We start from the raw sequence: 72089 nt of genomic DNA on the forward strand, positions 1-72089 counted from the left end.
CACCGCAGTTAGGCTATCAGTAGAAGTGAGCATCACACGCCTTAGCATTAGCAACAACAAATAGCCTTCAACAGTGTTAAACCTATTGTCAATGGCAGGCTAGCTGTTAGCCGGCTAGCCTAGCAACAGTTGCTACGCTGACGTCACTTCCTTTAATGAGGCGGGACTTCCTGTCCGCCCTCCAGTGGGGTACAATTACTACAGAGACGTGCGCTTCTTTCACTGGGAAGAAGAAGCTGCGACCACGCATGCGTGAAAGTCTTATGAGATCAAAATCTCTGCTCTACACACAGCAATAAATAAGTGAATGAGGCGGGACTTTCTGTCCGCCCTCCAGTGATGTGGAATGACTCCAGAGGAGCGCGCTTCTTCCACTGGGAAAAAGAAGCTGCGACCACGCATGCGCGAAAGTCTTATGAGATCAAAATCTCTGCTCTATGCACAGCAATACAAGAATAGGTCAATTACGCTCACCACACCCAACACAAGCTAACGTCAATTGATCACTATTGTTCCCGTAGGCAGAAACTCGTGCGCCGGGCAAATGTAAGACTCCCGTCGTGTTGGAACAACGTTTTAATAACTGGTTAGCTACGCCAATTATTAAAGTTGGAGTTGGACGTGAAGGTTCACTGTTGGTTAGACGCTCGTAACTCGGTCGTGAATTCCGTCCGCAGGCCTGATGAATTAATGCTCAGCGTTTGTCACTAGAGCAAACACATGTATATTCTCTCGATAAGACTTGTAGTCTTTTTTTTTTTTTTTTTTTTCGAGGCAGTAGGTACCATCAAAGTAATTTCAGTGCTTTTGAAGCACAGACAAAGTGGTTTAAACGCGTTATTAATTTTGTTCTTATTTTTATTTATTTATTTTTCTTAATAATGTCTCAGCGCAGGCTGGGCACACGCTTTGAAGAGAGTGAGAGGGAAGAAACGGGGTGAAGCAAGGGGGGGGAACACTCTACCTTTATGGAATGGTTTACAATCAAAATTTAGCAATTAATCAGCCTCACACGGGGCACCAATAAGGCTGTAGTGAAAGTGAAGGATTGTCTGGTCACGGACGCCTGCGTCTGTGACGTGGATATTATGAAAAATAATATCTCCTCGAAAGTTTGGGGCACCACCTGAAATATAGTTTCCAGGAGACTATTTAGCTCTCTTGATTAACACTTAATTAATTAATTAACCGTGGTAACTTAATTAACTATTAGCGTAATCAATCTATTTATCTGAAGTCACTACTCGTGATGTAATGTCCTTTACTGATCAGAGGCTCTTAGATTGATTATAACACACTCCAAAGTAATGTGATCAAGACCAACGTAATTTTATAGATTTATTTAGGAATAAAAGAACAGAAAGAAACAGGAAAGATGCAAAGGAGAATGAGATGATCCCGACAATATCGCGATGGAAGCGTAAACCAGTTATGAATCAATGTCAATACCGTATCAGACACGTGTGTAACTGATGGGAAAGTTCAGACGTTCTAGTCTAACTGTCAACCTCAGGCAAGTAATAACATTACTAAACCCCAACACACCACTCTGTGCAGAGATGACAAGCAGCGGCTTACTTTGGCGATGAGTGGAGGGATGAATGGGATGGAGGGATGGATGAGAGGGTGATGAGTAGATGCAGAAGGTCGGTCAGGAGGTGAGGGAGGAGGCAGGCGGCTTTGGAAGGAGGCGTCCTGGTTCTCAGCGTGGTGGCTTGGAGGTGATGAGGACACGCAGCTTCAGGCGTCGATGGCACTCTCGGATCGTCTTCCGGACCGCCGTGGATCTTTCGTCGCAGACGGGGTGATCGTAGCTGGCAGAGAGCGGCGTAGGACCGAAGGCGTATCTTTCTCTCGTGCCAGGAGATTCACCGGTCTGAACAACCTTCTAGAGTGGTCGCCTTAATGACACACTCCAGGCAGCGGAAGGTTGTTGGAAGTTGGACTCGCGTGCTCGTCACGGCCGCCGGCTGTGATCACATGGTGTGACTGGGCCGTTCCTGAAGGAAGCTCTGGCTTGGCAGACCGCTGGAGGACGAGGGTGATGTGCAACTTTGAAAAAGCTCCTCAATCACTCTCACACTTGGATGGGCAGCGAGTGGAACGCTGGCACGGCTTCAAGGGTGGAGGAGAAGCAAGAGTCTTTGCAGGAAACTTGAGCAGGAACCGTCGAGGAAGTTGGTTGTAGTTGGTTGTAAGAGGTGAAGTATCCAGAGGAAGCGGCAGAAGGAGGGGAAAGAGGGCAACCGAGGGCAACAGAGGGACAGAGGGGAACAGAGCAGAGAGGGGAACAGAGGGCTGAACAGAGGGTCACAGAGGGCTGAACAGAGGGGAACAGAGCGCACAGAGGGCAGAACCTCTGTAGACTGGGTCTTTTGAACTCTCATGAAGAGTCTCCTTGTCCAGTTTTGATTGGTTGAAGGAGTTCCATCACCTATTGCTGATTGGACGAGGGTTTCCAAGCCTGGCCTTCCTCCTCCTCCTCCAACGGGGTCGTAAATTCCAGTCTTGAGATGGGAGATTTTGACCCCCCCCGGTACCAGAGTTTTATTTGACAATAAAACATTACCTGAGTTGTAAAGTTGCTCGCAATCTGTCAAAACTTTCCCATCTCAATTTAAGCATTCAGACGACACCAAACATGACCATTCTAGCACATTCTCCTCTATAATGATCAATATAACAATCGACCATTCATGTCAAGTTTACCATCACATGTTCAGGGCATCTGGTTTGCTTGAACATCCTGTGGAAATCATGGGTTATTATGGGAAACAAAGTCCTTTTTAAGAAATACACATTAAGACACATTCACATACAAGTCTGTCTTTGTTCATCTGGAACCTGGAGAAGGAGGAGCTGTGTGTGTCCCCCACCAAACAGGGTTCATGAGTTGGTCAGGTTTTTTTTTCTCTTACGGCACAGCATCCTGGACTGTTGCTCTAGTCTCTCCCCCCTTTGACCATTCCAATGATTTATGGTCCTTATCGGAGGGTTCAGAAACCTCTGAGCTGCAACAGGCATGGTGGGCACCCAAGGAGATGTCTCCGAGTTGAAGTTACACATTCCAGAAAAGTCCACCAGGTCCATGCTTGAATCTCTGGAGAAGGAATCACTACAGTGATATAATAGCGATAAAAACGTCCTATAACTTGTCATGTAACACAATGTAGGAGGGACTGAACATTCATTGAATGAACATTCATTTATACTTGATGCTATCCCTAGTCAGACAAGTAGTGTAGAAATATCCAAAGTATGTCAACCCTTAATTTTATTTTATTTTATTTTATTTTACTTATTTTTTGCCTTACCAGTGGCTTAAATGTGTATATTACAAGCCGTGCTTTTCACTGATTTAAATGTGTCTTTATTCTGTATTTTCAGGTGAAAACAGCCAAATGCGGGAGCAGTACGGTGCAACATGTTCGTTTTGTAGTGTGCATTTTGTGTTTAGCATTTTTTAAAAAGTAACTTGTGACTATTCAAAACCAGGCAACTAGTGTAGAAATAATTGAATGTTTTAACTCTTTAAAAGTTGCACCAAAGGATAAAAATAAATATCACAGTTGTTAGGTATTATCAGGATTAATCAACCAGTTATGCATGCATTACGCAATTACTCCAGCATCATATGTGGTATTTAGATCAGATCCAGAGACTAACCTGCTTCTAGCTGAGGTGAAACTATGAATGTACGAATTGAGAATTATAAAAAAAAAAGTAACCCGAGTCGAAATCGAAATGTGTTGAAATTAAATCTTTCCATTTAAAAAAAACTGTGTTTCTATTGTTCATTTTCACAAAATTTTAATGCTGAAGTAAAGCTTGTGAACAAATTCAGATATTGTATTTTCATATTTCTTCACAAGTTACAGGTGTATTCTAAGTTTTTATTTATCAACTGTGTCTCAAATTTTAAAACTTTTTCAGTGTTTTTAAAAACAAACAACTGGCAATCATTAAACTGGTTGACATTGTAGGTTCGTGAACCTGTTTTTGTCTTGTCTGTTTTGTCTGTGTTCGCAAGTTACCATAAAAGAATAGTTTTGGTAGGCAAGCTGTTCATGCTATAAAATCTAAAAGTACATTTTTCCTTCTAATTCAAACTTTTCTCCATCCATTAGATTCTCAAATATCTGTTTCACTGTTAAAAACTCCTAATTGTCAGTACAAGAAATTGAATTGTTTGTAAAAATAACAAATTTCTTTCAGCAGTTTTCTTTCAGCACTCACTCACACACACACACACACACACACACACTCGTGCATCAAATTTAAGACTTTCCATTCTCACTATAAGACAACAAGCCATTTTAGCATGTGCGAGCAGCATGTTCCCAATCTTCTTAATCTTTTCATTCACCTGACACTGTCTGCTTACACAAATTGTACTAGTAATCCTGAACTAAAGCCTGCCATTTTTGTACAACCATCTACGATATGGTAAATAAATGAATATTATTAGAAATGTTATTAGAAACTAGATATAGTTTTATATAATTTTGACAAACTTTTTTCATTTGTTCAGCCATTTTTCAAATTTGAAAAAAAATAAAAGATGTATAACTTTTGAGATGTCAAGAACTTTTTATTTTTCGCTACCGGTCACAACCCCACTTTTGCATGAAATAGTATGAAATATAATATTTTTTTTTTTACAAGTAAAGCTTTTTACTACTCACTGTCAATTCTAACTGACAAACAACAAATCACAGGGTTGACATTGTAGTTTCTGACATACTTTCAGTTTTTTCATTTTTAATCGTCCTAGACCTACATTTTCTTTACATATCTTCAAGCTAAAGAGTATATTATCTTTTATTTGTTTACATTCACAAGGTGTACGAATTGCGTGGAAGCATTTTTTTTTTTTTTTTTACGTTAGTAGTCTCTCAATGAGGCGCTGAATCCTGCAGAAGGCTTTTATTCCTTTTTATGAACTTGCATCTACCTATCCATCCATCAGTCAGTTAAGTTTTAAAGTGTAACTGCATAAGACGGAATATGCACACAGAAAATATTAGAACAAATAAATACGAGAATATACTTCAAAGAACAACTCTGTTCATTGAGAAGGGAGAGAATAGAAACTCCATAGAAAGAACATCTGAGAAAAACAACAACAACAACAACAACAAGAAAAACAATATAACAAAACTAACAAAGATTTTTGAAAGCAACAGTGTGATTATATCTCATTTTTCACTCAAATTAAATTTTTAACTGAGTGAATGTCTGCAAACACATGAAAGCATGTTTGTGAACATGACAACGCTTGGTGATCCAATATCCAATCCTATGGGAAGATGTCCCGGATCATACTCAGGTCTTCGTTCAACATATACAGCCAATGACTAGTTTCTCGCCCCTAAAATCAGCCTCGATGCACTTTTTAAAAACGGTGGCAAAATTCGCTGTTCTGCCCATAAGAGGGGGAAAGTGATAGAATGAGATTAAGATTTGTCTTTTTTTTCTTGAACAATTACAGTAATTGTGTGTGTCATTCTCCCTTAAATCGGTTGCTATCATTTAGCGTAAATGTCGCGAGCCGCCCAAAATGTCGAGGGTGACCACGGTGATGAATACAATCTTGAATCTTGAGCACAGAGTGCCCCTTGTTTGTCCCGCAGTGGGGAAATGTTGGACTTGTTGGATCTACGCATACGTAGGTAAATGCGGAATTGATGAACATCTCATAAACATCTCATACGAGAACTTTAAACGGAAGGAAGGAACACATATTGGATATGAAGTTCTATGAAGCTTTTCCACTGGACCTTTGGAGTCAAAGCGTAGACTGACATTCATGTTTGCATGTTACTACAGTACTTTTTGGGTTTTATTTTGTAATTATGTATGTATTGTTTCTGTTGGTTGGGGAGAAACTCTTGAAAGTGCTGCAATTTCTGGGACCACGTTGAAATTTTCAAACGTTACTGTCAACGTTTGCGTCAAAAGGATACTTCTGCAAGGAATCTCAATTAATTCCAAAAGCAAACGGATACCTACAATATCCTTGAACAAAATCTGAAATTTTGAAAGAGTTAAATGTAATGCTGTTGTAATATATTCTCACTATGATGTGGTTTAAACATAAATGATGCAATAGTTATCTCCTGCAAAAGATAATGATGATGATGATAAAAGTTGAAAATTAAAAGTTGAATGCAGGCAAATATTTATGTTGAATGTTTGTGAGTAGCTTGTAAAATCTTCGATGTATGACTTCATTTTACCCTTTCCTCTCTAATAGCCATCACAAATTGGCGACCTCCATCTTGATCTGAGATGCACCCTCCTCCTATGAAAACCTGGCCATCAATTCAGACATATGTGACTCTGCTTGTCTGCCTGTGTAGCAGTCTCTAAACCATACATCATGGCAGGTCCTTTGTATTGTATTGTTTGTAAAGAACAAGTACAACAATACGTGGTATCCTCAGTTTAGACAGAACGTGGGTGATTCAACAAGTTACACATGTTCAATGGTGCTCATTCAGAGAACCAATGATTGAGACCTAACAGATATTTCTTGTTGATGCCAGTGAGGAGAGAGTGACTGTACGTCTCGCAGAAGAATATAAACGCATTAATTGATAATCTGAGGATCAAAAAACTTGAACAATGACCCATCTTTCAGGATGGCCTCAAATTTTCATCCACGATCTAACAGTCATGTGTAAAGGGTTCCCGGGTTGTTTGTGGTGACATTGGATGACTTGTTTTGACATAATTCACCTGATGGGCTGCCTGAGACCCGTCAACACAGCATTGTCAGGGATAAAAAGAACATCACTTTAAAAAACAGATCAGTTACTAAAAAAACTCTGGGTCGTGTACACTAAGAGGCGATTGTTTTCAGACGCACAACCAAACCTTTTGGGTTCTGAGTTTTGAGTGGATGAGGGGTCATTATGGAAGAAATTCATTTCGATCCTCGTTTGAAAACACCATTTTCATGTCTAGTGGTGGGACCATCAGGGTCAGGAAAGACCCATTTTGTAAAATGTATACTTGAAAATTGTGAACATGTTATGGATGATGCCAATGTAAATATTGTATGGATTTATACTTCTTTTCAACCGATGTACAGTGAATTGCAAAAGATGAATAAAAATATCAAATTCATTGAAGGTTTACCTGAATCTTTTGAAAATGAAGATGTATTTCCTTCTGATAGAAAACATTTGATTATTCTTGACGATGTTTTTTGTTGATTTTTGAAGCTTCTGAAAACCCTGAGGTTGTTCGCATTTTTACACAGTACAGACATCATAAAAATATGAGTGTTATAATGCTGACGCAAAACTCATTTCATCGTGGTAAATATAGTCGCAGTATTAGTCTGAATAGCAATTACTTTGTACTGTTGAAGAATCCTCGCGATAAAATGCAGGTAAAAGTTCTTGCTCAACACGTTTACCCGTCTCAGAGAGCTTTCTTTCTAGAAAGCTTTGAAGATGCTACAGCTGACGCACACAGGTACTTAATTGTTGATCTAACACCCTCATGTCCAGAACGCTACAGACTAAGGACCGGGATACTTCCTCATCAACGTCACACGGTGTACATACCAAAAACGTCTGCTTAAGTTATGTCAGCGCGTACAAAAAGAAACACGGGTTTACTTAAGGAACTATACCATGCTCCGTCAAAGAAACGTAAAGACATTTTTATGCGTAGTTCTCGGGACTTCATTCAAGCTCTCGGTGAGATCGCCCTGAATGTTTTGAAGGGGAATGTACCATTGTCACAGGCTCAGTTCAAAAAACTGAAAAAACAGAAGAAAAACATCAGACTCTTGGCTAATAAAAAGGCATGCGTGAAGCGTAAACGAAGGATTCTTAAAAAGCAATCGGGAGGATTCATTTTGCCATTGCTAGCGGCTGCCGTTCCAATCATTGGAAATCTAATAGGAGGACTTGTAAAGAAGTAAAACACCATGAAGACTGTCCAGAAAATGTATCTCGTCTCTCCTCAGCAAATTAACCAGTTATCACGTCCAACCTCCGACATCCGTGAAACTGCCGAAGATGAATTAAATGACAAGATGAGGTCCATTCTAAATGATTCTCAGTTAAACCCGTATGAGAAGATTAAAAAGTACGATGCTCTATTGCAAAGATATTTAACCTTTGCAAAACAGGATCAGAGAGACCAAAGGAGAGTAACTCCGACTTTACAACGAGACGGAGTCAGCGATCATCCACACGACTCTGACAGTCGTGTCGAAAGTGTTCTAAAAACACCCTCTGTAACAGATGACTTGGGTAAGGATATTCTAAATAGCCTTCCGGCAAAAGCTCGAAGAAATGCTGAATACATTATCCAGAGGATATCCAAAAACGGTGATGGTTGGAATATGAATGGCGAATTTATGTATGAAGGAAATGCTGTAAAAGGCTCTCATGTGATTGATTTATTCAAGTACCTTTCCCTACCGTATAAGAAAACAAGTTCTTCATTACCTGAGGGCTGGTCCGAGTTTCTCGTCACATTATTAAAGCTAAACATCCCTCTCACACTGCTGTCCAACCCTGAAGCGAGGGCTCAATATCAGAGACTTAAATCGAATTCTATCTCGCGAAAGAAAAGTATAGCTGAGAGCTGGTCTCCCGACCCAAAGGATCCTAAAGCGACACCTCGACGACGCTTGACACGTGTAGTGACCAAAGGGAAGAAATTGTCTCTAACACCTTGATGGGTTTCCTGAATAATTGTCTTGTACACGGTTATTGTCATTTCATCAATAAAATGTTTTATTGAATTATTATGTGATTACAGATTTTTCTTTTAAACACACGTACAAACAAAATAAGATTAGTCACACGTTACAATAGTCTTTAAAATACAGAAGAGAACCGTTTTGTTGTTTCCACGGACAGTGTGCACATCTTTTTAGACATTTTTGATGTCCATTCACAAAGTTGTATACCATGAAGTCGTTTTTTAAGGTATCGTCGCTGTATAGACTTAATACTTCTTCCATAGACAGCCCTCTAGCACGATGACAGAGGTAGAAGACGCAATGATGACCACATACAAACGATAGAGCGTGCTGTAGTTGGCCATTGTTGTACTTGATGTCGCTTGAATGTTTCTTGAGAAACTTTAAAATATTTTCAGGGTAATGTGAAAAGTACGGCCCCATTCCAAATGAGTCAAAGAAAGTTGTTCTACCGTCTTCTTTGAGAGTTAAAGCCAACCAGTGCTCTCCTGGTTTATGTGCCGGATGTGTGTTGACGACGAAATATGCAGGCGGTCTGAGGGGTTGAGTGAATTGAGGCAACTCATCCGGCGGCCATACACCGTAAAATGTGTCGCCCAAGAGACCTCTCAGCAGCCTCTGTAACTGGAGACTATCCATAACTTTTTTTAATAATAGTCCACCAGCACTTGTCTTTTTGCATCAATCTCCAGAATGGAATCGTAACAAGCGTACACAATCAGTGTTACGGTGTTCGGTAAGGGTACTCTGAATCTCATCTCCAGTCTTAAATTCCCTTTTGAGACAGGGGAGAGAGCGTCGTTGTCGTCGGCTGGATTGAGATTAAACGCAAACAATGAATAACCGCCTTAAAACCTTCGCGGTCAATGCTTAGCGGTAGATCCTTCAAATGTCTTCCTGTAGCTAGAATCATGTTATAAAACTCTCTGACCGCCATACTGTTATTAAACTGAGGTTGAAAAGCTTTAGCGGGGATCTGTCGGCCGTCCTGACAGAGGGCGAGATATTCGGTGTTGTAATGATGAAAATTGAACGGGGAGAGATCTCTCCTACCGGTAAATGCCTCATGATGCACCATCCCTAAAACCACGTATTTAGGTATTGAACCCAGAAATAAATTCTCCTGGGTACATATTCTTGAGTTTTCAGGAATGGAGTATGTTTTTACGTTGACTCGTGAGAGGGGGTAGAGAGCATTTCCTTTTAACAAACCCGCTGCATGACCTATAAACAGTGACTTTCTTCACAAACAGAGAGGCGCCGAGGATTTTCAGACGAAAGGTGGAGTCGCGGGGTCCGGTCAGGCAGAAGGCATCGTTCGCCCTGGTGAGTTTAATTCTTAAATCGACCGAGTTTAATAACAGTCTCTCGCAGAAAAATATGTCGCTGTGGAGAGGACCGAGAAGGTGTACTTCTCTGGATCTGCTCGTGAACTCGGCCCTCTTATTAAGACCTGCGTTGGGACCGTTTACAGTGATGATCGAGTCAACTGACCCAGTTGTGTCTTGGTAAAAAAGACCGGCGCTAAACTGTGTTTTAAGAGTGTCGCCTGAAAAGTTGAGAAGTGTTTCAATCATAGCTCTGTACGGATTTGTGGAACTGGATTGTGAAATCATCCGATCGCCCAGAACCACATTGCACTGGTCAAAGATTGTGTTTAGAGGGTAATTGATGAGACCGACCGCTGCGTCGTTAGCCAGCGGTGTGCCATCGGCGTTAGTAATTCTTGCACGCACGTGTAGAAGGGTGTCGTTTAGGTCTAGATACTTTTCACCGTCTCCCGGTATAAAAAACTCAATAGGTCCTCCTTCGCTGATAGCGGCTACTGGTGCAATTTCAGTGTAAATTTTGTCTTTGATGGAAAGTTGCGTCATCGGGGGCGTGAATAAATCCAGTTCTGCCAATGTGCATTCAGCAGATTTCTGGTGTAGGAGTGCCATGTTACTGTATATAAGGTTTTTTAAAATATATCAGAGCTCCCTCTGGACTTCCTCTTGGACCGTTTGCTTCTGTCAACAGACTTCTTTCTTTTTTTGTTTGTACGTTTATTAGAGCTCTGTGTTACACATCGTCCTGGAGGGCGTCTCTTTGTCCTCCGCGATAAGACGGCTGTACCTCCTGACCCTTTCTGTCTCTGTTGATCGCTCATTCCTCTCAAGGTACGGGTGAACATATCCGTAGCTATGTTACCCACCGCTGATTTGAGATGTTGTTTCGCGATGGCAATACCTCTTTTCAAGAGCGGTGAATCAAACCGAAACATTTTCGAGAAGAGGGAACCGATGCCACGTTCGTACATAACAGGGGCACCGTAGAAACCGGGTAGATCTCCGCCCACCTGTTTTTCATAATATTGTACAAATCTGTGAGGGTCGTCTCTTAAGCCTGCATGAACCATTGTGTTTGTTTACGACTTGGCCTGCAAAGACTGGTTATCTCTCTCCGGCGTTGTGATGGTGAATGAATTTCCACATGACGATACAAGGGTTATATAATATCCTCTCAAGTAACAGGTCTAAAGTATAGAGTCACCACGACCTTTCCAAAGGTAAAATTGACGGGTTTGTTAAGATTCGATTTAATTTGTATCTGAATATTTTCAATATGGTTCTTGGCCACCGGTAAATAGAAAGCAGGGTTAAAATGTTGTGTGATTATATCTGAGTAGCTACCCTTGATTTCCACAGTTCTTAAAAGCGGTGCATATGCATCCCCTACAAGCTGCGGTCTTACAACGTCGCTGTAACAGTAGAGATGGTAAAACCCCACTTTTAAATCAACTGGATGGGGCGCTCTGTAGTCGCAAAAATTTATCCAATTACCAGGCTCTACACCTAGCATGTAAGCCAAAGGCGAGTTAAAAAGCACTAGGTTCTGCCCGTCTCCTTGAAGATCAATTTTTTGCCGTGCACTGTTAAACAGGAAGCGTATGTCGTTATTGGTTTTTTTAAAGGTTTGCTCCAACTCGGTTGTAATCTGATTAATAGAGCTGTAATATCCTCCCTTAAACTTCAGTTTGGAAATATCTGTTCCCGCCGTTTTGAAATGTCGATCAACCCCTCGTGATTCGTCTTTTTTCCTCTGAGCAGAGGCGCTGGCATCGGGATCTGGAGCCCTAAGACGAGCCATGGCTCTATGAAATTCATCTTTATACCGTCGTGTTGTGTTAGCCTCCGAATCTGATCCTCTAGGGGGAGCCGTGTTTGTGTTGGAATCAAGTACTCTATGGTTCGGTTTCCAGGAAAATGATGCTGTATCCTCTGGAATATTATGCCACGTGTGAGGGTATGTAATCTCCATCAAAGCGACCTCCCATTTTCCGTTTAAATCGATATGTTGTGCTAAATCAACGCGGAAAGTACCAATGGAGTTGTCTTTAAAAACATTTGCGCTGGCGTTTGATGGTAAAGTCACATAGAAGCCTGCGTTCTTTGAGTCGTACATGGTGATATGATGCCTGGTGTAAAGAAGGACCTTCTTATATATTTTTTATATCCGAAGCTTTTACCCAGCTGTTGAATTTTTCAGGCCAGTTCTTCCACTGGACAAAGACCTGCCTCTCTCCTTTAACGCAGCGTTCCATGAGAATCTTTTCAACGTGAAATACGTTATCGTAAATATCTCATCTGTAAAACTCTGCTCATACTTTTTGTCAAATACACCTCGTAGTTTTGATATCCTAACATGATCGCCCTCCTTAAATTTTGCCTTCTGCAGATCTTTCGATGGTCTAATGTAAAAATTGCAGAGTATTTTCTTTAGTTACTTCCATCGGTGTCATTTTTATACTACTGTGATAGCTGTGATTATAACTCTTTACTAGATCCTGTAAAACCTCGATGTAACGTAATGTGTTTTTAGCCGTGAAATATCTCCACATCCGACTTTTAAGAGTGAGGTTAAATCTCTCAACCACAGAGGCCTTAACGTCACTCGCTGTTGAAAAATGATTAATACCCTTCCTTTCCATCAAAGCCCTGAAACTCTTGTTAAAAAAATCTTTCCCATCATCCGTCTGTAGCTTTGCAGGCGTCCCGCACTCCTCCAGCACTGTTTTGAACGCCTTCATTCTCTCGATCGGAGTCTTTCTTTTTAAAACGCGTACATAGGCCCTCTTTGAAAATACATCTATAACGGTCAACAAGTAATTTTGATCGTCGTTATATCTAGCCAACGGCTGCATGTCGCATAGGTCGGCCTGGAATTGTTGAAGAGGCCTGTGAACAAATACTCTGTATCTCGGAAAGTTTACTCTGGCTGGTTTATGCAGGGTGTAGGCATCCTGTTTTGATAAAAAAATCTTTAATAGATTTAGAACTGACTGGTTTTCCAGTCTCAACCTGCACCCCTGGACGAAGGCGACTCACACCTCCAGAGGTCCCGGGGTGAAGAGGATTGTAATAAACTCTTTTAATGATGTGTTTCACCGTCATGTTAAACGAGAAATGAATGAGCTGAGATCCAAATATACTTCTTAATGTTTTTTATTCCACAGGTTATGTAAGGATTCAAACGTAATGTTATACAAAGACAGTAAAAGAGTAAAAAAAAATAAACATCACATACGAGGGAATCTCGTGTTTGTGACATCGCCCAGGACCGGCGTTCTATTCCAGATTCTACTTGCTGATTCCAGACGTTCAATTAGAAGATCCTCAGGCTCATGTTTGATGTATTCATTCCAGACAGTTGATTTTCGACACCTCATTTCGAGCAAGACTGTCTCGGCCGTAGCCTTCGTTCTCATTTTCCCCGGTTGTACGTCATTCAGGGTCAAGTAGTGTTGTACAGCAGGCAGAAAGTTCTTGTTACAGAGTCTCTTCATCAACGGGTGGAAATTAAGGCGGTAGAAATCATCCTCCATCTCTTCAAGACAGCTGTGTTGTAGTTGGCTGGGATGGTCTACTTGGCAACCGTAGCAGATCTCCCTCCAATACCTGCGTATGGTTTTACCTAGTAGATGAAATACAACTGTCTTTAAAGCTTTCAAGAAGAAACCGCTTATCCATCCATCCGTGTCATCATTAGCTGCTGGTTCTTGGTCTTGAGAAGCAGTGGATAAAGCAGGCGGATGCACGTCGACAGTTTCGTTCCCGGGGCAGGCGGTTGCTGCCTTCCCTACAGGTTCCTCCTCGTCATCCACATCTTGCATTTCAGTTGCAACAGAGTCGTCTGTGTCGTCTTTGACGTCCAATGAAGGACGGGCTCCGTCTGTCGTGTAGTTGTTAGAACCCTCGTACTTATGACCGTCAGCCGCAACGTGTTCTACCGCAGGATGTAGAGGTGACAGCGAGGAGTTGTTCATCCCGTACCCGGGGCCGCCTGTAGCAGCTCCGAGGAAGGTAGTGACGATACGTCTCGGAACACCTTCTGGCCTCATCGTTGTCTTGGACGGTCTTGTTCCAACAGGTACGTCTGCATGGTGTTGCTCTGGAAAAAATCCTCTTTATAACAGCCATCAACAAGTAGGCGGTCCAGGGTGGGGCGGTCCTAAAAGGCCAGTGCTTTTTTCAACACAAGGGCATCATTCCATAAGCGGCTATGGTAGAAGAGACCGTCGATTTTTGGAGAAATGGATTGTCTCACTCCAAGCATCCATCGGTATGGTTAACAGAGTACGAAAAACACCACAATCGGAATTAATATACTCCAGGACGAAATCTTCTTCTTCTTCACCTGTGACTCCTGTTGATACTTTATGGATGGCCCTGAAGGACCAACGTCCTGATCCTAACATTTGAATCGTCTTTTGCACCTGCACGTCACTAACATGCTGGTGCTTGACCTCGGCTTGCTTGCACCGTCACTTGAAATTACTGCATTTAATAAAAACAAGAGAAAAGAAACGCCCTTTAAACTTGACTGTAGCTTGCTGAATAAACGCATCCAACATACGCACTGGTGGATGCATTTAGACAATCATCAGCAGGTCATTTGGTCGATGCTGAGCCAGGATAATTAATAATTTAGCGATAACTTCCTTGGAGAAACATCTCACCCGTCCAGCTGGAGTTGCTGTCCTGGCAGCTGCCTCACTGTCCAGCTCATATTTGATGTCACAGCAGTGTTTCTGTGAATGGAGATGCACTGCCAGTGTCCAGCTGAATCAGGTGTAACTGGATCACACGTCACCATCTTTGTATCTGCGGCCAATTTAAGCGCAGAAAAACAAGGCGTTTGACAAATTTTATTGATGGTAAAGGCATAAAGGGAAATTTTAGGCGTGTTTTCCTTCTCCCATAGCTATTAATAGTAATATTGAAATGTTTATTTTTATCTTTGCTGAAGGGGACCCCACATATGACCTTGAAATGAATAAGGATCGGGCATGCGCATGATGTAACTTACTGAAATTCAGTGACCGTTTTCTCCCACCAACTTTCATCTATTTGAAAACCTGATTCCCTGTTGTATGCTCCTCTCGTTTTTGACCTCAATCTCATTAATATATTTCAGAAACAATTCTCTTCTAGGGCTGAGTAGATTGTTGCTGAGTCAGGAGGTAGAGAAGGAAACCTGTGAAAGTTTTTATTTTTTTATTTATTTTAGACAAAATATATGATTTGATATTGTTTTGAGAGACTATTGTACGAGCGTGACAAGCATTTCTCCAAGTAAGAGGGAGGAAACACACGATTCTCTTTTTGGGCCAGAATTCTGAGTGGCTGAATTATATTTACAGCGCTTCTGAAATTGGGAGCAAACTTTAATAGCATGGAACGTAACCTTGGGATTCTTGACATTGGTAGGTCTTTTCATAGGCAGTGAGGAATATACTGGAGCATTAATAGAGGATGAGCATGAAAACATTTCCAGTTTGGACTAAGGTAAACATCAGTAAGACAGCAGATTTTATGAATATAAGAGGCTCAATAATAAAACTGTTTTGAATTTACACTTATGGAGTAACGATCTGCTGACCCGAGGAGACTTCCCACTCCAAACAAAATCACTTGCTGTAGTTTATCAATGATTTTTTTTTTTCTTTTTAAATTTCTCCACCTCTGAAGGTCAGATTTGACTAGAGTCGTGCGTGAAGGTAAAGGTAGAGGATTTATTGTCAATTCTGCCATATGCATTACATATCAAGGATTGAAATGTGCAGCCACATGAACGCAGAGAGATTTAAAACAAGATTCTTTAAATCAAAGTGCAGGTTCTTGAAGCCTACCCCTTTTAATTGGATGACATATGCTTTTCTCATTTTTGACCCTATATCCTGAAAACATGAATAATAATTCACTGTTGTTATGCATGATGCCTTTAAACCCTAGAGATGAGCTCTGTGTGACTCTGCTAAAGACTTAATGCCCAAGTGGTTTCCATAATACCCCTTATGAAGACCCTCCAATATTTATAACGTACAGAACATTAAGAATCACCCGTTATAATGTACTTAAATATGTAATAATAATGTATATGTAATAATGTATAATCAAAAAACATGTTTTATTAGTGCATAATTTACATTTTCCCTTTGGTTTCCTTGTTTATACATTCTGTTTATAATATGCTAATGATCATGCTAATAACAGACATATGTAGATCATAGTTATGAGAACACAGAAGTGTAAGAGCTGTTGCCACGAAAGAGCATTACAAGGGTACTGTGCTATAAAACGGTTATTATTCATGATGCTAATGTCGAATCAGCGTAGCATTTTTGTGTGGTCATCTTTGCTAAGTATGGAAGTCAAAAGTCGTGGGACAACCTGGGAGTAAGTTCAGGTGGTCATGGAAAAGTGGACAGGAAGTTAATATACTGTAGGATTTCACAGCTTCTATTGACTGAATTGACTGATCTGCATCTTGTGACATTTATGAGACATTTATCTGAGAAACTTAAGGGAAATCAAACATATGCAGTGGCAGGAAGTAGCAATGAAAGCAATCGTGAAGCTATTTAGTGAAATCTCGCAGAAAAGCATTTCCTCCTCCCAGAGGCTCTTTGACTGTGTGTGTGATTGCAATGGCAATGATCTTGAATCCACTTCGTGGGGACTGTCTTTCCTTATTTTATACTGAACAACAAGCACGGCTCTATTTACTGTTTCGTTCAAATGAAACACAACATACCAGGGCCCATCACTGTGTTCTGAAACCTCCTTTGAGTTGGGTCTGTTTCAAGCACTGAGTCAATAAGCGTCATGCAATCTTGAGCTGCGTTTTTAATGTGTGCAGTTTTGGCGCGTGTTGCTCGCTCGGTGCCCAGAGAGTACAGAGAGCTGCAGATGGTAACAGGCAGGGAGGTGGGAAACCTTGTCTCTCTTGCACCTCAGACTGTGCTGAAACCTGATTTGTAAACATGCTCACAGGAACCATCTGCCGCTGAGTTCATGTTTTCCTCTGCATTTTTTGATTTGGGATTCTATAAATAGACAGAGAGATGAAGGAGACCACTATATGTCAAATCTGTATGATTGATGGTCCCCCGGGAGTAATAAAACCCTCCCCTTCCGGAAGTAATAAACCCCACCCCTTTTTATATCAAAAAGAAATTAAAATAATTACCCTCCCCATTTTTATATCAACAGGAAATTAAAATAATGAAGGTCCAAGGGGTAGCTTCACCCTTGTGTGATGCAGGGGGTGGGGGTCAGCTACATCCTCACAGACGCAAGGGTCAGGCAGGGTCAGCGGGAGGGTGGGTGTGTGATGAGACACCGGGAGGATTACCTTAGGGGTGTGGGTAAAAAAAAAGGGGTAAAACAAAAAGAAAGAAATACTTTTAGTTTTCAGCATTAGTCAATTTTTGAACTGTTTCTGCATTGCAGGCTAAATAATCAAAACACATTAGTAGCTACAATATTATTTCGGGTTTAAACATTTTAGAAGTTATTTAACATCTTATGAAGAAGTTTTTCATTCTTGAAATATTTCTTAAAGATAAAACAGTAGAAAGAAAACACTTCTCAGTCTTCACTAATAGTTCAAACGACGCAGCTACCCAACTCATGCACCATTTTTCAAAATGCGTTTAAACAGATAATTTGTACTTGTTTGAGAAATACTTTTAGTTTTCAGAATAGAACAAAAGAAAGAAATACTTTTAGTTTTCAGAAAATAAGGTTGAGTGAACAAGGATAAAACAAAAGAAAGAAATACTTTTAGTTTTCAGAAAATAAGGTTGAGTGAACAAGGATAAAACAAAAGAAAGAAATACTTTAGTTTTCAGCATTAGTTCAAATAACACAGCTATTCAACTCATATGAGTTTCTGTTGAATCAGTCTATTTAATTTTACACCCTGTGTGAGTTTTAAACGATGCAATTTTACTTACTCAGGAAATACTTAAAAAAGGGGTAAACAGCGGTGTGACAACAGGCATTATGCCTGACTCTTTCTCAGACACCGAAACATACCACATTTTACATCAGTTCCGGGGTAACCTTCGCTGTTGACCAGACCTTCCAGAACTTCATCCTCCTTTCCAAAAGGACTCCAGACTACCCATGGATGCCTCTTCCTCTGCACGTCGTAGGTGAATATTTATCTATCTATCCATCTATCTATATCTATACAGTATACATATAAGTATATACATATATGTGTATCTATGTATTTACATTTACATATATAAGTATAATAAAAACGTTACGCCATGTTTATCACGTACCATGTCTCTTTTCATTGACAGACGTCGTCACTCATCTGTGTGACGTTCATTTAACGCAGAGTGATACTGGTAAAAATATTGAATTATTTTATAATTCGTTGTTAATATCTCTATTATGTGTTACAACAGCCGCACTTCTATTTTTCAGATATTATCGCCTCCGCGAATAACTTCCCGGAGACGCTGATCGGCGCTGAGGAGCTTGAGCGGTTAATGCGTGTAACTTTTGAAGACGGAGATGCCCGTGCGGATCTGTCGGCTGTGAATCTGAGAGCGAGTCTTCAAGTCAGCGGCACCGAGGCTCAGAACACGCCGTGTATTATAATAATCGACAGTGAGGACGAGTTCGTCCGGGGCCGAGTACAGGAAATCGATCGAAGGGGAGTAACCAACGCTCTCTGAGCCGTAAGCGACGGTTAATTCGGCACGGAAGACAGGACCGGCGCGAGTCATTGGTGAGAAGGAGACAGCGATTCTAATCATAATTACGATAACTAGGTAAAGAATAGCGGTATTTATTAAGTGTATATACATGCGTATGTGTGTGTGTGTGTGTGTGTGTGTGTGTGTGTGTGTGTGTGTGTGTGTGTGTGTGTGTGTGTGTGTGTGTGTGTGTGTGTGTGTGTGTGTGTGTGTGTGTGCATGAAAAGGTCACCCGGAACCCGGAAATCAGACACGACCGGGAAGTCATCCGGACCCTGTGGATGCTGATCATTCATTGAACGGGTCGCTCCAACTGTTCAACGGTGAGAGCAAAACATTCAGTTCAATAAAAAAAAAGTATTTTAACCACAGTCTGTCGATGTATTTTATATTTAACTACCTATGTTTTTTGTTTTATTCAACGCCTGTGCGTATGAAAACAGACGATCAGTCAGAGGTCGAAGGAGTAGGGCACCCGCTCGTTGATTCTTTAACTCACCAGACGCCTCAGCTGATAGGAGGTGGGAAAAAACATTTTGGAGTGATAGTTTACGTTTCACTGCTGTATTTATTTATTTATTTTTTCACATGAAAACAGATACAAAGACAACGAGCACGCCACACCTTCTACCTGTCGCTTCAACACCAACACCAACACCAACGTTTGGTAAGATACGAATCTCAATTTTTTTCAACACATCTCTACCGTTCAGTATCAGTTGAATGGTTGTATGTTCGCTATTGTGTGTGTGTGTGTGTGTGTGTGTGTGTGTGTGTGTGTGCGTACGTGCGTGCGTGTGTGCGTGTGCGTGTGTGTGTGTTTTATCTGTAATGCGGTTTGTCTATGTTCCGGCTGTGTGCTTTTAGACGGTGTCATTTTACTATTGAAGGTGTTTGAGTAACTGTTGCTGCTAAGCGTCATTGTGATTTTACTACTATGCTTTAACGACGACGGACACTAGAGGTCGCGATTACTATTTCACACTATGCTTTAACGACGGGGGCCACGTGAGGTCGTGATTACAATTTCACACTATGCTTTAACGATGGCGACCACTAGAGGTCGTGATTACTATTTTACACTATGCTTTAACGACGGCGGCCACTAGAGGTCGTGATTTTACTAATTGTAATGTGCTTTAACGACGGCGGCCGCTAGAGGTCGTGATTTTACTAACTGTAATGTGCTTTAACGACGGCGGCCGCTAGAGGTGGTGATTTTACTAACTGTTATGTGGTTTAACGACGGAGGCCACTAGAGGTCGTGATTTTGCTAATTGTAATGTGCTTTAACGACGGCGGCCACTAGAGGTCGTGATTTTACTAACTGTAATGTGCTTTAACGACGGCGTCCACTAGAGGTCGTGATTTTACTAACTGTAATGTGGTTAAACGACGGCGTCCACTAGAGGTCGTGATTTTACGAATTATAATGTGGTTTAATGACAGTATACACTAGTGATTTACTATTTGTTTTTACGCTTTAAATGTTGATCCTTAGTAGATCCCTACATTTACACTCTGTTTATATTAATATCATATTAACTGCTATCCGAGGTCTTGCTTCTAGATTGTATTTACATTTGTATTGTTGTCGGTATTCTGTTTCAGCTCTCCCCTCTGGGTCTTGGCCTTTGTGGGAGACATCGACGCCGGTTTCCTCAGTACCTCTGGATCTACTATCCGGACCGTTCCCTGCTGAAGACTCGACGTCGGCATCTGGGCTATCCGCACCTCCACAGCCACCGTCGCCGACACCATCAGCACAGCCAGCAACCACAGACAAGCCGCGGACATCGCCCCGGATACCAAAACAAAAAGAAAGAAATACCTGTGTGTGTGTGTGTGCATGAAAAGATCACCCGGAACCCGGAAATCAGACACGACCGGGAAGTCATCCGGACCCTGTGGATGCTGATCATTCATTGAACGGGTCGCTCCAACTGTTCAACGGTGAGAGCAAAACATTCAGTTCAATAAAAAAAAAGTATTTTAACCACAGTCTGTCGATGTATTTTATATTTAACTACCTATGTTTTTTGTTTTATTCAACGCCTGTGCGTATGAAAACAGACGATCAGTCAGAGGTCGAAGGAGTAGGGCACCCGCTCGTTGATTCTTTAACTCACCAGATGCCTCAGCTGATAGGAGGTGGGAAAAAACATTTTGGAGTGATAGTTTACGTTTCACTGCTGTATTTATTTATTTATTTTTTCACATGAAAACAGATACAAAGACAACGAGCACGCCACACCTTCTACCTGTCGCTTCAACACCAACACCAACACCAACGTTTGGTAAGATACGAATCTCAATTTTTTTCAACACATCTCTACCGTTCAGTATCAGTTGAATGGTTGTATGTTCGCTATTGTGTGTGTGTGTGTGTGTGTGTGTGTGTGTGTGCGCGTACGTGCGTGCGTGCGTGTGTGTGTGCGTGTGTGTGTGTTTTATCTGTAATGCGGTTTGTCTATGTTCCGGCTATGTGCTTTTAGACGGTGTCATTTTACTATTGAAGGTGTTTGAGTAACTGTTGCTGCTAAGCGTCATTGTGATTTTACTACTATGCTTTAACGACGACGGACACTAGAGGTCGCGATTACTATTTCACACTATGCTTTAACGACGGCGGCCACGTGAGGTCGAGATTACTATTTCACACTATGCTTTAACGACGGCGGCCACTAGAGGTCGTGATTTTACTAATTGTAATGTGCTTTAACGACGGCGGCCGCTAGAGGTCGTGATTTTACTAACTGTAATGTGCTTTAACGACGCCGGCCGCTAGAGGTCGTGATTTTACTAACTGCAATGTGCTTTAACGACGGCGGCCGCTAGAGGTCGTGATTTTACTAATTGTAATGTGCTTTAACGACGGCGGCCACTAGAGGTCGTGATTTTACTAACTGTAATGTGCTTTAACGACGGCGGCCACTAGAGGTCGTGATTTTACTAATTGTAATGTGCTTTAACGACGGCGGCCACTAGAGGTCGTGATTTTACTAATTGTAATGTGCTTTAACGACGGCGGCCGCTAGAGGTCGTGATTTTACTAATTGTAATGTGCTTTAACGACGGCGGCCACTAGAGGTCGTGATTTTACTAATTGTAATGTGCTTTAATGACAGCGGCCACTAGAGGTCGCGATTTTACTAACTGTAATGTGGTTTAACGACGGCGTCCACTAGAGGTCGTGATTTTACTTATTGTAAAGTGGTTTAATGAGAGTATACACTAGTGATTTACTATTTGTTTTTACGCTTTAAATGTTGATCCTTAGTAGATCCCTACATTTACACTCTGTTTATATTAATATCATATTAACTGCTATCCGAGGTCTTGCTTCTAGATTGTATTTACATTTGTGTTGTTGTCGGTATTCTGTTTCAGCTCTCCCCTCTGGGTCTTGGCCTTTGTGGGAGACATCGACGCCGGTTTCCTCAGTACCTCTGGATCTACTATCCGGACCGTTCCCTGCTGAAGACTCGACGTCGGCATCTGGGCTATCCGCACCTCCACAGCCACCGTCGCCGACACCATCAGCACAGCCAGCAACCACAGACAAGCCGCGGACATCGCCCCGGATACCAAAACAAAAAGAAAGAAATACTTGTGTGTGTGTGTGTGTGTGTGTGCATGAAAAGATCACCCGGAACCCGGAAATCAGACACGACCGGGAAGTCATCCGGACCCTGTGGATGCTGATCATTCATTGAACGGGTCGCTCCAACTGTTCAACGGTGAGAGCAAAACATTCAGTTCAATAAAAAAAAAGTATTTTAACCACAGTCTGTCGATGTATTTTATATTTAACTACCTATGTTTTTTGTTTTATTCAACGCCTGTGCGTATGAAAACAGACGATCAGTCAGAGGTCGAAGCAGTAGGGCACCCGCTCGTTGATTCTTTAACTCACCAGACGCCTCAGCTGATAGGAGGTGGGAAAAAACATTTTGGAGTGATAGTTTACGTTTCACTGCTGTATTTATTTATTTATTTTTCGACATGAAAACAGATACAAAGACAACGAGCACGCCACACCTTCTACCTGTCGCTTCAACACCAACACCAACACCAACGTTTGGTAAGATACGAATCTCAATTTTTTTCAACACATCTCTACCGTTCAGTATCAGTTGAATGGTTGTATGTTCGCTATTGTGTGTGTGTGTGTGTGTGTGTGTGTGTGTGTGTGCGCGTACGTGCGTGCGTGCGTGTGTGCGTGTGTGTGTGTTTTATCTGTAATGCGGTTTGTCTATGTTCCGGCTATGTGCTTTTAGACGGTGTCATTTTACTATTGAAGGTGTTTGAGTAACTGTTGCTGCTAAGCGTCATTGTGATTTTACTACTATGCTTTAACGACGACGGACACTAGAGGTCGCGATTACTATTTCACACTATGCTTTAATGACGGCGGCCACGTGAGGTCGAGATTACTATTTCACACTATGCTTTAACGATGGCGACCACTAGAGGTCGGGATTACTAATTTACACTATGCTTTAACGACGGCGGCCACTAGAGGTCGAGAATTTACTAACTGTAATGTGCTTTAACGACGGCGGCCACTAGATGTCGGGATTTTACTAATTGTAATGTGCTTTAACGACGGCGGCCGCTAGAGGTCGGGATTTTACAAACTGTAATGTGCTTTAACGACGCCGGCCGCTAGAGGTCGTGATTTTACTAACTGCAATGTGCTTTAACGACGGCGGCCGCTAGAGGTCGTGATTTTACTAATTGTAATGTGCTTTAACGACGGCGGCCACTAGAGGTCGTGATTTTACTAACTGTAATGTGCTTTAACGACGGCGGCCACTAGAGGTCGTGATTTTACTAACTGTAATGTGCTTTAATGAGGGCGGCCACTAGAGGCAGTGATTTTACTAACTGTAATGTGCTTTAACGACGGCGGCCACTAGAGGTCGTGATTTTACTAATTGTAATGTGCTTTAATGACGGCGGCCACTAGAGGTCGTGATTTTACTAACTGTAATGTGCTTTAACGACGGCGGCCACTAGAGGTCGTGATTTTACTAACTGTAATGTGCTTTAATGACGGCGGCCACTCGAGATCGTGATTTTACTAACTGTAATGTGCTTTAACGACGGCGGCCACTAGAGGTCGTGATTTTACTAACTGTAATGTGCTTTAACGACGGCGGCCAGTAGAGGTCGTGATTTTACTAACTGTAATGTGCTTTAATGACGGCGGCCACTAGAGGACGTGATTTTACTAATTGTAATGTGCTTTAACGACGGCGGCCACTAGAGGTCGCGATTTTACTAACTGTAATGTGGTTTAACGACGGCGTCCACTAGAGGTCGTGATTTTACTTATTGTAAAGTGGTTTAATGAGAGTATACACTAGTGATTTACTATTTGTTTTTACGCTTTAAATGTTGATCCTTAGTAGATCCCTACATTTACACTCTGTTTATATTAATATCATATTAACTGCTATCCGAGGTCTTGCTTCTAGATTGTATTTATATTTGTGTTGTTGTCGGTATTCTGTTTCAGCTCTCCCCTCTGGGTCTTGGCCTTTGTGGGAGACATCGACGCCGGTTTCCTCAGTACCTCTGGATCTACTATCCGGACCGTTCCCTGCTGAAGACTCGACGTCGGCATCTGGGCTATCCGCACCTCCACAGCCACCGTCGCCGACACCATCAGCACAGCCAGCAACCACAGACAAGCCGCGGACATCGCCCCGGATACCAAAACAAAAAGAAAGAAATTCATGTGTATGTGTGTGTGTGTGTGTGTGCATGAAAAGATCACCCGGAACCCGGAAATCAGACACGACCGGGAAGTCATCCGGACCCTGTGGATGCTGATCATTCATTGAACGGGTCGCTCCAACTGTTCAACGGTGAGAGCAAAACATTCAGTTCAATAAAAAAAAAGTATTTTAACCACAGTCTGTCGATGTATTTTATATTTAACTACCTATGTTTTTTGTTTTATTCAACGCCTGTGCGTATGAAAACAGACGATCAGTCAGAGGTCGAAGGAGTAGGGCACCCGCTCGTTGATTCTTTAACTCACCAGACGCCTCAGCTGATAGGAGGTGGGAAAAAACATTTTGGAGTGATAGTTTACGTTTCACTGCTGTATTTATTTATTTATTTTTTCACATGAAAACAGATACAAAGACAACGAGCACGCCACACCTTCTACCTGTCGCTTCAACACCAACACCAACACCAACGTTTGGTAAGATACGAATCTCAATTTTTTTCAACACATCTCTACCGTTCAGTATCAGTTGAATGGTTGTATGTTCGCTATTGTGTGTGTGTGTGCGCGTACGTGCGTACGTGCGTGCGTGCGTGCGTGTGTGTGTGTGTGCGTGTGTGTGTGTTTTATCTGTAATGCGGTTTGTCTATGTTCCGGCTATGTGCTTTTACACGGTGTCATTTTACTATTGAAGGTGTTTGAGTAACTGTTGCTGCTAAGCGTCATTGTGATTTTACTACTATGCTTTAACGACGGCGGCCGCTAGAGGTCGTGATTTTACTAATTGTAATGTGCTTTAACGACGGCGGCCACTAGAGGTCGTGATTTTACTAATTGTAATGTGCTTTATCGACGGCGGCCACTAGAGGTCGTGATTTTACTAACTGTAATGTGCTTTAACGACGGCGGCCACTAGAGGTCGTGATTTTACTAACTGTAATGTGCTTTAATGACGGCGGCCACGAGAGGTCGTGATTTTACTAACTGTAATGTGCTTTAACGACGGCGGCCACTAGAGGTCGGGATTTTACTAATTGTAATGTGCTTTAACGACGGCGGCCGCTAGAGGTCGTGATTTTACTAATTGTAATGTGCTTTAACGACGGCGGCCACTAGAGGTCGTGATTTTACGAACTGTAATGTGCTTTAACGAGGGCGGCCACTAGAGGTCGTGATTTTACTAACTGTAATGTGCTTTAACGACAGCGGCCGCTAGAGGTCGTGATTTTACTAACTGTAATGAGCTTTAACGACGGCGGCCGCTAGAGGTCGTGATTTTACTAATTGTAATGTGCTTTAACGACGGCGGCCAATAGAGGTCGTGATTTTACTAATTGTAATGTGCTTTAACGACGGCGGCCACTAGAGGTCGTGATTTTACTAACTGTTATGTGGTTTAACGACGGCGGCCGCTAGAGGTCGTGATTTTACTAATTGTAATGTGCTTTAACGACGGCGGCCACTAGAGGTCGTGATTTTACTAACTGTAATGTGGTTAAACGACGGCGTCCACTAGAGGTCGTGATTTTACTAATTGTAATGTGGTTTAATGACAGTATACACTAGTGATTTACTATTTGTTTTTACGCTTTAAATGTTGATCCTTAGTAGATCCCTACATTTACACTCTGTTTATATTAATATCATATTAACTGCTATCCGAGGTCTTAGGTCTTTCTCTTCTAGAAAGATTGTATTTACATTTGTATTGTTGTCGGTATTCTGTTTCAGCTCTCCCCTCTGGGTCTTGGCCTTTGTGGGAGACATCGACGCCGGTTTCCTCAGTACCTCTGGATCTACTATCCGGACCGTTCCCTGCTGAAGACTCGACGTCGGCATCTGGGCTATCCGCACCTCCACAGCCACCGTCGCCGACACCATCAGCACAGCCAGCAACCACAGACAAGCCGCGGACATCGCCCCGGATACCAAAACAAAAAGAAAGAAATACTTGTGTGTGTGTGTGCATGAAAAGATCACCCGGAACCCGGAAATCAGACACGACCGGGAAGTCATCCGGACCCTGTGGATGCTGATCATTCATTGAACGGGTCGCTCCAACTGTTCAACGGTGAGAGCAAAACATTCAGTTCAATAAAAAAAAAGTATTTTAACCACAGTCTGTCGATGTATTTTATATTTAACTACCTATGTTTTTTGTTTTATTCAACCCCTGTGCGTATGAAAACAGACGATCAGTCAGAGGTCGAAGGAGTAGGGCACCCGCTCGTTGATTCTTTAACTCACCAGATGCCTCAGCTGATAGGAGGTGGGAAAAAACATTTTGGAGTGATAGTTTACGTTTCACTGCTGTATTTATTTATTTATTTTTTCACATGAAAACAGATACAAAGACAACGAGCACGCCACACCTTCTACCTGTCGCTTCAACACCAACACCAACACCAACGTTTGGTAAAATACGAATCTCAATTTTTTTCAACACATCTCTACCGTTCAGTATCAGTTGAATGGTTGTATGTTCGCTATTGTGTGTGTGTGTGTGTGTGTGTGTGTGTGTGTGTGTGCGCGTACGTGCGTGCGTGCGTGTGTGTGTACGTGTGTGTGTGTTTTATCTGTAATGCGGTTTGTCTATGTTCCGGCTATGTGCTTTTAGACGGTGTCATTTTACTATTGAAGGTGTTTGAGTAACTGTTGCTGCTAAGCGTCATTGTGATTTTACTACTATGCTTTAACGACGACGGACACTAGAGGTCGCGATTACTATTTCACACTATGCTTTAACGACGGCGGCCACGTGAGGTCGAGATTACTATTTCACACTATGCTTTAACGATGGCGACCACTAGAGGTCGGGATTACTAATTTACACTATGCTTTAACGACGGCGGCCACTAGAGGTCGTGATTTTACTAATTGTAATGTGCTTTAACGACGCCGGCCGCGAGAGGTCGTGATTTTACTAACTGCAATGTGCTTTAACGACGGCGGCCGCTAGAGGTCGTGATTTTACTAATTGTAATGTGCTTTAACGACGGCGGCCACTAGACGTCGCGATTTTACTAACTGTAATGTGCTTTAACGACGGCGGCCACTAGAGGTCGTGATTTTACTAATTGTAATGTGCTTTAACGACGGCGTCCACTAGAGGTCGTGATTTTACTTATTGTAAAGTGGTTTAATGAGAGTATACACTAGTGATTTACTATTTGTTTTTACGCTTTAAATGTTGATCCTTAGTAGATCCCTACATTTACACTCTGTTTATATTAATATCATATTAACTGCTATCCGAGGTCTTGCTTCTAGATTGTATTTACATTTGTGTTGTTGTCGGTATTCTGTTTCAGCTCTCCCCTCTGGGTCTTGGCCTTTGTGGGAGACATCGACGCCGGTTTCCTCAGTACCTCTGGATCTACTATCCGGACCGTTCCCTGCTGAAGACTCGACGTCGGCATCTGGGCTATCCGCACATCCACAGCCACCGTCGCCGACACCATCAGCACAGCCAGCAACCACAGACAAGCCGCGGACATCGCCCCGGATACCAAAACAAAAAGAAAGAAATACTTGTGTGTGTGTGTGTGTGTGTGTGCATGAAAAGATCACCCGGAACCCGGAAATCAGACACGACCGGGAAGTCATCCGGACCCTGTGGATGCTGATCATTCATTGAACGGGTCGCTCCAACTGTTCAACGGTGAGAGCAAAACATTCAGTTCAATAAAAAAAAAGTATTTTAACCACAGTCTGTCGATGTATTTTATATTTAACTACCTATGTTTTTTGTTTTATTCAACACCTGTGCGTATGAAAACAGACGATCAGTCAGAGGTCGAAGGAGTAGGGCACCCGCTCGTTGATTCTTTAACTCACCAGATGCCTCAGCTGATAGGAGGTGGGAAAAAACATTTTGGAGTGATAGTTTACGTTTCACTGCTGTATTTATTTATTTATTTTTTCACATGAAAACAGATACAAAGACAACGAGCACGCCACACCTTCTACCTGTCGCTTCAACACCAACACCAACACCAACGTTTGGCAAGATACGAATCTCAATTTTTTTCAACACATCTCTACCATTCAGTAACAGTTGAATGGTTGTATGTTCGCTATTGTGTGTGTGTGTGTGTGTGTGTGTGTGTGTGCGCGTACGTGCGTGCGTGTGTGTTTGCGTGTGTGTGTGTGTTTTATCTGTAATGCGGTTTGTCTATGTTCCGGCTATGTGCTTTTAGACGGTGTCATTTTACTACTGAAGGTGTTTGAGTAACTGTTGCTGCTAAGCTTCATTGTGATTTTACTACTATGCTTTAACGACGACGGACACTAGAGGTCGCGATTACTATTTCACACTATGCTTTAACGACGGCGGCCACGTGAGGTCGAGATTACTATTTCACACTATGCTTTAACGATGGCGACCACTAGAGGTCGGGATTACTAATTTACACTATGCTTTAACGACGGCGGCCACGAGAGGTCGTGATTTTACTAACTGTAATGTGCTTTAACGACGGCGGCCACTAGAGGTCGTGATTTTACTAATTGTAATGTGCTTTAACGACGGCGGCCGCTAGAGGACGTGATTTTACTAACTGTAATGTGCTTTAACGACGCCGGCCGCTAGAGGTCGGGATTTTACTAACTGCAATGTGCTTTAACGACGGCGGCCGCTAGAGGTCGTGATTTTACTAATTGTAATGTACTTTAACGACGGCGGCCACTAGAAGTCGTGATTTTACTAACTGTAATGTGCTTTAACGACGGCGGCCACTAGAGGTCGTGATTTTACTAATTGTAATGTGCTTTAACGACGGCGGCCACTAGAGGTCGGGATTTTACTAACTGTAATGTGCTTTAACGACGGCGGCCACTAGAGGTCGAGATTTTACTAACTGTAATGTGCTTTAACGACGGCGGCCACTAGAGGTCGTGATTTTACTAACTGTAATGTGCTTTAACGACGGCGGCCACTATAGGTCGTGATTTTACTAATTGTAATGTGCTTTAACGATGGCGGCCACTAGAGGTCGTGATTTTACTAATTGTAATGTGCTTTAACGACGGCGGCCACAAGAGGTCGTGATTTTACTAATTGTAATGTGCTTTAACGACGGCGGCCACTGGAGGTCGTGATTTTACTAATTGTAATGTGCTTTAACGACGGCGGCCACTAGAGATCGCGATTTTACTAACTGTAATGTGGTTTAACGACGGCGTCCACTAGAGGTCGTGATTTTACTTATTGTAAAGTGGTTTAATGAGAGTATACACTAGTGATTTACTATTTGTTTTTACGCTTTAAATGTTGATCCTTAGTAGATCCCTACATTTACACTCTGTTTATATTAATATCATATTAACTGCTATCCGAGGTCTTGCTTCTAGATTGTATTTATATTTGTGTTGTTGTCGGTATTCTGTTTCAGCTCTCCCCTCTGGGTCTTGGCCTTTGTGGGAGACATCGACGCCGGTTTCCTCAGTACCTCTGGATCTACTATCCGGACCGTTCCCTGCTGAAGACTCGACGTCGCCATCTGGGCTATCCGCACCTCCACAGCCACCGTCGCCGACACCATCAGCACAGCCAGCAACCACAGACAAGCCGCGGACATCGCCCCGGATACCAAAACAAAAAGAAAGAAATTCATGTGTGTGTGTGTGTGTGTGTGTGTGCATGAAAAGATCACCCGGAACCCGGAAATCAGACACGACCGGGAAGTCATCCGGACCCTGTGGATGCTGATCATTCATTGAACGGGTCGCTCCAACTGTTCAACGGTGAGAGCAAAACATTCAGTTCAATAAAAAAAAAGTATTTTAACCACAGTCTGTCGATGTATTTTATATTTAACTACCTATGTTTTTTGTTTTATTCAACACCTGTGCGTATGAAAACAGACGATCAGTCAGAGGTCGAAGGAGTTGGGCACCCGCTCGTTGATTCTTTAACTCACCAGATGCCTCAGCTGATAGGAGGTGGGAAAAAACATTTTGGAGTGATAGTTTACGTTTCACTGCTGTATTTATTTATTTATTTTTTCACATGAAAACAGATACAAAGACAACGAGCACGCCACACCTTCTACCTGTCGCTTCAACACCAACACCAACACCAACGTTTGGTAAGATACGAATCTCAATTTTTTTCAACACATCTCTACCGTTCAGTATCAGTTGAATGGTTGTATGTTTGCTATTGTGTGTGTGTGTGTGTGTGTGTGTGCGCGTACGTGCGTACGTGCGTGCGTGCGTGCGTGTGTGTGTGTGTGCGTGTGTGTGTGTTTTATCTGTAATGCGGTTTGTCTATGTTCCGGCTATGTGCTTTTAGACGGTGTCATTTTACTATTGAAGGTGTTTGAGTAACTGTTGCTGCTAAGCGTCATTGTGATTTTACTACTATGCTTTAACGACGACGGACACTAGAGGTCGCGATTACTATTTCACACTGTGCCTTAACGACGGCGACCACTAGAGGTCGGGATTACTATTTCACACTATGCTTTAACGACGGCGGCCACTAGAGGTCGTGATTTTACTAACTGTAATGTGCTTTAACGACGGCGGCCACTAGAGGACGTGATTTTACTAATTGTAATGTGCTTTAACGACGGCGGCCGCTAGAGGTCGTGATTTTACTAACTGTAATGTGCTTTAACGACGTCGGCCGCTAGAGGTCGTGATTTTACTAACTGCAATGTGCTTTAACGACGGCGGCCGCTAGAGGTCGTGATTTTACTAATTGTAATGTGCTTTAACGACGGCGGCCACTAGAGGTCGTGATTTTACTAACTGTAATGTGCTTTAACGACGGCGGCCACTAGAGGTCGTGATTTTACTAACTGTAATGTGCTTTAACGACGGCGGCCACTAGAGGTCGTGATTTTACTAATTGTAATGTGCTTTAACGACGGCGGCCACTAGAGGTCGTGATTTTACTAATTGTAATGTGCTTTAACCACGGCGGCCACTAGAGGTCGTGATTTTACTAATTGTAATGTGCTTTAACGACGGCGGCCACTAGAGGTCGTGATTTTACTAATTGTAATGTGCTTTAACGACGGCGGCCACTAGAGGTCGCGATTTTACTAACTGTTATGTGCTTTAACGACGACGGCCACTAGAGGTCGTGATTTTACTAACTGTAATGTGCTTTAACGACGGCGGCCACTAGAGGTCGTGATTTTACTAATTGTAATGTGGTTTAACGATGGCGTCCACTAGAGGTCGTGATTTTACTAACTGTAATGTGGTTTAACGACGGCGGCCGCTAGAGGTCGTGATTTTACTAATTGTAATGTGCTTTAACGACGGCGTCCACTAGAGGTCGTGATTTTACTAACTGTAATGTGGTTTAACGACGGCGTCCACTAGAGGTCGTGATTTTACGAATTATAATGTGGTTTAATGACAGTATACACTAGTGATTTACTATTTGTTTTTACGCTTTAAATGTTGATCCTTAGTAGATCCCTACATTTACACTCTGTTTATATTAATATCATATTAACTGCTATCCGAGGTCTTGCTTCTAGATTGTATTTAACGACGGCGTCCACTAGAGGTCGTGATTTTACTAACTGTAATGTGGTTTAACGACGGCGTCCACTAGAGGTCGTGATTTTACGAATTATAATGTGGTTTAATGACAGTATACACTAGTGATTTACTATTTGTTTTCACGCTTTAAATGTTGATCCTTAGTAGATCCCTACATTTACACTCTGTTTATATTAATATCATATTAACTGCTATCCGAGGTCTTGCTTCTAGATTGTATTTACATTTGTATTGTTGTCGGTATTCTGTTTCAGCTCTCCCCTCTGGGTCTTGGCCTTTGTGGGAGACATCGACGCCGGTTTCCTCAGTACCTCTGGATCTACTATCCGGACCGTTCCCTGCTGAAGACTCGACGTCGGCATCTGGGCTATCCGCACCTCCACAGCCACCGTCGCCGACACCATCAGCACCGCCAGCAACCACAGACAAGCCGCGGACATCGCCCCGGATACCAAAACAAAAAGAAAGAAATACTTGTGTGTGTGTGTGTGTGTGTGTGTGTGCGCGTACGTGCGTCCGTGCGTGTGTGTGTGCGTGTGTGTGTGTTTTATCTGTAATGCGTTTGTCTATGTTCCGGCTATGTGCTTTTAGACGGTGTCATTTTACTATTGAAGGTGTTTGAGTAACTGTTGCTGCTAAGCGTCATTGTGATTTTACTACTATGCTTTAACGACGACGGACAGTAGAGGTCGCGATTACTATTTCACACTATGCTTTAACGATGGCGACCACTAGAGGTCGGGATTACTAATTTACACTATGCTTTAACGACGGCGGCCACTAGAGGTCGTGATTTTACTAACTGTAATGTGCTTTAACGACGGCGGCCACTAGAGGTCGTGATTTTACTAATTGTAATGTGCTTTAACGACGGCGGCCGCTAGAGGTCGTGATTTTACTAACTGTAATTAGCTTTAACGACGGCGGCCACTAGAGGTCGTGATTTTACTAACTGCAATGTGCTTTAACGACGGCGGCCGCTAGAGGTCGTGATTTTACTAACTGTAATGTGCTTTAACGACGGCGGCCACTAGAGGTCGTGATTTTACTAATTGTAATGTGCTTTAACGACGGCGGCCACTAGAGGTCGTGATTTTACTTACTGTAATGTGCTTTAACGACGGCGGCCACTAGAGGTCGTGATTTTACTAACTGTAATGTGCTTTAACGACGGCGGCCACTAGAGGTCGTGATTTTACTAATTGTAATGTGGTTTAACGACGGCGTCCACTAGAGGTCGTGATTTTACTAACTGTAATGTGGTTTAACGACGGCGGCCGCTAGAGGTCGTGGTTTTACTAATTGTAATGTGCTTTAACGACGGCGGCCACTAGAGGTCGTGATTTTACTAATTGTAATGTGGTTTAATGACAGTATACACTAGTGATTTACTATTTGTTTTTACGCTTTAAATGTTGATCCTTAGTAGATCCCTACATTTACACTCTGTTTATATTAATATCATATTAACTGCTATCCGAGGTCTTGCTTCTAGATTGTATTTACATTTGTATTGTTGTCGGTATTCTGTTTCAGCTCTCCCCTCTGGGTCTTGGCCTTTGTGGGAGACATCGACGCCGGTTTCCTCAGTACCTCTGGATCTACTATCCGGACCGTTCCCTGCTGAAGACTCGACGTCGGCATCTGGGCTATCCGCACCTCCACAGCCACCGTCGCCGACACCATCAGCACCGCCAGCAACCACAGACAAGCCGCGGACATCGCCCCGGATACCAAAACAAAAAGAAAGAAATACTTTTAGTTTTCAGCATTAGTCAATGTTTGAACTGTTTCTGCATTGTAGGCTAAATAATCAAAACACGTTAGTAGCTACAATATTATTTCGGGTTTAAACATTTTTGAAGTTATTTAACATCTTATGAAGAAGTTTTTCATTCTTGAAATATTTCTTAAAGATAAAACAGTAGAAAGAAAACACTTTTTAGTCTTCACTAATAGTTCAAACGACACAGCTACCCAACTCATGCACCATTTTTTCAAAATGCTTTTAAACAGATAATTTGAACTTGTTTGAGAAATACTTTTAGTTTTCAGAATAGAACAAAAGAAAGAAATACTTTTAGTTTTCAGAAAACAAGGTTGAGTGAACAATGATGAAACAAAAAAGAAAGAAATACTTTAGTTTTCAGCATTAGTTCAAATGACACAGCTATTCAACTCACATGAGTTTCTGTTGAATCAGTCTATTTAATTTTACACCCTGTGTGAGTTTGAAACGATGCATTTTTAGAGTCTGTGATAACCAGTTAATTTGCTGCGGAGACGCGAGTTCTTTCCTGGACGGTTGAATCTTCAAAAGAGACAGTCTGAAGGCGGACCTCATTGTCTTCAGACAACATTGTTTAGGCTGTAGGAAATACACTTCTGTACCTTCCACGTGTTCGTTTTCTCGTGAGAATGACAACCAAAAACACCCCAACTTAAAATCCAAAAGAATTTACACCCTGACAGAGGCGTCTAATTACCCTAACAGAGCTCTGGGCCCGCAACTACACCTGGCTTTGCCTCAGCTCCGATGGTGTAGAGTGACAAAGACTATCTCAGGCCCTGACCCCTTTTATTACACATTTCAGTTCATTTTGGGGGTGCAGTCTCCACTGATTGATCCTGGTCTTCTTACGGTCCAGGTCGTCATGGGTCAAATTCCAGATCTTGTGCCGTCTCCACCACATCTGGAAACACCTTTAGAATATTCATACATCTGTCTTCAATTGGCGACAATGGCAGAGCGGATGACCCAAGCCATTCTTTTTTTGGCATCCTGCTTCTGTCACCATGTCCGTTCTCCATCTGATTATTTGTTTTACGTCGCCGCGGTTCATACCGCTGAGCTACCTAGCAGACATTGATCCTGGTCTTCTTATGGTCCAGGTCGTCATGGGTCAAATTCCAGATCTTGTGCTGTCTCCACCACATCTGGAAACACCTTTAGAATATTTATACATCTGTCTTTAATTGGCGACAATGGCAGAGTGGGTGACCCGATCCAAATCAACAAAGACGTCACCGAGGACCTACCCACACGGACGGAGTATTTAGGTGACCCGATTCAGACCACATTTTACATCAGTTCCGGGGTAACCTTCGCTGTTGACCAGACCTTCCAGAACTTCATCCTCCTTTCCAAAAGGACTCCAGACTACCCATGGATGCCTCTTCCTCTGCACGTCGTAGGAGAATATTTATCTGTTTATCTATCCATCTATCTATATCTATACAGTATACATATAAGTATATACATATATGTGTATCTATGTATTTACATTTACATATATAAGTATAATAAAAACGTTACACCATGTTTATCACGTACCATGTCTCTTTTCATTGACAGACGTCGTCACTCATCTGTGTGACGTTCATTTAACGCAGAGTGATACTGGTAAAAATATTGAATTATTTTATAATTCGTTGTTCATATCTCTATTATGTGTTACAACAGCCGCACTTCTATTTTTCAGATATTATCGCCTCTGCGAATAACTTCCCGGAGACGCTGATCGGCGCTGAGGAGCTTGAGCGGTTAATGCGTGTAACTTTTGAAGACGGAGATGCCCGTGCGGATCTGTCGGCTGTGAATTCGAGAGCGAGTCTTCAAGACAGCGGCACAGAGGCTCAGAACACGCTGTGTATTATAATAATCGACAGCGAGGACGAGTTCGTCCGGGGCCGAGTACAGGAAATCGACTGAAGGGGAGTAACCAACGCTCTCTGAGCCGTAAGCGACGGTATAATTCGGCACGGAAGACAGGAGTCATTGGTGAGAAGGAGACAGCGATTCTAATCATAATTACGATAACTAGGTAAAGAACAGCGGCATTTATTAAGTGTATATACATGCGTATGTGTGTGTGTGTGTGTGTGTGTGTGTGTGTGTGTGTGTGTGCATGAAAAGATCACCCGGAACCCGGAAATCAGACACGACCGGGAAGTCATCCGGACCCTGTGGATGCTGATCATTCATTGGACGGGTCGCTCCAACTGTTCGACGGTGAGAGCAAAACAAAAAAAGTATTTTAACCACATTCTGTTGATGTGTTTTATATTTAACTACCTATGTTTTTGTTTTATTCAACACCTGTGCGTATGAAAACAGACAGCCAGTCAGAGGTCGAAGGAGTAGGGCACCCGCTCGTGGATTCTTTCACTCACCAGACGCCTCAGCTGATAGGAGGCGGGAAAAAACATTTGGAGTGATAGTTTACGTTTCACTGCTGTATTTATTTATTTATTTTTTCACATGAAAACAGATACAAAGGCAACGAGCACGCCACACCTTCTGCCTGTCGCTTCAACGCCACCACCACCGTTTGGTAAGATGTAAATCTCCAATTTTTTTTCAACACATCTCTACCGTTCAGTATCAGCTGAATGGCTGTATGTTCGCTATTATGTGTGTGTGTGTGTGTGTGTGTGAGTGTGTGTGTGTGTGTGTGTGTGTGTGTGTGTGTGTGTGTGTGTGTGTGTGGTTTAATGATGTGTCTGCAATTCGTTGTGTTAGAGCATCATGGTGCCTGTTATCTGTAATGTGGTTTATCTATGTTCCGGCTTTATGCTTTTAGATAGCGTAATTTTATTATTGAAGGTGTTTGGGTAACTGTTACTGCTAAACAACATTGTGATTTTACTACTATGCTTTAACGGCGCCGGCCACTAGAGGTCGCGATTACTATTTACGCTATGCTTTAACGACGATGACCACTAGAGGTCGTGATTACTATTTACACTATGCTTTAACGACGTTGACCACTAGAGGTCATGATTACTATTTGCACTATGCTTTAACGTCACCGGTCGCTAGAGGTCGCAATTACTATTTGCACTATGCTTTAACGACGGCGGTCACTAGAGGTCGCGATTGCTATTTACACTGTGCTTTAACGATGATGACCACTAGAGGTAATTGTAATGTGCTTTAATACATATACACTATGTATTATACTATATACTGTATATATATATATATATATATATATATATATATATATATATATATATATATATATATATATATATATAGTATTCTTATACACTAATGATTCGTGATTTGCTATTTGTTTTTATGCTTTAAATGACGGTCCTGAGTAGGTCCATACATTGAGTTTTTTATTTATTTATTTTTAACGCTCTTTAGGATATGCTTCTGTTGTGATGATGGTTTTGTCCATGAGTATTGATATGTATGCTACACGTGTTGTTGTTTAATTATAGCCATCGCTAGAAAACAACACGGCTCAACACCGGTTATATGATTACGTAATTTTGTTTTTCCGCAGGTCGTATTTTTTCATATTGTACTAGGGTTATTTTCATACTACTCTGTTTATATTAATATCATATTAACTGCTATCCGAGGTCTTGCTTCTAGATTGTATTTACATTTGTATTGTTGTCAAAATTCTGTTTCAGCTCTCCCTCCTGGGTCTTGGCCTTTGTGGGAGACATCGACGCTGGTTTCCGCAGTACCTCTGGATCTACTATCCGGATCGTTCCCTACTGAAGACTCGACGTCGGCATCTGGGCAATCCGCACCTCCACAGCCACCGTCGCCGCCACCATCAGCACCGCCAGCAACCACAGACAACCCGCGGATAGCACCCCGGACACCAACGTCGACTTGCGCCGCATCACCCCCTGACCAAACCCTGCCTCTACCCCCTGCCCCCGAGCGCTCTGTCACAGCTACCCAAGACAGACCCCACGCTCCAGTGTCACCGACCCTATTAGCGTTCCATGATGCAACGGCTGTAAAACAACAGCTTGAATTCAGAGTACGTACGCTTGAACGTCGTCTTCATCAGAGTGAAATACAGAGTCGTCGTCTAGCACGTCAAGCGCGTCAAGCACGTAAATACCGCCGTTTGGCGAGAAATATACGTGAAGGTAAGATTAACAACCATTTCAACGAGTAATCAGCAGGGATGCATATGTCTTAAATATTATGATAATCGTTACAGAACTCATCTTTAAGGACGTCACGAATAAAGCGCTGGTGTCTGAAGTTCTGAGACTCCTAAAACAACAAGGACCTGGTGGTAACAGACGTCGTGGACTGATCTGACTGAAGTTCGACCCCAGTAAGGTCCATTTGGATCCTCATTATTTAAAAGCAGTGCTGGGTGATTACGGTTTGAGGTTGCTGTTGCACTGCGGGTGATTGTGTTTTGAGGTCGCTGTTGCATCGCGGGTGATTGTGTTTTGAGACTGTTGTTTTGTTTATTAAATGTTTTTTAATTATTATTTTATTGTTATTGTTATTATTGTTATTACGCTATGGCCAACCATGATGGTTTTCCTTCCGGTTCTGACCCTGAATCCACACACAACCAGGACACTACACCACACCTCATTGACCAGAATGCTTCACCAACACGTATGTTTCTGTCTCACTTGTTTGACAACGTGTCTGAGGAGGATGTAGTGCAGGTCTATGATCCGAGTATAAATGAAAACATGGAGTCAATTTTTTTCGGCGAGAGAGAGGATAACCGAATTTTAAATATGGTCCCTGCATCATCTCGTGAGGGTAGGGCTGATACCTCTTTAGACAATGGCGATTGGTTAGAAAGGTTTGTTGATAATCTGCAGACGACTGATTCAGGGACAACTGCTCTTGACCCTCTGGTAGATGTGTCTGACTCTAACTGTAGCGATGACAATGTTGATGATGACGGTGATTCGCTTCAGGAAGGATGTTGTATTAGAGGTACCGGCATTGAATCAGAAGTCATAGAGCCTTTTAACACCGATAGGATAAGAAGGGTGCTAACACGTCCTGCTGTACCGGACACTCCTGATTTAGCTACTTTCTACAGAGGTTGGATGCAACAGGTCAGGGAGTTGGCTGATGAAGCGCAGAGACTGGCAGATCGAGAGGATGTGGTTCAGCTTGAAGTGGTAGGTGAAGATGTTCAAGAACACGTTAATGTTGTGGTTGAAGGCGACGGTGGAAATATCTACCCTGCTTTTGAGGACCTCCTTAGCAACACAGTGCAATCTGACAGAGTCATCGCTATGGGTAAGAGAATTGAATTAACGGTCCAAATTGTACATATCCCTCGAGGAGGCGCGAAACGCAAGCTCGAGAAGACGCTGGATGCCAAAATTTTTGTTAAAAAAAGACGACATCTCTATGTAGTTGGTGGTGATGGAACCAAGCAGCTTTGCGTCGCAATCAGCCTTTCTTGTCTCCTTAATCCTAACCGTGCGTATCAAGATTGTGTTGAGTTAGGGAGGGAATTATTAAACAAAGCTGGTTTAGATTCTCAAACACCTATCATATTCACAGATATACCCCTGTTTGAACGGATAGTGAGGCGTAAAATTGTTGTGTTTAATAAAACGACAGCAAACCAGCCATTAGCGCACTATGCCACCGGTTTTGCTGATGGTTCGGAGCCCTTATTCTTGTTTCTACTTCAGGGACACTATTACGGGGTGAAGAACCCTAAAGGTTTGTTAGGAACACGTTACTTTTGCGTCAGCTGTCATAAGGGGAATGAAGATAAATCAAAACACATATGCAAAGCTCACTGTAGCGTTTGTCACGATCCTGTTTGCCCTACAGAGGTCCCAGACCCGGTAACTTGTGACGACTGTCGCAGGGTTTGTCACAACCCAGCAAAGAGACAGGTGGCTAAGACTTGTCTTAATAGCCTTTGGGGAAAGTTTTGTCAGAGAGTGAACATGTCTCAGGTTTCTGTAGTGTCAGACCCCGAGTTTTTCAGTTTCATGTTTTCAGGGAAATACGAAGTCAGCTACTTTAACGTGCTGGATGAGAAAAAAGTTGTGATCCAGTGGCGTTACAATGGTCTCTACCCTCCTGGTAAAAGCAGCAATGTTTTTATCGGAGCTTTTACCACTGCTTATGCTCGTCTGAAGTTGTACAGTTACATGGAGAAATTGCAGGAGAATGTTCTCTACGTTGACCCAGACAGCTTGATATATGTTGTGAAAGACGGCGAGACACCTTTAAAATTAGGTAACTATCTCGGTGATCTGACTGATGAACTCGATGGGGATAGCATCGAGGACATTGTTTCGGCGGGTCCTAAGACGTATGCTTATAGGACCAAAGGACAGAAGATGGTTGTGATGAAAGTTAAAGGTATCACGCAAACAAAAGAATCTTGTCAGCGGATAAACTTTGACTCCGTCAGAGATCTTGTAGAGGGCTATTTGCAGAATTCACCTGATGGGGTGCTTGAGACCTGCCAACACAACATTGAGAGGGATAAAAAGAACATCGCAGTAAAAAACAGATCAGTTATTAAAAAACTCCGGGTCGTGTACGATAAGAGGCGATTATTTTCGGATGGGACAACCAAACCTTTCGGGTTCTGAGTTTTGGGTGGATGAGGGGTCATTATCGAAGAAATTAATTTCGATCCACATTTGAAAACACCATTTTAAGGTCTAGTGGTGGGACCATCAGGGTCAGGAAAGACCCATTTTGTAAAATGTATACTTGAAAATTGTGTGGACTTGAAAAAAATGTAATGGATGATGTCAATGTAAATATTGTTCGGATTTATACTTCTTTTCAACCTTTGTACAGTGAATTGCAAAAGATGAATAAAAATATCAAATTCATTGAAGGTTTACCTGAATCTTTTGAAAATGAAGATCTATTTCCTTCTGATAGAAAACATTTGATTATTCTTGACAATGTTATTTTTGAAACTTCTGAAAACCCTGAGGCATTTTTACACAGTAGAGACATCATAAAAATATGAGTGTTATAATGCTTACGCAAAACTTATTTCATCGTGGTAAATATAGTCGTACTATTAGTCTGAATATCAATTACTTTGTATTGTTTAAGAATCCTCGCGATAAAATGTAGATAAAAGTTGTTGCTCAACAGGTTTACCCGTCTCAAAGAGCTTTCTTTCTAGAAATCTTTGAAGATGTTACAGCTGGCGCTCACGGGTACTTAATTGTTGATCTAACACCCTCATGTCCAGAACGCTACAGACTAAGGACTGGGATACTTCCTCATCAACGTCACACTGTGTCCATACCAAAAACGTCTGCTTAAGTTATGTCAGTGCGTATAAAAAGAAACGCGGGTTTACTTAAGGAACTATAGCATGCTCCTTCAAAGAAACGTAAAGACATTTTGATGCATAGTTCTCGGGACTTTCTTCAAGCTCTCGGTGAGATCGCCCTGAATGTTTTGAAGGGGACTGTACCATTGTCGCAGGCTCAGTTCAAAAAACTGAAAAAAACAGAAGAAAAACATCAGACTCTTGGCTAATAAAAAAGTGTGCGTGAAGCGTGAAGGATTCTTAAAAAGCTGTTGCCGTTGCTATCGGCAGCTGTTCCAATCATTGGAAATCAAATAGGACGACTTGTAAAGAAGTAAAACACGATGAAGACTGTCCAGAAAATGTATCTCGTCTTTCCTCAGCAAATTATCCAGTTATGACGTCCAACCACCGACATCCGTGAAACTGCCAAAGATGAATTGAATGAGAAGATGAGGACCATTCTAAATGATTCTCAGTCTAACTCGTATGAGAAGATAAAAAAGTATAATGCTCGATTGCAGAGATATTTAACCTTTACTAAAGAGGATCAGAGAGACCAAAGGAGAGTAACTCTGACTTTACAATGAGATGGAGTCAGCGATCATCCCCACGACTCTGACAGTCGTGTCGAAAGTGTTCTAAAAACACCCACTGTAACAGATGACTTGGGTAAGGATATTCTAAATAGCCTTCCGTCAAAAGCTCGAAGAAATGCTGAATACATTATCCAGAGGATATCCAAAGACGGTGGTGGTTGGAATATGAATGGTGAATTTATGTATGAAGGAAGTGCTGTAAAAGGCTCTCATGTGATCGATATATTCAAGTACCTTTCCCTACCGTATAAGAAAACAAGTTCTTCGTTACCTGAGGGATGGTCCGAGTTTCTCGTCACATTATTAAAGCTAAAATGCCTCTCACACTGCTGTCCAATCCTGAATCGAGGGCTCAATATCAGAGACTTAAATCGAATTCTATCTTACGAAAGAAAAGTATAGCTGAGAGCTGGTCTCCCGACCCAAAGGACCCTAAAGTGACACCTCAACGACGCTTGACACGTGTAGTGACCAAAGGGAAGAAATTGTCTCTAACACCTCGATGGGTTTCCTGAATAATTGTCTTGTACACAGTTATTGTCTTTTCATCAAAGAAATGTTTTATTGAATTACTATGAGATTACAGATTTTTTTTAAATACACACACGCACAATAAGATTAGTCACACGTTACAATAGTCTTTAAAATACAGAAGAGAACAGTTTTGTTGTTTCCATGGACAGTGTGCACATCTTTTTAGACATTGTTGATGTCCTTTCACAAAGTTGTATAGCATGAGGTCGTTTTTTAAGTTATCGTCACTGTATAGACTTAATACTTCTCCGATAGACAGCCCTCTAGCACGATGACAGAGGTAGAAGACGCAATGATGACCACATACAAACGATAGAGGGTGCTGTAGTTGACCATTGTTGTACTTGATGACCTCTGAATGTTTCTTGAGGAACTTTAAAATATTTTCAGGGTAATGTGCAAAGTAGGGCCCCATTCCAAACGAGTCAAAGAAAGTTGTTCTCCCGTCTTCTTTGAGAGTTAAAGCCAGCCAGTGCACTTCTGGTTTATGTGCCGGATGTGTGTTGACGATGAAATATGCAGGCAGTCTGAGGGGTTGTGTCAATTGAGGCAACTTATCCGACGGCCACACACCGTAAAATGTGTCGCCCATGAGACCTCTCAGCAGCCTCTGTAACTGGAGACTATCCATAACTTTTATAATAATAGTCCACCAGCACTTGTCTTTTTGCATCAATCTCCAGAATGGAATCATAACAAGCGTACACAATCAGTGTTAGGGTGTTTGGTGAAGCAACTCTGAATCTCATCTCCAGTCTTAAATTCCCTTTTGAGACAGCTGAGAGAGCGTCGTTGTCATCGGCTGGATTGAGATTAAATGCAAACAGCAAATATCCGCTGTTAAAACCTTCGCGGTCAATGCTTAGATACTTCAAATGTCTTCCTGTAGCTAGAATCATGTTATAAAACTCTTTGACCGCCATACCGTTGTTAAACTGAGGTTGAAAAGCTTTAGCGGGGATCTGTCGACCGTCCTGACAGAGGGCTAGATATTCATGTTGAACGGGCAGAGATCTTTCCTACCGGAAAATGCCTCATGACGCACCATCCCTAAAACCACGGATTTAGGTCTTGAACCCAGAAATAAACTCTCCTGGGTACATATTCTCGAGTTCTCTGGAATGGAGTATGTTTTTACGTTGACTCGTGAGAGGGGGTAGAGAGCATTTCCTTTTAACAAACCCGCTGCATGACGTATTCTCACAGCTGGCGAAACAGTGACTTTCTTCACAAACAGAGAGGTGCCAAGGATTTTCAGACGAAAGGTGGAGTTGCGAGGTCCGGTCAGGCAGAAGGCATCATTCGCCCTGATGAGTTTAATTCTTAAATCGACCGAGTTTAATAACAGTCTCTCACAGAAAAATATGTCGCTGTGCAGAGGACTGAGAAGATGTACTTCTCTGGACCTGCTCGTGAACTCAGCCCGTTTATTAAGGCCTGCGTTGGGACCGTTTACAGTGATGATCGAGTCAACCGACCCAGGTGTGTCTTGGTAAAAAAGGCCGGCGCTAAACTGTGTTTTAAGAGTGTCGCCTGAAAAGTTGAGAAGTGTTTCGATCATAGCTCTGTACGGGTGAGTGGAACTGGACTGTGAAATCATCCGATCCCCCAGAACCACATCGCACTGGTCAAAGATTGTGTTTAGAGGATAATTGATGAGACCGACTGCTGCGTCGTTAGCCAGCGGTGTGCCATCGGCGTTAGTAATTCTTGCACGCACGAGTAGAAGGGTGTCGTTTAGGTCTAGATACTTTTCGCCGTCTCCTGGTATAAAAAACTCAATCGCTGATCGCGGCTACTGGAGCAATTTCAGTGTAAATTTTGTCCTCGATGGAAAGCCGTGTCATCGGCGGCGTGAATAAATCCAGTTCTGCCAATGTGCATTCAGCAGATTTCTGGTGTAGGAGTGCCATGTTACTGTATATAAGGTTTTTTAAAGTATATCAGAGCTCCCTCTGGACTTCCTCTTGGCCCGTTTGCTTCTGTCAACTGACTTCTTTCTTTTTTTGTTTGTACGTTTATTAGAGCTCTGTGTTACATGTCGTCCTGGAGGGCGTCTCTTTGTTCTTCGTGATAAGACAGCTATACCTCCTGACCCTTCCTGTCTCTGTTGATCGCTCATTCCTCTCATGGTACAGGTGAACATATCTGTGGCTATGTTACCCACTGCTGATTTGAGATGGGGTTTCGCTATGGCGATACCTCTTTTCAACAAAGGTGATATAAACCGAAACATTTTTGAGAAGAGGGAACCGATGCCTCGTCCGTACATAACCGGGGCACCGTCAAAACCGGGTAGCTCTCCGCCCACCTGTTTTTCATAATATTGTACAACTCTGTGCGGGTCGTCTCTTAAGCCTGCATGAACCATTGTGTTTGTTTTTGACTTGGTCTGCAAAGGCTGGTTATCCCTTTTCCAGACGTCGATGCAAGGGCTATATAATATCCTCTCAAGTAACAGGTCTAAAGTGTAGAGTCAACACCACCTTTCCAAATGTAAAATTGACTGGTTTGTTAAGATCTGGTTTAATTTGTGTCTGAATATTTTCAATATGGTTCTTGGCAACCGGTAAATAGTAAGCAGGGTTAAAATGCTGTGTGATTATATCTGAGTAACTACCCTTGATTTCCACCGTTCTTAAAAGCGGTGCATATGCATCCTCTACAAGCTGCGGTCTTACAACGTCAGTAGAGATGGTAAAACCCCACTTTTAAATCAACAGGATGGGGCGCTCTGAACTCGCAATAAATGATGCAATTAGCAGGATCTACACCTAACATGTAAGCCAAAGGCGAGTTAAAAAGCACTAGGTTCTGACTGTCTCCTTGAAGATCAATGTTTTGCCGTGCACGGTCAAACAGGAAGCGTATATTCTCATTGTTTTTTTTTTTAAAGTTTGCTCCATCTCGGTTGTAATCTGATTATGTGAGCTGTAATATCCAACCGTCTTTTTTCCTCTGAGCTGAGGCGCTGGCGTCAGGATCCGGAGCCCAAAGTCTCGCCATGGCTCTATGAAATTCATCTTTATGAAGCCGCGACGTGTTACCATCTGAATCTGATCCTCTCGGAGCAGCCGTGTTGGTGTTGGAGTCAGCTCCTCTATGGTTTGGTTTCCAGTAAAATGACGACGTATCCTCTGGAATATTATGCCACGTGTGAGGGTATGTAATCTCCGTCAAAGCAACCTCCCATTTTCCGTTTAAATCGATATGTTGTGCTAAATGCGGAAAGTACCAATTGAGTTGTCTTTAAAAACTTTTGCACTGGCGTTTGATGGTAAAGTCACATAGAAGCCCCATTCTTTGAGCCCTACATGATGATATGATGTCTGGTGTCAAGGAGGATCGTCTTATATATATTTTACATCTGAAGCTTTTACCCAGCTGTTGAATTTTTCAGGCCAGTTCTTCCACTGGACAAAGACTTGTCTCTCTCCTTTAACGGTGCGTTCCTTGAGAATCTTTTCAACGTGAAATACGTTATCCTTTACGAGTTGTACTTTTTGTAATTCTTGATCATAAAATGACCCCTGGATGGGTTTGCCATCGAAATCTTTCAATTTATACACAGGCGGGTTGCGATGAATACATTCAGTTATTGTAAATATCTCATCTGTAAAACTCTGCTCGTACTTTTTGTCAAATACACCTCGTAGTTTTGATATCCTAACATGATCGCCCTCCATAAATTTGGCTTCTGCCGACCTTTTGACGGTCTAATGTAAAGATTGTCAAACACCAATCTAAAGAAATTTCGACAGGAGGCAAAATTTATTTACTTACTTCCATCGGTGTCATTTTTATACGACTGTGATAGCTGTGATTATAACTCTTTACTAGATCCTGTAAAACCTCGATGTAACGTTTGTGTAATGTAATGTTTTTAGCTGTAAAATATCTCCACATCAGATTTTTAAGAGTGCGGTTAAATCTCTTTACCACAGGGGCCTTAACGTCACTCGCTGTTGAAAAATTTCCATCAAAGCCCGGAAACTCTTCTTAAAAAAATTATTTACCGTCATCCGTCTGTAGCTTTGCAGGCGTCTCGCTCTCCTCCAGCACTGATTCGAACGCCTTCACTGTCTCAATCGCAGTCTTTCTTTTTAAAACGCGTACATAGGCCTTTTTTGAAAATACATCGATAACGGTCAACAAGTAATTTTGATAGAATTTCTAGGCGTAGCCAGGGGTTGGAGGGGATCCGGTTCGGGAACCACAGAATTTCATCTCTGCTATTTGCGGACGATGTTGTTCTGCTGGCCTCATCGGACCGGGACCTTCAGCATGCACTGGGGGGGTTTGCAGCCGAGTGTGAAGCGGCCGGGATGAGGATCAGCACCTCCAAGTCTGAGGCCATGGTTCTCGACCGGAATAAGGTGGTTTGCTTTCTCCGGGTCGGTGGAGAGTTCTTGCCCCAAGTGGTGGAATTTAAGTATCTCGGGGTCTTGTTCTCGAGTGAGGCAAAAGGGGAGCGTGAGATTGATAAACGGGTCGGTGCAGCGGCAGCAGTGATGCGGTCGCTGTATCGGACCGTCGTGGTGAAGAGGGAGCTGAGTCGCAAGAGGAAGCTCTCGATTTACCGATCGATCTACGTTCCCACCCTCACCTATGGTCACGAGCTTTGGGTAATGACCGAAAGGATGAGATCGCGGATACAACCGGCTGAAATGAGTTTCCTCCGCCCGGTGGCTGGGCGCACCCTTAGAGATAGGGTGAGGAGTTCGGTCATCCGGGAGGAGCTCGGGGTGGAGCCGCTGCTCCTCCACATCGAGAGGAACCAGTTGAGGTGGCTCGGGCATCTGATCCTGGACGCCTCCCTGGGGAGGTGTTCGGGGCATGTCCTACCGGGAGGCGAAGGCGATCCACCCCTCCATAGCTCCCGGGGTGAAGAGGATTGTAATAAACTCTTTTAATGATGTGTTTCACCGACATGTTAAACGTGAAATGAATGAGCTGAGATCCGAATATGCTTCTTAATGTTTTTTATTCAACAGGTTATGTCAGCATTCGAACGTAATGCTATACAAAGATATAAGATATAAAAAGATATTAAATATATATACATATATACACATAAAAAAAAAAAAAATATATATATATATATATATATATATATTCTTGCATTTCACAAAACAGGTACTTGTTTTACTGTCAGATCTGGCATCTTTTCCGTTTCTTCACAACTGTATCCAATGCATCCATTGCAGATTGGTTGGGTGATGTGAGCTTGACCTTTTCAATGACGGCAGTTGCTGGGCATCGAGGTGGCCTGGCTCGACTCTGCAGATTGGTAGTGACAAGTGCTTTGCCAAGTTCTTCCAGGAAAAGCCGACGTATATATATATATATATATATATATATATATATACACACACAGGGTGATATTTATACAGCTGTCCAAACCCCTCCCTTCGTTATTTTCCTTCCAGTTATAAAACAAGGTAGGATAGGGTTAATTATTCCCCTTCCTGTCATAAAACAAGCGGGGTGGTTACTATTTTAATTTCCTTTTGATATAAAAAAGGGAGAGGGGTATTATTTTAATTACTTTTTGATATAAAAAGGGGGAGGGGTTGTTATTTTAATTTCTTTTTTATATAAAAAAGGGGCGGGAGGGGTTTTATTACCTCCGGGGGACCATAAAGCAATACAGGTTTGACATTTTGGTGTATGCTTCTACTCTCTCACACCCTTATTTTACAAACCCAGGTTGGTTTCATTTGCCATTAAAAGAAAAGTGGAAATGGAACTTCAAAGTCTCCACGACCGAACAGCATCCGATTCCAAGAATGGAGGATATGATGTCAAGCCTGGCAGGGGGACAGAAGTTCACAAAACTCAATATGAGCCATGCATATCAGCAAATAGTCCTTGAAGAGGAATCAAGGAAGTTTGTGAGTGTCAGCACTCACAAAGGTCTTTTTACATATACACGTCTGCCTTTTGGAGTAAACTCCAGTCCTGCTATTTTCCAACGCACCATGGAGAATGTACTTCAAGGTATGGCAAATGTGGCAGTGTATTTAGAGGACATTATATTGAGAGGAAGAGATGACAGCATCTGCAAACACTCAACGAAGTGCTGCAGAGGTTGGAGGATAAAGGGCTGTGGTTGAAACGGAGCAAGCGTCAGTTCATGGAAAACAAAGTAACATTCTTGAGTAATCAAGTGGACAGGACAGGCCTGCATCCAATGTCAGCGAAGGTCAAAGCAGTCCAGGATGCTCTGGTACCATATCTGCCCCATTTTTCAATGTTCATCTTGTTCAATGCTCTCCACATAATGGACAGAATGTAACAGATGTTATTCTTGCATTTCACAAAACAGGTACTTGTTTTACTGTCAGATCTGGCATCTTTTCCGTTTCTTCACAATTGTATCCAATGCATCCATTGCAGATTGGTTGGGTGATGTGAGCTTGACCTTTTCAATGACGGCAGTTGCTGGGCATCGAGGTGGCCTGGCTCGACTCTGCAGCTTGGGAGTGACAAGTGCTTTGCCAAGTTCTTCCAGGAAAAGCCGACGTCGGTTCCGTTTGAGCAAATATTGAGCAATGCAGAGGTCTGCCCTGCACCTTCAGAATTTCCTTGGGAAGTTGTGGCTTATTTTTTCTGACTGTTCCCGCTGTTCAGCTTTCTATTCTGCAGTTCATCTCCAAGGCGATAGGATGTAAATGTAAATGTGACGTCACGTGATTTTATGACATTGCAGCCCTTTATTCATCTCCAGCACCACACGCATCCCCTGATTCTTCTCGGCTGCTCCTCCAGGTAGCTTTCCACTGTATACGTGCATATTCCCGGCATAGCTAGATTTTGCTTCACAGGCCACCCATATTTTGATGCCATACTTGGCGGGCTTGTTAGGCATGTACTGTAAACCTTCTGGAGCTCATTTTTGGTGTGTTTGTCAAAGAGACTACATGAGAACACTGACAAGAACAAGGGAGAGAAAGTTTCCCCTCTACACACAGCTGGGTCTGAATGGCTATTCAGACAATCAAATCAATCAAAATACACATAGCTGGGCAGTCTAAATAGGTATATCAGAGAGACATGTTTATTTTGGGTCTGAACAGCCACTTACCCACATTAAAGAATCCGGGTCAAAATGACCTGCAACATCATCTTTGTGTACCAACTCTGTACAGACACTTCACTTGACATCAAATTGTCCAGATTTTACACATCTGTTCATGACCCTTAATGAGGAAAAGTCACAAAATTTCATGAAGAAAAAGTCAGGATAACCACTACTTTTATGAACACAAAAACGGATATGGGTCAAATTGACCCTAAGCATAATACGAGGGTTAAAGCTTTTCTAGGTTTGCTAAACTTTTATAACAAATTCTTGCCGAACTTGTCTACTGTGCCGGCTCCATTACACAAGTTACTGAGGAAAGATGAGAAATGGAGGTGGGCGGTTGAGCAAGAAGAGGCTTTTAAGCAGGCAAAGAAGTTACTACAAAGCAGTCAAGTGTTGGTTCATTACGATGAACAAAAACAACTGGTACTGTCATGTGATACCACACCTTATGGGGTGGGGGCAGTCTTGGCACACAGACTGGAAGGGGGAGCAGAAAACTCATGGGAGGCACAGCTTTTCCTTCATGAAACAGACTGAATAAGGGCTTATGGTCTGTGTACAAATCACAAATTTAAGTCCACACAAATATTTGTGAAAGTACTGCACCCCAAAAATAACTGCTAAGCCCTCTTTATCCAACTGCGAATAGTTTTTTTCTGCTGCTGTGAGTGTGTGTGACGCATGAGTTCTCAGAGGATCATGAGATGGGCTATTCTGTTAAGAGCATATGAATATGCCATGGTGTACCGACGTGGACAGGACAATGCAAACGCAGATGCTCTCAGTAGACTTCCACTTCCAGAGAAACTTGGGCATCCAGACTCAGAAGACCAGGTATTATTGGTAGAGCAGGATCAGAGTTCAGTGGTCAACTCGGAAGAGCTTTGTAGGTGGACCAGTAAAGACCCTGTACTCGCCCGAGAGAATAAATACATACTCAGAGGGTGGCCCTGTAACCTGGATGTTGCTTTCAGTCCATACACTATGAAGCAACAGGAGCTGAGTGTACAAGATGGGTGTGTACTGTGGGTGTGCCGTGTGGTGATTCGGGAAAAAGGATGTGGTCTTACGTGGAAGCAGCATCAATTGCACCCTGAAATGAGTTAAATGAAGGGTTTGGCTCGTAGCTATATGTGGTGGCCTAATATAGACAGTGATATTGAAAGTTCGGTCAAATCGTGTTCCACTTGTCAGGAACACCAGAACGCTTCGGCCTGTGCACCGCTACACCCGTGGGAGTGACCTGACCAACGGTGACGACGACTTTATGTTGATTATGCTGGGCCGTTCATGGGAAAGATGTTCTTGGTGGTGATTGATGCACATTCAAAGTGGTTGGAGGTCTACCCTGTTTCGACAGTAGAGTTTTATTCAGTTATCGGATAACTTCATAGTCAACAACAGGACTGTCTCCTGCAGAAATGTTGATGGGGAGGAAGTTGAGGTGCATGTTGGATCTGCTACAGCCAAATTTGAAGAAGAAAGTGGAACTGAAACAGTCAAACCAGAAAGTTCAGCATGATCAACATGCTCGGTTCAGAAGTTTTCAGAATAGGCGACCAGGCCCGGAAGAGCGCTAGGGGCCGAGGCGCTGGAAGGAGTGAATTCAATACGAATAATAATTAAAAAAAAAGTCAGCCAACTACCCCGGGAGAAGCTGCTGCCGATGATCGTCCACGCACAGAGCGGCACAAGCGCTGAGTCTCCTGCTGTTAAATCCACTCCTGCGGTGATGCGACAAGTCTCTGCCGTCACTGCGATGAGACCTCAGTCCTGCCTGAAGTTTCCGTGGTCCAGATGAGCCGCTCCACACCCCTTCAAGTCTCAAGCTTCTTCTCTTGATGTGCCAGATGCGCCGGCTCCAGCTGTAATTTCACAATTACAGAGTCACTCATTCACGCCTCTGTAATTTCACAATCACATTTTGCGGAGTGCCCTGGCACTTCCAGTAAAATATAAAGGCGAGTGTAATATTCCTGAAATATGTTTGTGTCCAGCTGTCCGTGGAGCCTGCCTCCCTCGCAAACAGTCCTTTAGCACGGGGCAGAAATTTTGAGCGGACCTCCAATCCTGGGGCGTCCCCCCAAAGCATGGCTACTTCAAGGCTAGCAGGCAGTCCTCTGCCCCCCTAAGTGCAGTTCACTATTCGAAATGCTAAAGCACCCGCAACACTCAAAGCAAATAATGCCAAATGGGTGTGGACTGCCGTCTGTTGGGTAAACATCCACTGCTAGTCTCATTCAATCCGGACTATTTCCCGGCGCAGTTCTGACACTCTACTGGCACGAGGACCGCACGTGGTCAGGTACGGAGCTTAATAGGTGGAGGGTTTGGATTTGTGGCGCAGCGTTCCCTCTCACTCAGCGGTCATGCGCGATGCCCTCGCACCTGGAGCTTGACCTCCCCCTTGAGGAGTGACCATCCCACCCGGCGCTGACAGAGCCGCCATCGCGCAGTAGAATGGTGTCTGCACTGTCGGCAACCGGCTCATAGCGCTTGAGAACATCATTGCGTTCTTTATGAGCTCCGTGGACTCCCACAGAGATTTTGGAGACACAATAATCCGTGGTGCTCTGCTCGCGGCCCCTCCTCCACACACAGCCGCCGCCTGGGGGGAACAGCCGTATAATAGCCCAGCTGATCATCGCCACTCCTCTTGGAGAGACCAGTCGTCTGCTCTCACCTCTGCTCCCTCCAAAAGCGTAGGAAGAACTTTGTATCTAAAAGTATGCATCTAAACCTAGTCTAACTTGGAAAAAAATAAGATGCATTACTTTGGTATCGGGTCTGTTTCTTCTATGCCCAAAATTAGGGTTTATCATCCGCCAAGTTCTCTTCCGGTTCCAGTCAGTCCGAACTCCGGCTTCAAATTTTTTTTTTTGTTTGACATCGTCTCAGGAGACCGAGCAGTATAGTAACGGTCTCTGCCTCCTTATACCTGATGCCAGAACTGTCCCTGGGGAAGTTTCTGGAGCCAAGACGTTATGTTTTTCCTCAGTTTCGCCACAATAAGAAGCATAGGCGTCAAATAACTCTTTGCCGTCTCTCAACAGATCCCGGTTCCAGCCAAAAGTCAGGGGAGTTTCAATTCTGCCATTAACTCTTCTGATTACTCAGACTCACCAGTTTTTAGCAGGGGTCGCCACAGGACCGCGAAAGCCACCACTTCAGAGGATCACTCAGTAGGAACTGCGTGCCAGACCTGCTCTGTTCTCAGCTCCCTCGTGTGATGTCTGAAGCGATGTCTGTCTGTGATTCTGTTCAGAGGCAAGCAGGACATCGTCATCTACAGAGTCATCTCTTTCTGAGGCTGATTGGGCCGGTCCCTCGGGTCTCCATCTTAGGAGAATCTTGATCAGATCTTGATCTTTGTACACTGCAAGTTTGGGGAACCGAATTCCTCTGACGGCTCAGCTGACAAAAGCGAGTGTGTTTTTGAAGAACCAGCGGGACTTGAAGTTCCCAGAGGAGTGGGCACTGTGCACCGATGACCCTTTCGTCCTAGACCCGCCCCGGAGTCCGGGTCCGCTCCTGTGCTCAAGGCTCCTATCTTGAAAGAGTATCTTCCGAATTGAAAGAGCCTGTCTCCTCACCTGCCCATATGGATCGAGAAAATACACGGTCATTGAAACGGCCTTCAGTTACACAGTCAACCCCCAGGTTCTGCGTCACCACATGGACCTGAGTGAACTCAGAGAACCAGCGGTCATGTCTGATGGAGGAGGACAGCGCTCTCCTGACAAAGCAAATAATTGAGCTACTGCCAAAGCAATCCTCCTACACTGGATTTTACTCCAGATACTTTCTGGAACCCAAGAAGACAGGAGAGTGGAGACCTGTTCTGAATCTCAGTCTCCTCAACCAATTCATGACCAGACAGCGGTTCCGGACTACCAGCAGACTCCTGGAGTGTGAGAGTGGATGACCTCCATAGATCTTGCAGAGGCCTACTTCCACAACACGGTCTCTAGTGTCTAGTGCCTCGTTTTTTCACCAAGTGCGTGGAGGAGTGGCTCGAACCACTAAGAAGACAGGGTCTGCGGATTCTGACGTACTTGGACTACTGGTTGATTGAGTCCAAACAGGATTCATGAGCGCCCACCAGCTTAGCTTAAGGGGTGTTTCTCGTAGCTGCAGAACAAATTCAATGTCTCCGAAGGGGTTTCAGAGAGTTATCAACATTTTTATGTTTGTTGGTCTGAAAGGTACAGGTCCCGCGGACTGAAAACACGTTTTCTGCACTGTTTAATCTCTGCTCAGGGCTGTCTCAGAACATGAAAATTTCGCCTGGCACGATAGCTGAAGCGGTCATTCTAGTAGGTGCTGAACTAATTCAACATTTCTGAAGTGGTTGCAGAGTGATAACATTTTTATGTTTGTCAATTCTGAAAACCACCGTCACTCGGGTGAAAACCTGTTTTTCTGAACAGTTCACTCACTGCTCAGAATAGTGCCAGAACATGAAAATATCAGCTGCAACTGTTGGAAAAAGAGTCTTTCGAGTATATTCGGCACTAAATCCACGTTTTTGGACTATTTTCAGGGTGGAATCAACAATTTTTATTCTTCCTGGTCAGAAACCGAACCTCTCTCGGGCTGAAAACGCATTTTTGCACTGTTCACTCACTGCTCAGCGATGCCTCAGAACATGAAAATTTCACCTGACACTGTAGCAGAAGCTGTCTTTCTAGCAGCAGCAGAACTAATTCAACCTCTCTGTGTGGTTTCAGAGAGTTATCAGGATTTTAATGTTTGTTCGTCTGAAAACCACCTTTTAGTGGCCTGAATACGTGTTTTCTGCTCGGTTCACTTACTGCTTAGGCGGGACTCAGAACATGAAAATGTCACCTCAAACTATAGCAGAAGTGGTATTTCTAGTAGTTGCAGAATTTAATCACGATGTCTGAAGTGGTTTCAGAGGTAAGTACATTTTTATGTTTGTAAAAATGTAATTACCACAGTCACTTGCGCTGAAAATGCGTTTTCTGCACTGTTCACTCACTGCTAAGGACTGACTCAGAACATAAAAATTTCACCTGCTACTAAAGCAGACCGGGGTCTTATTAGTAGGTGCCGATCTAATTCAACATGTTAAAATGTTGACTCGTTCCTGCCTCCTGTGACTTTCACCACTGCACTTGGGTCGTGCTCCACGTCTTGACCCGGTACAGTCAGAAGTGGTTTCAAAGATGTAACAAAATCTTTATCTTTTTCGGTGTGAAACGCAGCTTCTCTCGGGCAGAAAACGCATTTTTTGCGCTGTTCACTCACTCATCAGAAAAGCCTCGGAACTTGACAATATCACCTGCAACTATAGGCAAAACGTTTTTAGAGGGTTATCAACTATTGTATTTTTGACAGTCTGAAACCAAGCTTCTCTCAGGCTGAAAATGCATATTCTGCACTGTTCACTGACTGATCAGAATAATCTCAGAACATAAAAATATCACCTGCCTCTATTCCAGAAGGGGTCTTTCTCATAGCTGCAGAACGAATTCTACCTGTCAGAAGAGTTATCAAAATTTTTATGTTTGTCGGACAAAAAAACACAATCCCTCGGGCTGAAAACGCGTTTTCTGCACTGTTCACTCACTGCTCAGCGATGCCTCAGAACATGAAAGTTTCGCCTGCAACTACAGAAAAAACACTCTTTCGACTATATTCAACACTAATCCCATACGAATAGGGCGCTGCGACTGGCCTACAAGCAGCCGTTCCACATTTCCTGCTTCCAAGCCATGGGATGAGTTTGACGAGAGCCAGGTGCTGCTATGAGGTGGATCTGGAGACTCTGTTCCCAGAGTTGGCTGAGTTCCGTGTGGTGGAGTCAAGTACGTTCCCGCTTGATCTTCTCCTGCGCCTCATGTCATCCGCCGCCGTCGTATCGAAGTTGAGCTCTCTCTCCGCCGCCAGCTCAAGAATCATCCCACTTCACTAACGGCCTGCTGGCGTTGGATGGCGAGACTACACCAAGGGCACGACCGCATGTTGTCTGACCACAACTGGAAGAAATCTGGACTATTCCCGGCGCGGTTCTTACACTCCACTGGCACTAGGACCGCACTTGGTCAGGTACGGAGCTTACTGCCTGGTGGAGGGTTTGGAGTCCCACCGCGGCGTTCCCGCTCATTCAGCCGTCATGCACTATGCATGATGCGTTCGCCCCGGGAGGAGTGACCATCCCACCCATGTTTACACCGTCGGCAACCAGCTCATAGTGCTTGAGAACATCACGCGCTCTTTATGAGCTCCGTGGACAGGCTCATACATCGCAGATCCTCTCTCACTTTACCAGAGATTTTGGAGTTTCAACAGTCTGTCGGCGTGGTGCTACGCTCGTGGCGCCTCCTCCACACACAGCCACTGCCCGGGGGGGAACACCGTCACTGGTCGAAGGGGCGGGGTGACCTCAGCCGTCCAAATCATAGCTGTGCTGATCATCGCTTCTCATCTTGGAGAGACCAGTCCGCTGCTCTCACCTCTGCTCCCTCCAAAAGCGTGAAGAAAACTTTGTATCTGAAACTATGCATCTGTAACAGGTCTGAATACTGTGACCTTGTCTTCAGTTCAAACGTGGCGTCTCAATGTGGTCAGTAGAACGCCGTCTGAAACAAAATGCGGACAGAGCCACACAAAGCTTTCACATTTGTCGATGGTGAGAAAAGTAATCCAAGGGATTCTGTTTTTTCTTTGTGGTAACCCACACCACAATTAGATGTCTTTCTGAAACATCACTCCCAAACATCTCACTTTGTCATACAACAACTGTCATACATCATGAACCACATGCATAATTTATTTTCATCTGAATGTATAACTCTGCCATTAAACCTTTTGGCTAGTGTTGGGAAATAATAAAACTTTACTTTTCACCGTTATTCACCACAAGGAAAACGAACTCCACACAACTCAATCACCCGTGCCATGTCAGCGTAGGTTGTCAGTATGAGCTTACAAGTGCCACATCCACACAGAGCGAACTCAAAGTACGAAGGAAAAACAGTATACTTAAAAACCATGTCACCATCCACACACTCAGACCCCCAATCAATCAATCCCAAGTGGAACAAACATTATAAACAAATGGATTTGACTAACCTGAAACTAAATGAGGACAGAGTCACACTAGGCTTCCACATTTGTCGATGGTGAGAAAAGTAATAAAAAAAAGTGTCACTTCCTATTTACCCACACATCTTCAATGCCTAACCTCTGTCCTTTCCTGCCCTCTACTGACCTAATTATATACCTGCCGGTTAATCAACTCCATTAAATTATTTAATTAAAATAATTAAATGACATCTAACACATACTCTGTGACCACACATAAATGGCCGTCACACTAGAAAGGCAGTTTTTTGTCATCAAATTGTCATGTTCTGAGGCCTTCGCTGAGCAGTGACTGAACATTGCAGAAAACGCTTTTTCAGCCCGAGGGACTGTGGTTTTGAGACAGATAGACATGAAAATGTTGTAACCTCTCTGAAACCACTTCAGACAAGTTGAATTAGTTTGGCACTTACTAAAAACACTCCTTCTGCTTATATTGGCACGTGAAATGTTTATGTTCTGAGGCATCCCTGTGCAGTGAGTGAACAGTGCATAAAACATGTTTTCAGGCTGAGAGAAGCTCGGTTTCTGACCAGGAAAAAAGAAGTTGATAACACACTGATAAACAGTTCAGAAAGGTACATTTAGTGCTGAATATACTAGAAAGAGAGTTTTTCCTATTGTTGCAGTTGAAGTTTTCATGTTCTGAGTCACGACTGAGCAGTGTTTGAACAGTGCAGTGAACGCCATTTTCAAAATATAAAATCGCTTTGAATGTGTGAGTGCTGAATATACTAGAAATAGTCTTTTTGCTATATTTACACTTGATATTTTCACTGCTCTCAGGCTATTCTGATTAGTCAGTGAAGAGTGCAGAAAATGCTTTTTCTCCCGAGGGACAGTGGTTTTCAGACCGACAATCATTAAAATGTTGATAACTCATTGAAACCACTTCAGAGAGGTTGAATTAGTTCTGCAGCTACTAGAAAGACTATAGCAGATTCTGCTATAGTATTAGTTGAAATTTTCATGTTCTGAGGCATCGCTGAGAAAAAGTCTAAAAAAAGTTCTGAAATGTACGTTTAGTGTTGAATATACTAGAAAGAGTGCCTTTCCTATAGTGGCAAGTGAAATTTTCATGTTGTGAGGCATCCCTGAGCAGTGAGTAAACAGTGCATAAAACGTGTTTTCAGCCAAAGGAATAATAGTAATAGAGATAGAAGTAAAAATGTTGATAACTCTCTTAAATCACTTTAGACAGGTTGAGTTAGTTCTGCACCTTGTCGAAATACCTTTTCTGCTATAGTGGCAGGTGAAATTTTCATCTTCTGGGGAATCGCTGAGCAGTGAGTGAACAATGCGTAAAATGCGTTTCCGGCCAAAGAGAATGTAGGTTTCGGAACGGCAAAAATAAAATTGTTGATAACCCTCTAAAAACAGTTCAAAAATGTAGGTTTAGTGTTGAATATACTAGAAAGACTGTTTTTGCAGGTAATATTTTCAGGTTCTTAAAATATTCTGATCAGTGAGTGAACAGTGCAAGAAAACACGTTTTCAGCTCGAGAGAAGCTCGGTTTCTAAAACAGGAAAAAAAATAGTTGATAACCCCCTGAAATACAGTTCAGAAATGTAGGTTCAGTGTTTATTTTACGAGAAAGAGTGTTTCTCCTACAGCTGCTCGAGAAATTTTCATGTTATCTGGCATCCCTGAGCAGTGAGTGAACAGTGCATAAAATGCGTTTTCACCCAAAGAAAACGTGGTTTACAGACCGACAAAAATAAAAATGTTAACACTCTTAAAACACTTCAGACAGGTTGAGTTAGTTCTGCACCTTGTAGTAATACCGTTTCTGCTATAGTGGCAGGTGAAAATTTCATTTTCTGGGGCATCGCTCTGCAGTGAGTGAACAGTGCGTAAAACGCGTTTTCGTCTGAAGAGAAGGTGGGTTTGGGACCGGCAAAAATAAAATTGTTGATAACCCTCTAAAAACAGTTCAGACAGCGTAGATTTCTGCTGCAACTACAAAAAAGACCCTTTCTGCTGTCGTGGGAGGTGAAAATTTAATCTTCTGAAGCTTCCCTCAGAAGTTGTGGCACAATGCAGAAAACGCGTTTTCAGTCTGAGATAAGGTGGGTTTCGGAACGCCAAACCTAAAATGTTGATAACTTTCGAAAAACACTTCAAACAGCTTAGATTTGATGTGCAACTACTAGAAAAACCCATTCTGCTATACTGGGAGGTCAAAATGTCATGTTCTGAAGATTCCCTGAGACATTATGGCACAATGCAGAAAATGCTTTTTCAGTCTGAGATAAGGTTGGTTTCGGAACGCCAAGCACCTTTATCTGCCCTTTATCTTCTCTTTATCTGCTTTCAATCGTTCCTTATTTCCATCTCTCTTTGACCGTAGTCCGAGTGTAGGAGAAATGGAAGGAATATTGAGATCAGGAGGCAAAGCCCTTGCTTCGCCTGCTGGTCTCTCCCTCTGGCCAAGAACTTGACCGTGCAGAAGAGGAGACCACATGGCGATGGATGCACCCCCACCAGGAACCTTGTGTGACCCAGCTGGATTGCTCCGTCGCTTCTCCCATCCATCAATGACCGAAGTCCGGGTGTAGCAGAGATGGGAGAACCTTTGGCTAATGTGGAGATGCGCTAGTCGGGGCTCCGCCCGTAACTCCAGGTTTGCCAGGCAGGTCAACTTGACTAGGTGGAGAGAGAATCCTCACCACATAGACTGTCCTGAGATAAACAATGCGGAGTGCAAACAGGAAAGAACTACAACGTCCAGACGCCTTAATGATTGGAGCTGGACCTTGTGTGGGGAGCAACACTGCGGATAAGTGCGCAGGAGAAGCGTCACCAAATTAGGTGAAGATTCACCGGTGGCCTGTCTCTAATCACAGAGGGGTGGCGTGCCAAGAGACCTGCTGCTATCTCCAAACGCCAGGTCTCACGCCAGTCCGGCCTACTCGATGTCTTACGGCAATGACCTCACCCCCAAGGTCGCGCAAAATGTTGTTAGTCCGAATGTAGTGAAGTTTCACGAGTAACCCTCCATACAGCGGGTATGGGTGTCCCCCTGGGGCCCTCTTGTTGCCAAACCAGGTACTTCCCTGCTCCGGCGACTACACAGTGGAACCTGACGCCATCCCATGGCCACAGCACTAGTTTGAGCCCAACGTGGAAGAACTAGGCACTAATAACCATCCATATTTGGAGGGAGAACTCGCCAGTGGAGACACGTTTGGCCCATGACAAAGCGCTGCCAAAGAGAGCGATTCTCTCATCTATTGTCCAGAGCTGCTGGAAGCACCTGTAAACAGGACAACGTGAGGCAAAGAAGAAGGTGCTCCGTCAGACAAATAGAAATCTGCAAAAGATGAGGCAGAAGCCGAGGAGGCTGCTTGGCAGGTTTCTGCCAAGGAAACTCCTCTGATGGCAGCTATGGATGTTGTCCCTTTTTACCACCTGCCAGAGCCACCCACAGCTTATCTGTTTTCCTGAAGGCTCTCACTGCAAGCGCCAGTGATTCTCATCCGGGTGGCGGGTAAGACAGAAAGCCTTCACTGAAAAATTGCTGACCTTGGCACAAAGAAATTTGTGAAAAAAGATTAATCGAGAAGGCACATAGTTCTCCAAACCCTCCTGATGGAGGCCAGGCCCAGGAGGAGAGCTGCTCCAAAGGAGCCTGATCAAGGGGCTTGAAGGGAGCTTCAGAGAGAGTATTATATACCAATTGAAGATCCCAATAGGGGCAGATGCGTCTGGAGATAGGTCTAAGTCTTCGAGATCCCTGCATGAACTGGACTAGCAACGGACAACAGTCCACACCCATTTAGCATTACATGCTTTGAGTGTTGAGGGTGATTTAGCATTTAGGACCACCTGCTAGCCTTGAAGTAGCCCCCTGCTGCAGGACTGTTTGCAGGACATGAACTGGTTGCAGCACACCCTTGTGTGAGTGTGTGTGTGAGCACAGGTGGCAGAGTTACGCAGTCCAGAACACCTCCCGGGACTCTGGAACACCTATGAGGTCATCTTGACCACAAAGCTTAAACCCCAGCCTTGCAATGTGGCCTGACCTGAGAACCATGAGCAATTACCATGGCCATCCATACCGGACGTCTGACTGGCACCGCTGGCTCCTTTGCAGACAGCCTTCAAGGAGATGCACGTTTTACTGCACTGAACCGCCTGTAATGTCACTGGCGATGTTGCTTTGGTATGACAGAAGGTGGTGTGCCCATGGTCCTGTCAATATCTCCGATGGCCAGGGCCTCACACGGGACCGGCCTATGAGACTTCTTATGCAACCGCCACGCCCAGGGTCTATCCAGCGTGAATGAATTAATGAATGGGTTGTGAAGATGTAGCATTAACAACCCCTCATACATAGAGTGTAATTTTACACTCTGGGTGGCAGGAGCTGCCGCCTCATCTTTGTCACCTTAAGCTGATATAGAAGGTGGCGTTTACAACCCCTCATATATGGTGTGTACCCTACACTGTGGATCAGCAGGAACTGCGTTGCCCTCGTTTAGCCACTCTGCGGCTGAAATAGAAAGTGGCATTAACAGTCCTCCAAACCTATAGGGAAAACATTTACTCAGCAGTTACAGTCAGGGTTCTAGTCTGAGCTGAGCAAGAAAGAGGGAGTTTATTCACAAATGAATAAACAGTCATGCAGGAATCCGGTGGATCTCGGGACGCTGCACTCTGCACAGCACTGTAATGAAGCAGATACTGGTGTCCCAGAGCCAGTGCTGTGAATGAGGGCCGAAGGTTTGCAGGGTTCGGCTGCTCCTGAAGACAGAATGACATGAGACATGAGATACTCCCTTGAAAGCAGCCACAGATGTTGCCAGGCATCTCGTCAAGTGTGCTCTCAGGGATTCCGGTGCCCGTTTTTTCGCAGTCTCATAGGCTTTCATGATGGCAATTCTAAGCCAATGTGAAAACCTGTGAGTGGACAGCGCCTGCCCCTTCTTACCACCAGGGAGAGCCACCCACAGACTGTCCGTCTTTCCGAAGGGTTGGACTCGATCCAGTTAAGCTTTTAGCGCTGCTCGTATGAATGGGGAGGAGGGCAGAAAGTCTTTACTGATAAGGTGCTGACCTGTGAAGAAGAAGAGAGACATTTAGGTGCGATGGCAGGGTTGGGTCTAAGTGATACCGCCGAGTCATCGACACCAAAAGAGATGCAATCAGGGCTGATCGAAAAAGAGCTACTAGCTCCTTGGAGGCCTGATCAAGTGGCTCAAAAGGGGCTTCGGAGAGTGAATTGAGTACCAGCTGCAGGTCCCAGTAATGACATAAAGGTCTTGAGGTTGGTCTAAGCCTTTTCACTCATCTCATGAAACGGCTCACTTGACGATGCTTGCCGAAGGGGTGGCCGTCCAGACCATTGTGTAGCATGGAAAGGGCTGCTACATAAACCCGTAATGTAGGGCTGCTCCGACCTTGGTTAACCAGATGCTGCAGAAACAAGAGGATGAGAGAAATAGTTGCCGATAATGGGCAGGCTGACTGGGTTCCACACCACCGGGGAAACATGTCCAATTAGCATTGTATACTCTGAGGGTTGGCAGAGCTTAAACGTTCTGAAAAGTCAATTGGACATCAGGGGGCAAGTGACTGATTGTTAACCCTGGAGAAGCCAAACCTTGAGGGGTGGTTCTAGACCTCAGGGTTCCTGATGTTTGCAGAAGCGCTGACCTCGATGGAGGGAACTCCCAGTGGCCTTTGATCCGCATATGACACATCTCCGGATACCAGCTGGAGCTGGGGCTGTTTGGATTAAGGGAAGGAGGGGGAAAGGCATACAGGAGGCCTTTTGGCCACCTTGGATGAGCCAGGGCGTCCACATCCAGTGGAAGGTCATCAGATCTACGGGGAGAGAACCAGAGAGGACATTTGAAGCTCTATCTGCTGGCAAAGACATCAGCCACTGGGTGGCCGAAAAACTCGCTGATCATGTTTGCCATCTCCTGAGATAAACTCCATTAATCTGGCAGAGCCCTCAATGAGGCTAAATGTACATCAGCCCAGAGAAAAAATCTTTGTGGCGAGGTTGTGTGACACAGACGACCTCACGCCACCCTGACGGTTGATGTAGGCCACTGTGGTGGCGCTGTCTGATCTCACCATAACGTCGTTCCCAATTAGATGGAGAGAAAGGGCCACCAACACTCTAAAACCGCCAACAGTTCCATCGGGTTCATGTGACGACCTTCGGAACTGCTCCAGATCCTGCTGACGCAGATCTGATCCAGGTGGCCTCCCCCGCCGGACAGAGATGCATCTGTAAAGACTTGTAGGAATTGTTGGATCCTGAAAAGCGCGCTGAGTCCCAGTCAGAGCACGACTTTCCTGGGGGTCAGGCCCGACACTCGAGATTTGTCTTCTGGTCTTTGGTCTGGAGTCGGGTGAGGGTGCAGACCGCGAAACCACTTCTGAAGACCTCGCATGTTGAGCAGACCAAGGCGTGGGCCCCTGCCTCAATCGCGCGATGTGGTCCAACACCAATCTGGTGTGTGCTCATGACTCCTGTTTGGACCTGGCTAGAATCAACCAGTAGTCCAAGTACGTCAGAATCCGCACACCCTGTCTCCTTAGTGGTTCGAGCCCCGCCTTCATGCACTTGGCGAAGGTGCGAGGCACAAGACACTAGAAACTGTGTTGTGGAAGTAGGCGTGTGCAAGATCTATGGAGGTCATCCACTCTCACACTCTGACGCACTCCAGGAGTCTCCTGCTGGTCCGGAACCGCTATCTGGTCATGAATTGGTTGAGGAGACTGAGGTGCAGAACATGTCTCCACTGTGTCTTTTTGGGTCCTAGAAAGTACCTGGAGTAAAACCCAGCGTATCTGGATCGCTTTGCCACTCGTACAATTACTTCCTTTGACAGGAGAGCGCGGTCCTCCTCCATCAGACACGACAGCTGGTTCTCTGAGTTCACCCAGGTCCACGTGGTGTCGCAGAACCTCGGGGTTGACTGTGAATCTGAAAGACGTGTCAATGACCGAATATCTTCTCGATCCATATGGGCAGGTGAGGAGACAGGCGCTTTCAATTCAGAAGATACTCTTTCAAGACTGGCGACCTGACCACAGGAGAGGACTCCGGGTAGGGTCCAGGATGACAGGGTCGTCGGTGCACAGCGCCCACTCCTCTGGGCACTTCAAGTCCCGCTGGTTGTTCAAAAACAGACTTGCTTTTTTCAGCTGAGCCATCAGAGGAAGTAGGGCCACCAAACTTGTATTGTACCTTGATCTGACACAGCAATTCTTCTGAGATGGACACCCGAGGGACCGGCCCAATCTCAGAAAGAGATGACTAGGCAGGACGATGTCCTGCTTGCCTCTGAGAGGTTTGGAGGGCTGCAGAGAACAGAATCACAGACAGACATCGCATCAGACATTGCGTGAGGGAGCTGAGAACAGAGCAGGTCTGGCACGCAGCGCCTACTGTGAGAGCCTCTCAAGTGGTGGCTTTCACAGTCCTGTGGCGACCCCTGCTAAAAACTGGCGAGTCTGAGGAATAAGAAGAGTTAATGGCAGAATTGAAACTCCCCTGACTTTTGGCTAGAACGAAATGTGAGAGAGTGGAAAGAGTTATCTGACACCTCTGCTTCTAATTGTGGAGAAGCTAAGGAAAAACATAACTTCTTGGCTCCTGAAACCTCCCCGTCTCCTGAGACAACGTCAAACAAAAACACATTTTTGAAGCCGGAGTTCGCACTGACTGGAACCGGAGGTGAACTTGGCGGTGATAAGCCCTAATTTTGGGCAGACAGGAAACAGACCCGATACCAATGTAATGCAGCTTATTTTTTATTTTACATACAATGATTTATTTGTAGGCTTTTGGAGGGAGCGGAGGTGAGAGCAGCCGACTGGTCTCTCCAAGAGGAGCTGCGAGGATCAGTGCAGCTACGATCCAGATGGCTGGGCTCACCCCGCCCCTTCGACCAGCGACAGTGTTCCACCTGGGCGGCGGCTGTGTGTGGAGGAGGCGCCGCGAGCAGAGCACCACGCCAACGGGCTGTTGGATCTCCAAAATCTCTGGTGGAGTGAGAGAGGTTCTGCGATGGATGAGTCTGTCCATGGAGCTCATAAAGAGCGCGATGATCTTCTCAAGCGCTATGTGCTGGTTGCCGACTGCGTTGACACCATTCCACTGCGCGATGCTAGGATGGTCACTCCTCAGGGGAGAAGTCGAGCTCAAGGGGCGGGGGTATCGCGCATCGCAAATCGCGCACGACTTCTGAGTGAGAGGGAACACAGCGCCACAATTCCAAACCCTCCACCTAAGCAGTAAACTCCTTACCTGACCACGTGTAGTGCTAGTGCCACCGGAGAGTCAGAACTGCGCCGGGAATAGTCCGGATATCTTCCAGAATCAGAATCAGAATCAGAATCAGAATGAGATTTATTGCCATGGTCAGTGGGGAGCCCACTGACTAGGAAAGTGCCTTGGAATAAAGTGCAACAAAAAACAAATAAAATAAAATAAAATAAAATAAATAGAATAACATAACAACAAGGCTGTTCACAAATTTAACAGTCTGATGGCCGAGGGGAAGAAGCTGTTCCTGTGACGGGAGGTTCTGGTCGGGATGGACCGTAGCCTCCTGCCAGAGGGAAGAGGAACAAACAGTCCATGTCCAGGGTGAGAAGGGTCGGCTCTGATCCGACCTGCACGTCTCTGGGTCCTAGAGGCATACAGGTCCTGAAGAGGTGGCAGGCTGCAACCGATCACCTTCTCAGCAGAACGTACGATGCGCTGCAGTCGGCTCTTGTCCCTGGAGGTGGTGCTGTTGTACCAGACGGTGATAGAGGAGGTGAGGATGGACTGGATGATGGCCGTGTAGAACTCCACCAGCAACTTCGTCGGCAGTCGTAGTTTCCGTAGCTGCCTCAGAAAGAACATTCTCTGCTGGGCCTTCCTGATGAGGGACCTGATGGTTGGCTCCCATTTGAGGTCCTCATTGATGGTGGTTCCCAGGAAGTAGAAGGAGTCCACAATAGGAATAGGTAAACCAGCCAACATGAGAGGGGACCGAGAAACTGTGACTCTCCTGAAGTCTATGACCATCTCCACTGTCTTCTGGGCATTGAGCTCCAGGTTGTTGTGGCTGCACCAGGACACTAGCCGCTCCACCTCCCTCCTGTAAGCCGACTCATCTCCATCTTAGATGAGCCCAATGATGGTGGTGTCATCCGCAAACTTGATCAGCTTCACGGACTCGTGGCTGGAGGTGCAGCAGTTAGTGTACAGAGAGAAGAGCCATGGTGAGAGAACACAGCCCTGAGGAGACCCGATGTTGAGGGTCCGAGTGTCGGAGACAGTCGTCCCCAGCCTCACACGCTGACTTCGGCTGGTCAGGAAGTCTGTAATCCATCTGCAGAGGGAGTCAGGCACGTCCAGCTGGCCAAGCTTGTCTTCAAGCAGAGCTGGAAGAATTGTGTTAAAGGCAGAGCTGAAGTCCACAAACAGGATCCTGGCATAGGTTCCTGGGCAGTCCAGATGCTCCAGAACGAAATGAAGGGCCTGGTTCACTGCATCGTCCGCAGATCTGTTGGCTCTGTAGCCAAACTGCAATGAGTGCAGGTGAGAAGCAGTGATAGATTTCAGGTGGGACAGAACCAGGCGCTCAAAGGACTTCATGACCACAGACGTCAGTGCCACCGGTCTGTAGTCATTCAGTCCTGTGATCCTGGCCTTCTTGGGAACAGGGATGATAGTGGTGGACTTAAAGCAGGCAGGTACATGACAGGACACCAAGGAAGCATTGAAGATGTCCGTGAACACTGGAGCCAGCCCAGCAGCACAATGCCTCAGGATGGCAGGGGAAACTCTGTCCGGACCCGCCGCCTTCTGAAGGTTCAGCCTCCTGAACTGAGTGCGCACGTCCTGCTCCATGATGTCAAGAGAAAGAGGAAGAGGGGGGAGGTGAGGGGGTGGCTCATCAAAAGTGTCTGTGATCGTCTTTGCTGTCTCAGTGACATCGTTCATCTTAGTTGTGTCACTAAGAGACAGCATAGTCCTTTGTTGTAAAGTGGAACATGGGGCTGGAGAGACCGCAGAGGTGTTGGTGCAAAAGGGCTGCTCAAAGCGACAATAGAAGTTGTTCAAGTCCTGTGCAAGAGCGAGGTTGTTCAGAGTGTGGGGGGCACGTGGCTTGTAGTTAGTGGGCACCTTGAGCCCTCTCCACACCACAGCCGAGTCATTGGCTGAGAACTGCTGCGTTAGTTTGTCAGAGTATGCGGCCTTAGCTTTCTTCAGCTCCCTCTGAAACCGATACTTCATCTCTTTGTAGCAGTTCCTGCCCCCACTCTTGCGAGCTGCCACCTTCTCCTGTCTGATCTGGTTGAGTTTAGTTGTGAACCAAGGTTTGTCATTTGCATAACTCACCTTGGTGCGGGTTGGAACTATGCACTCTTCACAGTAGCTGATCCATGAAGTCACAGTGTCTGTATCATCCAGATTGTTGGTGGCAGCCCTGAACACTTCCCAGTCTGTGGTCTCCATGCAAGACTGCAGCTCCTCTTTAGCTTCACTTGTCCAGATCTTCATGCTCCTCACAACAGGCTTTGCCAGCTTCAGCTTCTGCTTGTATGTAGGAACAAGATGAACCATCAAGTGTTCAGAGAGACCCAGTGCAGCTCGAGGGAGGGCGGTATAAGAGTTGCGGAGCGATGAGTAACAGTGATCCAGCACGCTCTGCTCTCTGGTGGAACATTTTACAACCTGCCTGTACCTGGGAAGCTCCTCACTCAGAGTCGCCTTGTTGAAGTCACCAAGCACAATCACAGGAGAGTCCGGGAAAGTTCGCTCCACATGCAGAACCTGATCCGCGAGCGCACTCTGAGCCTCACGTACATTCGCGCTGGGCGGGATATATATGGGAGCCAGAATGAATGAAGCGAACTCACGTGGGGAGTAAAACAGCTTACAGTTCACGATCAGACATTCCAGAGAGGGAGAGCAGTGCTGAAAGATCACCGTCACGTCCGTACACCAGCTCCTGAACCCGGTCCGCGCGGTGAAGCTGGAAACCCTCCAGATGAAGCGCAGTGTCCGGGATGAGATCGCTCAACCACGTCTCCGTGAAACACAAAACACAAGAGGAGGAGAAGTCTCTGTTCCGTCTCAACATCAGCGCCAGTTCATCCATCTTATTGCTGAGCGACCGGACGTTGGAGAGGATTATCCCGGGAAGCGGAGTGCGCGATCCTCTTCGACGAAGGCGAACGAGTGCACCGGCACGTTTCCCTCTCCTCCTCAGTTTCTTCCGCCCAGCCAAAAGATGAACTAACTCCGTAACTGACACCACAAATACTGGTAGTAAGTCAGACGGAGTCAGAGCCCTGATGTTCATCAACTGATCTCGTGTGTAAAAACACGCAGATGCTCCATCAAAACACAAAAATAAACAAAATAACATGCACGATAATTCCAGGTCAGCCTTCGTCGGCGCCATCTTGTCAGCATTACCTCTTACCTGCAGTTATGGGCAGACAACACGCGGTCGTGCCCTGTGTGTAGTCTCGCCATTCAACGCCAGCGGGCCGTTAGTGAAGTGGGATGATTCTTGAGATGGCGGTGGAGAGAGAGCTCAACTTCGATACGACGGGCAGCGGATGTGCTTGACTCCACCACACGGAACTCAGCTAACTCTGGGAACAGAGTCTCCAGATCAACCTCATAGCAGCGGCTGGCTCTCGTCAAACTCATCCCATGGCTTGGAAGCAGGAAATGTGGAACGGTTCAGCTGCTTGTAGGCCAGTCGCAGCGCCCTATTCGTCGAGGTTTAGTGTTGAATATACTAGAAAGAGTGTTTCTCCTATAGCTGTAGGTGAAATTCTCATATTCTAAGTCACCCCTCTAAGCAGTGAGTGAACAGCGCAGAAAACATGTTTTCAGCCGGAGGGACTGTGGTTTTCAGACCAACAAAAATAGAAATCTTGATAACTCTCTGAAACCACTTGAATTAGTTCTGAGGTTGAATTAGTCCTGCAGCTACTAGAATGAAGGCTTCTGCTGTGAAGTCAGGATAAATTTTCATGTTCTCAGGCTTCCCTGAGCAGTGACTGAACAGTACAGAATATAATATATATAATATAATAATATAGAGTTTTCAGCAAGAAAGAAAGTGGGTTTCGGACTGGCAAAAATAAAATTGTTGATTACCCTCAAAAAACACACGTTTAGTGTTGTATATACTAGAAAGAATTTTTTTCCTATAGTTGCTGGTGATATTTTCATGTTCTGAGGCACTTTTGATCAGTGAGTGAACAGTGCAGAAAACGTTTTCAGCCTGAGTGAAGCTGGTTTTCAGACCGACTTAAATAATAAAACAATTAATATAAATAATCTTGATAACTCTCTTAAATCACTTTAGACAGGTTGAATTAGTTCTGCAACCAGTAGAAATACCTTTTCTGCTGTAGTGGCAGGTGAAATTTTAATCTTCTGAGAAATCGCTGGGCAGTGAGTGAACAGTGTGTTCACTCACTGTCACAAATGCGTTGTCGGCCAAAGAAAAAGTGGGTTTCGGACAGTCAAAGATAAAAATGTTAATAACCCTCTAAAAACAGTTCAAAATGTAGGTTTAGTGTTGAATATACTCGAAAGAGTGAAATCAGTAACAGTTGCAGGAGACATTTTTATGTTCGGAGTCTATTCTGATAAGTGAGTGCACGGTGCAGAAAACGCGTTCTCAGCCCGAGTGATTGTGGTTTTCAGACCAACAACGATAAAAATGTTGATAACTCTCTGAAACCACTCTGAGTGGTTGAATTAGTTCTGCAGCTCCAAGAAAGACGCCTTCTGCTATAGAGTCAGGTGAAATTTTCATGTTCTTTGGCATCGATGAGAGTGAACAGAGCAGAAAAAGCCTTTTCAGGCCGAGAGAAGCTCAGTTTCTGACCAGGAAAAAAAAAAAAAAAGTTGATAACCCCCTGAAATTTTGTTCAGAAATGTAGGATTCGTGTTAATTATACTAGATAGAGAGTTTTTCCTATAGTTGCAGGAGAAATTTTCATGATCTCAGGCATCCGTGAGCAGTGAGTGAACGGTGCGTAAAACGCGTTTTCGGCCAAAAAAAGGTGGTTTAAAGAACGACACAAATAAAAATGTTGATTGCTCTCTTCAATCACTTCAGACAGGTTGAATTAGTTCTGCACCCAGGAGAAATACCTTTTCTGCTAAAGTGGCAGGTCAAATTTTCATCTTCTGAGGAATCGCTCAGCAGTGAGTGAACAGTGCGTAAAATGCGTTTTCGGACCGGCAAAAATTTAATTTTTGATAACCCTCTAAAAACATGTCAGAAATGTAGGTTTACTGTTGAATATACCAGGAAGAATGTTTTTCCTATAGTTGCAGGTGATATTTTCATGTTCTGAGACTATTCTGAGCAGTGGGTGAACAGGGCAGAAAACGCGTTTTCAGCCCGAGAGAGGCTGAGCAGGAAAAAAAAAAACTTTATAACCCCCTGAAATACAGTTCAGAAATCTTGGTGTTGGTGGTGGTGTTAATTATACTAGAAAGAGTGTTTTTCCTTTAGTTGCAGGAAAAAAATTTCATTATCTCAAGCATACATGAGCAGTGAGTGAACAGTGCATAAAACGCATTGTCAGCCAAAGAAAAGGTGGTTTACAGATCGTTGAAAATAAGTGTTCATAACTCTGTTAAATCACTTTAGACAGGTTGAATTAGTTCTGCACCCAGTACAAAGACCCTTTCTGCTATAGTGGCAGGTGAAATTTGCATCTTCTGAGGAACACTCTATGTATGAGGGGCTGTTAATGCTACATCTTCACAACCCATTCATTCATTCAGGCTGAATAGACCACGGGCGAGGTGTTCCGGACTGCGCGAATCTGCCACCTGTGCACACACTCACACGAGGGTGTGCTGCAACCTGTTCATGCGAGGGGTTTGTTGGTCGCAGTGTTATCTAGTTTCATATACTGCTGGTGCCTTCGCATATAATTGGAAGCGGATTAGGTGCAATAAAATGCGCATTACCTTGACGGCCATCCGGCAAAGAAGACAGCGCTGCCAGTCAGGACGCCGGTTAAGGATGGCCATGGTTTTGTCCCATGGATTCCTGGTCAGTCCGCAAAGCCATGTGCTCAAGATGACTTCATGGGTGATTCAGAATTCCAGATGGGTTCTTGACATACGGCGACCCTGCAGTTTACCAGATCATGACTACATGCTTTGGTGGTCGGCAGAAGCTAAACGGCGTTGCTCCCGTAACTAGAAGGATGATGGCATCACTAGCTATGAATGACTGGCGCGTCAGGGCCCACGGCAATCCTTCTCCCCTGAGTGTGATGACACCTCAGTCCTGCCTGACGTTTCCGTGGTCCAGAGGAGGCGCTCCGCTCGTCTTCAGATCTCAAGATTCTTCGCTTCATGTGCCAGATGTGCCGGCTCCAGCTGTAATTTCACAATTGTAATTTCACAATTACAGAGTCACTGACTCACTCCTCTCTAATTTCACAATCATATTTTGCAGAGTGCCCTGGCACTTCCAGTGAAGTAGAAAGGCTGGTGTAATATTCCTTGTGACGAGTGGGGTTTGTCATAGGACATGGTGGACATGATTTGGGCCAAGTTTGGGCTCCCACTGGCGGACCTCTTTGCCAACAGTGTTTGTTGCCGGAGGGCCTCCTTCACACCTTCCCTCCACCTCGCCTCCTCCTTCAGTTGATGAGGAGGATTCAGAAGGTGAGAGTGATTCTATTGGCGGCAGATAACCCCAGCTCGATCTGGTACCCAGAGATGTCGCAGATGTGAGCCTGCAGCAGGTAGTAGAAATTATGAGGGGTCCACACCCGTTTAATGCTGAACGGGTGTGGACTGCTGTCTGTTGGGTAAACATCCACTGCTAGTCCAGTTAAAGCAGGGAGACAAGACAAAGACCCACCTCGCATCTGCCCCTATTGGGATCTTCAATTGGTATTAAGTCTGACTCTGAAGCTCTCTTGGAGCCACTTGATCAGACTCCTTTGGAGCTGGTGGCTTACAAAACAGCTCTTCTCCTGGCTCTGGCCTCCATCAGGAGGGTTTGGAGAACTATGTGCCTTCTCGATTAGTCCTGACTGTATTTCATGTATTCCTGTGAGGGCACTGAGAGCTTATCTAAATGCAGTCAAGGCCTTCAGGAAAACAGAGAAGCTGTGGGTGGCACTGGCAGGTGGTAAAATGGGGCAACATCCATAGCAGCCTTCAGAGGAGTTTCTTTGGCAGAAATCTGCCACGCTGCCTCCTGGGCTTCCGTCTCAACTTTTGCAGAATTCTATTTATCTGAAGTAGCTGCTTCTTCTTTGCCTCACTTTGTCCTGTCTTCAGGTGCTTCCAGCAGCTCTGGCCAATAAATGAGAGAATTGTTAGTGTAGTCCGGCCAGCGGGGTACACTTCTCAGGGCGTCGAGTCGGGAGCAGAAGAAACCACAGAAGTAGTGGGATACAAGCTTTGTTTTATTCCACATCAGCGTAACATAATTTCATCGCTTGACATCGCTCAGTATCAAATTGTTCAAAGTACAAACACATTAGGTAGGGGCTGGATCAAGGGCGTTCCTTGTACCAGATACACATTGTCACAAACATGCATGTCCACCTTTGGCCTCCTGGCTGAATCACAAAAACAAGAGCTTCTGGCAGCTCCAGAGAAAACATACATTCCTGTTTTCACTTCAAGGGTACCA

The sequence above is a fragment of the Synchiropus splendidus genome, chromosome 10 (genome assembly GCF_027744825.2).
Source record: "Synchiropus splendidus isolate RoL2022-P1 chromosome 10, RoL_Sspl_1.0, whole genome shotgun sequence".
NCBI classification, from domain to species: Eukaryota; Metazoa; Chordata; class Actinopteri; order Syngnathiformes; family Callionymidae; genus Synchiropus; species Synchiropus splendidus.